Here is a 72,089-nt window from a genome sequence, read left to right on the forward strand (position 1 = left end):
TCCCCCACCATCGCTACTCAACTTCCTCTCACCACCTGGCCCTCGAGTGTCACAGAGGAAGGTTCTCCTCTCTCCACTGTGGTCTCAGGAGTTGTGGCTACTGCACGGTCTCCTAAGGGCCTCTGGTCGTTTATGCTTGCTTCTTGTGAACATGAAGGAAGAGAATTCAGTGCACCAAGACTGACAGAAAATGCTTCTACCATGTGGTGTGCCACTAACGATGACTCAGCTCTCTGGAGGAGACTAGGATCGGGGGAAGCCATGGAGGACTGTAAATATTAATGCACGGCCAAACACTGATTTCCAAAATAGAAGAAAACATATTTGAATAAATTTGAAAATACCACTGTGAAGCTAAAATTCCTGAGAGTTGAGTGGCATGTGGCATGGAGACAAGTCTGTTGAAGGTTGCACCTTGTCCAGGTCAGGAGCTGCTGATTAACTATTCAGGTTAATTTAGAACAAGTGTAAATGTATTTCTGTACTGAGGCTGGCAGCTCTTCATGGTGCAGGAGAGTCAGCAAGTGGGTGCTGTGGTCTGAGGGCAGAAGGAGGACTTGTTCACCTGGCTCACAGGCTGCAGAGGAGAACCGTGCAGAGCCAGTGGACACCGCATAGCCTCACTTTCACACAGACCCAGGAACAGAGGCACCACCCCTAAGCCACAAGGGATTCGGGTGCTTTGCATTTTAATTTTCCTTATTGTTCATCATATTTTGCATCGTACACAATGGATGTAGGACTTACATAAAAATATACAATTATAATACATAAATTAAGATTCTCCCCATGTTACCAGTGAGAAGACAGAATGAAAAACAGTTTTCTTACTTTTCTTACACACACACACAAAGAGACCCAGAAAATACCTAGAGACAGCCCTAATGGAAAAGTGGATGTGGGATTGTATGAGGAAGTAATTCATGTAAGAAGATGCAAAGAGGTGTGCAGCACAACTGTGCTCTTGGTAGTGAAATACACTCTTCCAAGTTTAACTCCTTAATAAAACAAAGCCAGCAATGAAGTTTTCTTTTTAGAATTTGACAAAATGATTCTGGAGGATAACTTCTGCCTAATTATCTACAATAAAATATCTTTTTTAAAGAATCAGACATTATTTAAATCTCTGTGGCCGTTTTCTCTTAGAAGTTGCAGTGACCAACAAGGATGGGCTGGAACAGGGTCAATAGCAGGTTGCTGGCACTTGTCACAGCTCTGGAAACATCCAGGGGCACTTTAATTCTCCACTAAAAGGGAAATTTTTCCTTTTCCTCCATAGGTCAGTCTGGGGGGTGGGGAACTGTCCCCTTTGACACGGTTGGATGTAGTGGTGTGTTTGGATCACGTTTGCTGGAGCTTGTTTGGGCAGGGCTTATGTAAGGCAGCACCAGGCACGTGCTGGCCACTGCAGACAGGCCAGCTCAGGTGGTACAAACACAATCTCAGAATCTGTCAACACTTTTTCTTTGCCTTTTAAGACTTTTGCCAGTTTACTTAACAAAGTTCAACGGTATTCAGAAGCTGAGCTTTCCTCCTCCGCCCTCAGAGTTTTACAGGTGGTGAGCCAGGGGCTCTGGCTGCCTAAACAAATCACAGTCGGAAGTTCAGAGGCATTTGCATCACCTGGGCTGGCACCTGTCTGCAGTGGCCAGCACATGGCTGGTGCTGCCTTACATAAGCCCTGCCCAAACAAGCTGGAGCCAATGTGATCTAATCGCCCCAACACATCCAACCAGTGTCTAAGGGGACAGTCTCCCACCCCCAGACTGACCTATGGGGAGAAAAGGGAAATTTTCCCTTTTACTAGGAGAATCAAAGTGCCGCTAGATGTGTTTCTGGAGTTGTGACAGGTGCTAGCCACCTGGTATTGACCCTGTCCCGGCTCATCCTCTTTAAGAGAAAACTGCTTCAGGAGTAGGCCTTTGAAATGAGTGCCAGCCACCTCTAATAGTAAACTAATACCTTGGCAGCAGGAGAAGGGAGGTGGCATTGGCTGGTTGACCACCCTCCTTCTCTGCACTTTATTATAAAAGCTTCCCTCTGCAGGGATCATCCCCATGTGTCAGCAGAGGGCCCCAGAGGTACCATGGCTGCTCTTGGCATTACCCTTGCACTGCTGCTGTGGCTGGCCACCCTCCTGTTCATATCCATCTGGAAGCAGATCCACAGCAGCTGGAACCTGCCCCCAGGACCTTTCCCACTCCCCATCGTTGGGAATGTTCTCCAGGTGGACTTGAAGGATATTCCCAAATCTTTTGCCAGGGTAAGAGAAACATTGTTATTTTAGGGAGAATAAGTCAGGAATGAGATCTAATACATGTGTATTCAATTCATTGTCAAAAAAACTGTTGCTTTCTAACACCAGTCTTTTATGGAGTAACGGGGTGGGTAGCAGCACCCAGGAGTCCCCTCCAGGAAGTTCCACTGGTGTTGCAGCCTGGGCACTGAACAGGGAGGATGGGCATTAAACACCAGGCCCAGAAGTGCCATGGAACCAGAGTGATCATTGGGAGGTTTGGTGCAGTTGGTGCAGCCATGAGCAGCTCCCACAGAAGCAAGGGGTGCATCCCAGCTGGTATCTACCATGCTCTACCCAATACCAACACCCGCCTCCCATTGTGGCTGAGCGCACCCTGTGAGCTAACCAAGGCCAGTGTGCTCTGGGGTACAGGGGTGGCACTTGGTATTTGTATGAGGTGTCATTATGTATGATAGAGGCTCCAGGTCAGCCAGCAGTGCCCTGGGGTCCAGGACCTTGATTTAGGAAGTGAACAATGGGGTGACGGAAGTGGGCATTGGCTACAAGGCTGCAAGGGAGGGACATGAAGAGCCAAGGTCCAGAGTTGGTGTACAGACAGGGAGAGATGCTCCTGCAAATGCAGCAGCCTCTTGTGGAGGAACTTCCCTACACCGGCCGCACAGTCTTTCCCCACATCCTTCCAGTTCTCTGGTGGATGACAGTAACAGTAATCAGGCGAGGCCATCTTGAGTCAGTCACCTTCACCCACTTCCCGGCTCACAGTTTGTGTTGGTCCCTGCAGCTGGCGGAGCGCTTTGGGCCTGTGTTCACACTGTACTTGGGCACGCGGCGCGTGGTGGTCCTGCATGGCTACAAGGCTGTGAAGGAGGTGCTGCTGAACCGCAAGAACGAGTTCTCCGGCCGAGGGAAGATTCCTGCATTCCAGATGTATGAGCACAAGGGTGAGTGTGTCTCCTAGCAGCAGGTGGGGCAGACCCAGAGGGACAGTGGTAGGTGCCCATCACGTTGCCTGGCCAAACCCACACTTACTGTTAGTGACAGCAACAGAATACAGGCAGAAAGGCAGGAGACCCTCAGGCCCTTGGGCAATGACTGGTGCCTGTGGAACCTGCTGCAATGTTCCCACTGAGCAGGTGCCCTGTCCACACCACGGGGCTGCCGGGTACCCACACTGACCAGTGGTGCAGAGAGCTTGCAGAGGGAGGCAGACAGGCTGTTCCTGAGCCTGCACCAACCCTTCCCAGGCTGCCTTGGGCCCGCACTTCTTGGAACCCTTTCCACTCACAGCCTGAATTGCCTGTGGGGGGTAGATGGCTCCACCCAACCAGTCCCCTCCCCTGCTATGAGGCAACCTGACAGACACTGTCTGCAAGCGAGCAGCATCAGACCGTGCCAGCAGCAGCTGGTGATCTCCCGAGAGAGCCCCAAGGGGGGACATTCTGAGGCCAGGGGGGTGAAGCAGACTTCCAGGCAGTCTCTCCTCTCTTGGCCTCAACTTCACTGTTGCTAGAGCCCTGAGTTGAACCCTCGCAGATATCTCCTTCCCTCCCATGGGGAGGAGGGCTGGGTGGGGCTGGCTGCTCACCCTGCCAGCGTTTCCCAACCCCTGACTGCAGCTCTGCCTTCTGTGGTGCGCCCAGCTCCTGGGAGTCCCTGCCACCCCTCCTTCCCGTTCTCACCTTGCCTGCACATTCTCTACTCCCCCCATCACTTCAGGGGATCCCGAAGCAGGTCAGAAGTGAACAGCATCCCATCTGCTGTCACCAGAAGCTTCTCCCTGTCGTGGGGGCTTCAAGCCAGGGAGCAGGCACTGCCTTTTAGTGTCCTGCCTGGTTGTGTGCATTTCCCAGATTCCACCACCTCACAGGCAGAGAGGTTTGGCTCCCCCTTCTCAGCACTGGGTTTGTTTTGCTGCGCTCTCTCAGTAAAGCAATGCCAACTGTCTTAGTCCCTGTTGTCAGCACCAGAAGAGTTGCTGGAGCCTGGGAGACAAGGTCCTGCTATGGAGCAGTGTGATCCTGGCTTAAGGCCCATATCTGCCCCCATGGTCCAGGGCCTGTGAGCTGAGGCAGCAGGGCAGAGCCCAGAATTTGCCTCTCCAGGGTCTTTGCTGCCTCTGCCTGGAGACTCCAAATCCCTATTTTTATTCATCCCATGTGGCCCAGTCTGACACTGAAAATCTGCTGGACCCTGAAAAAGAGATACGTCTAACCCTTCAGGGATAATGATGTGAATGCTTATTTTTGGCTAAGATAGAGCACAGGTGTGTGACCACATGCCAAGGGAACTGCATGCGTCACTTGAGTAAGTCTCAACAGACTCCCAGAAAAGTGCTCCCACCAAAGTTCTCACCCTGGCTAGCGGCCTCCTCACGACATTGCCCATGGAGCTCCGCCCTCCTCCCCACCCTTCCGGGTGAAGTTGGAACCATCATTTGGCCTGTATCTCCCACCTCATGTCACATGCTGTCCTTGCCCCTCTCAGGTCAACCAGCCTCTTTCTGGAAAGTTCCTTGGACCATGGTGACCACACATCCCCAGGGTACTTTCTCAGCATCCTGCAGGGCCTCTCACCAAGCATCCCATGTGTGGTCGTACAGTTAATGTGGGAGGAACTTCAAGATGCAAGCCCCTGTGTCTGTGAGGGTGCTACTGTTACCTCTGTGGCCCAAGAATGCCCAGAATCTCACAGAATGCCTGGCCCAGTGGGTGCCAAACCTGCTTCTTGAGGAAGTGATGGTGGGAAAAGTAAGGGGGAGGGAGGCCAAGAGCAAGGCTGTGAGGGGCACTGGAGTGCAAGGAGGCTGAGCAGGGCTTGTCTGAAGGGATCTGAGGTCTTCACCAAGAAGGAGTGAGAGGCCAACAGGGCAACAGAAGTTGCATTTGGGGAAGAATAAAAATGTTCACAGAGTTGACTGAGATAGGAATGGAAGCACCTCAACACTTTACAGAGAAAGCATTTCTTTGGGTCTGTTGATTCCAAATGTCTTTACCCTGGGAGGAGAGGGCCGTGTGAAGGGATGGTGCTTGCTCTTCCCAGCTGCAGGTCCTTACAGTAGGGTCTGGTGACCTTCAGGTCTTAGTCAAAGCCACTGCTGTGAAGCCATAAAGAGATGAGATGAAACGCTTGTTGAGCAAGGGTTCAAATCCCTGGGGACAGAAAGGCTGTCCAAGAATTTTGTCAATAGGCAGGAGAGAGGTGACCGCTCTTCCTTGGAGTTGCCACATGAGGTTTTATTTGGCATGGAGAAGGCTCTGAGGAAAGTGCAGAGCCAAAGACAGTGAAGTGATGCCATACCATGAAGGCACCTGGGAGAGGGGGGAGTGCCAGAGAAGCACTGCATGTCCCCTGCCTCCTCCTGTGATTCTTCCTCCCCTGCACACCCTGCCCAGGACCCAAAGGCCCTATGAGGACCACTTCCTGCCCCGGCCCCAGATCCCCAAGACCTGGGCCTTTGGGGTGACTTCTGCTGTCCCTCTTCCTTAGGAATTATTTTCAATAATGGACCCACCTGGAAGGACATTCGGCGGTTCTCCCTGACCACCCTCCGGGATTACGGGATGGGAAAACAGGGCAACGAGGAACGGATCCAGAGGGAGGCCCACTTCCTGCTGGAGGAGCTCAGGAAGACTCGGGGTGTGTATTCTTGAGCAGATCCAGAGGGAGGCCCACTTCCTGCTGGAGGAGCTCAGGAAGACTCGGGGTGTGTATTCTTGAGCAGATCCAGAGGGAGGCCCACTTCCTGCTGGAGAAGCTCAGGAAGACTCAGGATGCTGTTCTTGGGCAGGCAGCAGGGAGGGGAGCTGTGGGCAGGCCCCTGGAGGGCAGGGATCAACCCGGAAGCAGCTGGCAGCTACAGGGACCCTGGACCAGAGTGGGTCATGATGGTCCACAGCCACTGCATTCTGGACTCCAATTTCCAGCTCTACTTTTAAGGGAGCAAGAGTGATCACCACATGACTGCTGAGCCCAAACAGCATTGAGAAGTAGACAAACCTTTGGCCGCCTTATGTGGCTTGGCAGCTTTCAGGACGGTCCCCAGGCATCAGTGGGAGTGCGTGGAGACTGAACAGCTGGCTGGGGCTGCGGTGGGCCTGTGCATACCTCCCCCGTGGCCTCCCTGACATCTCACCTGTGTTCCAGGCCAGCCTTTCGACCCTACCTTCCTTGTGGGCTGCGCACCCTGCAACGTCATAGCGGATATCCTGTTCAACAGGCGTTTCAACTACGATGATAAGAAGTGTCTGCGGCTCATGAGAATGTTTAATGATAACTTCTACCTGCTTAGTACTCCTTGGCTGCAGGTGAATCCAACTCTATCCTTTTCCTTAGTCTTTAATTGTGCAGTTATGTTGGAAGAAGGCAGATTCAGGTGGTGTGGGACCAATAGGCTCAAGGAAGCCTGAGATCGGGAGTGTTTTGGAGGCGGCCAGGCAGCCCCTATGCTCCTTCTTGGGATGCCCTGGGCCCTGAGTGCCCCTTTCCCTAACCTAGGCATTCATATAGACTGTGTACGCACATTTTCACCACAGAGGGTACACTGCCTGGAGAATGATCTCAAATATTCTAAATAATACAATAATGACAACCATAAATTAAAGTTTGAAGGTTAGTAGCTCAGCACACACAATTTGGCTGCATTCAGAAAAAATAGTTTTATAAATTTCTTTCTTTTCAGCTTTACAATAATTTTTCGGGCTACTTACACTATCTACCTGGAAGCCATAGAAAAGTCTTAGCAAACGTGTCTGAAATAAAAGCGTACACACTTGAAATGGCCAAGGAGCACCTCCAGTCACTGGACCCCAGCTGTCCCCGGGACTTCACTGACTGCCTGCTCATGGAAATGGAGAAGGTACCCAGAGCCACCCTGCTGGACTTGATGGGGTGGGGTAGGGCACATGCACCTCAGATCCATGCTGCCACCTGTTGGCTGGCATCCAAATTGCCCTCTGTGTTACTGGATGCTCTTAGTGTTGCAGAGGAGGCACAGGGATGGTGGGCTGGCACCTTGCTTCAGCTCCCTTCAGGCCAGGCTGGGTTCCCCAATGGTGCCAAAGTTCCCGGGGTCCCAGACATCCCCAGTTTCATCTGCCTGCAGCTCCTAGGACCCTCCTCTAGCTCAGAATAGTGAAGCCTCCTTCCTTTCTTTTTCTCTGGTTTACAGACAGCATGCAACTTCCACACTGACTCCCCTGGGCAGACTCCTAGGCTGTCAAAATCTCACCATTAGCAAAGACCCTCTCTGTCTCCCAAAGGCACCAGCCTCCCTCTGGCCTGGAAGGAGGCTGATTCCAGCCCCTGCAGCTGGAGAGTCATCAGCAGAGGTCCTGGCTTGGCAGGTCACCCAGATTACCTCCCCTTTCCCAGGATAGCCCTGGCACTGTTGATAGAGCCAGAGTCCTATGGCCTGGGTGAGGAGCCTATCCTGCCTCAGCCAACTTCCTGGGAACCTCAGTTTCTCCAGCTGTGAGGTAGAAATAATGGGGTCCTGGTTGCACTGGGAGAGCTTCTCACATCCCTGGCTGTCTGTTGAAGGGCAACAGGTTGTCTCTTCAGCCATCTGAAGACAATTTCTTACCAAGTCTCTCTCTGTCTCTAAAAGCACAGTGGAGAGTCTGGGTACACTCTGGAAAACGTTGCTGTAACCTTGGCTGACCTGTTCTTTGCGGGGACGGAGACCACCAGCACCACCCTAAGATATGGGCTCCTGATTCTCATGAAATACCCAGAGATTGAAGGTATGCAGATGAGAAGCCAAAGGACCTCCCTGCAGGGCCAGCCTTGTGTGTTCAGGCCTGGGCTCTCAGTCTGCAGTTGCTTTTTAGCCTTCTTTTGTACGGTGGGATCCCTGGGTGAACTGCTTTGAAGAAAAATGTCCTTGTAGGTACCAGGCACCTGGTACCCTTGAACACTGATAGACCCACACTCCACTGGGGCCTGGGTGCAGAAAGAACAGTCCAACACTGGAGAGGAGAGAGGCGTTGGACGTAACTTCTGCACTATAAAGACACACTGATAACAGTCAACACAATGCTCCAGCTGCTCTTGAGGAAGACTTGGCCTTCTAGGCAGAATGGGGATCAGGGCAAGTCTCAGGTCTCCCTGGGCATCTCACTCCACAGGGCTCTGAAGTGGGAACTCAGGGAGAAGTGATGAGGCCACCTCCTGCCCTGAAGGCACCTACCTGCACACAGGCTAATAGGACCAACCTGCCTTAAAGAGGGAGCAGGGGAGCTGTAGCTTGGGGCAAGGGAGCCCAGAGGCCTGGGACCTCCACTTTCTGAGCTGGGCCCACCTGCTGCTGATGGGACGTGGCTCCCACTGAGTGCTAGCTTGGGGCAGACCTTGGGTGCACTGTGCTCCTCTAGCTCCTCAGTCCTGGAGAACAGATGGAAGACATGAAGCAATTTCCCCCAAGAGCATGGGTGTGCAACCAGCCCAAGTCAGGCCCTAGGACATGGTCTTTATTTCAGCAAAAGCTTTGTTTTGTTTTAATCATAAAAGGAACCAAAAGTCCAGGGAGGGAAACATTTTACAGATCTGCAGCATTTATAGGAGAACTTTTAAACATTGTGTATAGAGGAATCCTGTATTCAAACAGTTTAAATTATTGACCATGGTGAATTTCCAATATAAACAAAGAGAATAAACATGATAGACACCCTACATTCTTTGCCAAATTTAACATGTATTAACATTTTTCAATATTTGGTTTGAGCTCTTAAGGAAACATGTTACAGAACCAATCAGTCTTGCCCCTTTGTGCCTCCCTCCGCACAGAGGGCAATGCTTAGGGATTGTAAGGAATTATAATAAAGAGGAGACACAGAGACAAGGTGCAGAGGCAGGGAAGGTGACAGAATGGCTCCTTGTCCAAGAAGCCACGTTTATTTATACCAATAGATTACATTAGGTCATTAGTACCATAACCACATTATTGTTTAGAGTATCAGTGAAGTTGCTTATTCTGCAGTTACATTTTATTGTTATAATATGTAATGTCAGGAGCTTTGTGAAGTCCTCAAGAAAGTCCATCGTCTGAAGTTACTGTCATATGGGCAGCCTAGGAGCACCAGATCTTGGTGAAACATTGTAGTTATCTAGCAAACAAGTTCTTCTATTCCCAGGAGCTACATGCCTGCAATCAAGGTTGAGGCTTGATGAGGCTCTAACACAGAGGCATCTCAGGGCATTGCTATACCAGTCGACACTGCACATATATTAGCTATATTATTAGATCCTAAGAGAGATTACAGGGCATTCTAAGGTTGGGAAACAGGATACCTGTTATCCCCCTAGGGGGTTTCTCACCAGGGGAAAGCTTCCCTCTACATTTCCATGGTTAGAATCCCTACAAGGGATGGCTGTGCATCATCCCCACCTGTGACCCAGTACATTTATCAAAAACTAAATATCAACAAATAGCTCACAGTAAGGTTGTAGTGCCTTAATATTTTATCTGGGTACCATACTATACATACCTTTTTGCAATTTTCTTTTTCACTCAAAGTGAAAATCCCACAGGAAATTTCAAACATAGAAAGTATAAGAATTTGCTGAAGGCTGCTCTTACCTCAGTCAGAGGAACTTCAATAAGTAGACTGTGCATGTCTGGTTATATTCTGTCATCTGTCCTCTTACTTTTTAAAAGTCCATAATGAAACATCAGGGTGACAATTACTGCAGAGATTTCTCTCTAAGAGGAAGTTTCCAGGACCCATTTGTTATTCTCTGCTCCTGACATGCAGAGAACTGAATAAGCCATCTCCAGCTAAAATAATTGAAGCAGAAGTTTCTGTAGACTATAAATGACCTCCATGAGCATAACTATTATAGACATTTGTGAAGATGATATCCAATAATTTGAAGTATCTGGGGCACAAAAAGCACTCCATGGATACTCTACAAAATCCATAGGGTGGGTTTGGTGGATGACTAGAAGGGTGATTTGGTAGATGTATTGAGTAGATGTGTGGGTGGATGGATGCTGGCTTGCTGGAGGGATGACTTGATAGGTGTGGGTACATGAATGGTGGAAGGATGAAGGGATGAGTCCTCAGGTAAGTGGACAGATGGATAGGTGTATGGGTAAGTGTTTGGGTGAGGGTTAGGGTGAGTGATGGATGGATGAGTGGGTGGATGCATGGAAGAGTGCTTGGTAGATGTATGGATGGAGGGTGGACGTTCAGCCTGGTGTCAATCCTTTACATTGCTCTCATTCATGCCTTGGCAGAGAAACTTCATAAGGAAATTGATAGGGTGATTGGGCCAAGCCGCATCCCTGCTGTCAAGGACAGGCTGGAGATGCCCTACATGGATGCTGTGGTGCATGAGATTCAGCGGTTTATTGACCTTGTACCTTCCAACCTGCCCCATGAAGCAACACAGGACACCATGTTGCAAGGATATGTCATCCCCAAGGTCAGAGTGAGCTTGTGTGCACTGTGAACACCTCCTATTACCTCACCATCTAGTTTACCAGGCAGGTTGGGGATCCCAAGGCTCTGTGGCCAGTGTGGCTGGATGGCAGGGACAGGCCAATACAGGGTGCCAGTTCCCCATTGGTCCTTGTCTGGTCCTGGTGATTAGAGAAATGGATGGAATTTAAGGAAGTGCCTCCTTGATGGCACCTGGGAGTGCAGCATATTCCAGTCAGAGTCCACTGCATGACTACTTTAGGGCTTCCTCTCCATTTAGACCTGACACCTGGCTGCTGTCCAGTCCTTAACTGAGCACTATCCCACCTGGAAATGTGCTGTCCTGTCTAATATGGGATTAAGGCTGACAGCAGACATTTACTCGGTTGCCTGAATGACTGACAGATCTGTGTCTCCTGCAGGGCACTGTTGTGATTCCGACTCTGGACTCCCTTCTGTATGATGACCAAGAATTCCCAGATCCTGGGCAGTTTAAGCCAGAGCACTTTCTGGATGGAAATGGGAAGTTCAAGTACAGTGACTATTTCAAACCTTTTTCTGCAGGTGAGCAGGGTTCAAGAGCAGCACCTCAGCCTGAAATGGTCTCCTCTCCCCTCATCTGCTCTCTGTCTCTGCCACCAGCCAGCTGTGCACCACCTCCCAGCTGTCCTCATCCCTGATTTCTACCCACAACACAAACCAAGTGTGCTCCCCCGATTCAGAGAGGCTGGGTGACATTTTTACAATAAGTTCCGGAAGAAAGGTTTATGGGTAGACTATTCTTTCCACAGAGTGGCCGCTTTCCCTCATTCATTGTCAAACTGTTTCTACTTAACAAGACAGTGAAAACCTCTCACGGCCATATCACTTGATACCTGCCATTTTAAATCAGGGTTTTAACAGACTCCTCTCAGGTTCCCTGGACTCATCTGGGAAGCAGTGCAGCCTTCCCTGGGTGTTAGGGGTGCCTCCCTGCGGCCCCTTGCCAGGGCTCCACCTCGGGTTCTGGTGAGGAAGACTCCACCACCAGCTCAACACACGTCCTCCTGGTGTGTGCACTGGCAGCCAACTCACCCACCCCATCCCATGGGCACCATGGGTCAGCACTGGGTGTCGACTTCACCAGGCAGAGGCCATTTTTCCCAACCGAACAGAAGTTTTTGCAGCTGAGTTTTGAATGGCCCCCACACAGGTCACGTCATGGAGATTCCGTTCTTTGCTCTTATGCTTCTTTCAGTGGGTGTGGGGAGTACCTGCTGCTTTAGGGTGTGGTTGCCCCAGCCTCCTCTGGCCCTGCCCTGAAGCCTCACGGTTAATGGTGTGTCTCTCTGAAACCCACTGTGTCTCACCAGTACTGCAATTACTTCTAGGAAAACGAGTGTGTGTTGGAGAAGGCCTGGCCCGCATGGAACTGTTTCTGCTCCTGTCCGCCATTCTGCAGCATTTCAATCTGAAGTCTCTTGTTGACCCAAGAGATATTGATCTTAGGCCCATTGCAATTGGCTTTGGCAGAATCCCACCTCACTACAAACTCTGTGTCATCCCCCGCTCATAAGTGTAAGAAAACACCCTGGACACCTCTGTCCCCAAGTGCAGCCTCTGAGAGTTCCTCAGTGCTCAGGAAGTTGCTCCCCCAGTCAGGAGGCAGGTGGCCCCCTGGAGTGAGTTCCACCAAAGCTGATGTTTCCAGTCAGTCTTCAGACAGTGCAAAGCAAAGTCCAGTGACGATGTGGTCAACCTAAACCAACAGGCAGTTGAGGCTGTGCTGTGGTCCTAGACACAGTGCTCTTTGAGACTTCTGAAAAGCAGAGCTATACTGTCACCAGTCAACACTTACCAGGAAAGACTGGTGTGAAATGAGGACACTAGTTGGAACAGGGAGAGGCAAGGACATTTTGCCAGGATTTATTGGTCTGGACAAAAGTAGGCTCTTTCCATCTTGCTTCAAGATGGAAAGTTTTTCCTTTTACCTCATTGTGAGCATCAATTTGTCCTTTGTATGAAATAAGTATGAAAAGTCAACAGGGCCACCCATTATTATTTCTTAATATTTGTCCTTGCATGGAACGAAACAAAACTGAGTGGTGGTGTGAAAGGAGCAGCAGATCCACCCTTTGCCTTCCATACCTGCGACCCACCCTGAGCCTGAGCTTTCCTTCCATGGGGTGGCACAGCCCTTCCCAGGCTGCACACTTCCCGAGGCACTGTGTACTCTGTGAGTGTCTTCAATAAAATGAGCCATACTTCTGAGCCAGCAGCTGGTGTCCTCTGTCCTCCTGACCCTCAGCCTCCCTCATGTAGGGTCTCACTGGGCTCACCTGTGTCGCATTTCATGACTAAAACATAACTCAGGGCCACTCCAGGTGAACTGGGCTGCATGAAATAATCACACAAGAGACAGAGATACTTTTTCTTTGGGTCCTTTGATGGCTCCTCTGACCTTAAATGTCTATGGAGAGAGAGAGAGAGAGAGAGAGAGATAGAGAGAGAGAGAGAGAGAGAGAGAGAGAGAGAGAGAGAGAGAGCGCACATGTATGTGCTGAACCCTTTTATTGGTGAGATGCCATTCAAATGAAGCAAGGGGTCAGGTTTCAGGGGGTTGAGTCTTGCTTCCTGATGTCTGCTGTCAGCAGGTTGACTGACATCTAGGAAGGTCATGCCCAAAGGCAGAGCAAGAGAAGGGGACACACAAAGGTAGTTTCCATGGAACATTCTGTCCCAACAGGGCAAAGGGGTAGGATTACAAAAGAATAGGTGAGTGTATAGCTCAACCCCAGGGGTATGCTTACTCAGAAGATTGGTCTTGCTATCTGAGTGGGGGAAAAGACCGAGTTACAAATCATGGCACTACCACTCCAGACTACAGTGATCTTTCAGATCCCCATGGTGCATCAGGACTGGAAGGCGTGGTAACTCAATGTGGCTCCCCACACACCTGGACAGTGCAAGGCAGTCTGCCCATCTCAAGATGCTGAATTTAATCAGATGCTCTGAGGTCCTTCTACCATGTAGAATAACCTGTTTCTTGGTTCTTGGGAATGAATGTGGGCATTAGTGGGAAACCTTCTGAAGGGCCACCAGTTCCCAGAGGCATCTGTCTGTGTCCCCTCCCAGTGCCACAGTGGCAAGACTGCCTCCAGCAGGAAATGGTTACAGTGTTTTCCTATTTGCTGTGGGACAGAAAGGCTTATACTTGAGTGACTACTGGGAAGATTCTGTGTTCCCAGCCAGTGGGGAGATGCTAGGAGGGAGGGAGCTGAGGCTTACTGTTGAGACATCACCTGACTCCAGATTTCTGAGGGTAACTTTCTGTCAGCAGCATCCCTAACTGTTCTCACTGGGTGGTTTCCAAGTCTGGGCCTTCACAGGTTCTACTATCTCAAGGGAGGGGCACTGGACCCAAAGGTAATGTCACTTCAGAAAATTTGTCCCACCGTAAGAAATACTCCAAGGCAGGACTAATTTTCCAAAGTGAATACACAAAGTGAATAACAGATTATGGCATCTGCACACAAAGAAATACTTTGTAGTAACATCATGCTGTGCCACACCCAGCCCTCTGAGCTCCAGATCGTGTTCCTTCTCCAAAAATGAGGACTCTGAATCCTCATTAGGCCCTGACACTGTGTACCTCCCCACTACATATGGCTGCTACCAAAAAAGAACCAGCAGGAGGCACACTCCTGACCAGGGGTGGGGATTGAGGGAGCCAGTGGCAGGGAAAGACATGTCCCATGAGGTGAGGAGGTTGTCTGAACATCATCAACTGTGAGTAGGAAGAGGAGAAAATAATCAAAGACTATCCTGTTGTTATGGTGTAGATGAGGTGTCCCCAGACACGTGTGTGAGCCAGTGTAAGGATGTTCAGAGGTGAAGTGTCGGGGTGATGACAGCCTGAACCTGATCTGTGTATTGATCCCCTGCCAGGGATCAACTGAGTAGTAACCACAGGCTGGTGGGGTGTGGTGGAGGAGATGGGCCGCTGGGACTGCCTTTGGGGTATATATTTTGTCCATGGTGAGGGGACTCTGCTTCCTGGTGCCATGTCCTGAATGGAGTCTCATTGTAGTTCTGATTTTCTAAAGCTTAATTTTGCTGGATATAAGATTCTTGGTTGGCATCCATTTTCTTTCAGAGCTTGGTATATGTTGTTCCAGAATCTTCTAGCTTTCAGAGTCTGGGTTGAAAAATCTGCAGATATCCCAATTGGTTTCCTTCTATCTATAATATGATTCTCTTCTCTCATGGCTTTTAAAATTCTCTCCTTATTCTGTATGCTAGGCATTTTCATTATAATGTGCCTTGGTGTGGATCTGTTGTGATTTTGTACATTTGGCATCCAGTAAGCCTCTTAAATGTGGTTTTCCAAATTATTCTTCATGTTTGGAAAATTTTCTGATATTATTTTATTGAATAGATTATTCATTTCTTTGGTTTGGAAATATATGTCTTCCTCTATCCCAATAACTCTTAAATTTTGGTCTTTTTATGCTATCCCATATTTCTGGAAGAAACCATGAGCAGAACATTCAAGAACATTCAAGAATGTTGAATGTTGATGCCAACCAAGAATCTTATATCCAGCAAAATTAAGCTTTAGATTTGATGATGAAATAAAAAACTTCCATGATAAACAAAAGTTAAAAGAATTTACAACTCAAAAGCCTGCATTACAGAACATCCTCAGCAAAATATTCCATGAGGAGAAAATGAAAAGAACAATGAAAATCAGCAGAGGGAGATATTACACTAAAGGAAAAACTAGTCTAAGGAAAAAACAAGTCAAGTTAAATACCAAAAATAAACAAAAATGGCTGGGAATACAAACCATGTCTCAATAATAACCCTGAATGTTAATGGCCTAAAGTCACCAATCAAAAGACATAGATTGGCAGATTGGATTTAAAAAAGACCCAACAGTAGGCTACCTCCAAGAGACTCATCTGATAGGAAAAGACATCTCAGACTGAAGGTGAAAAGTTGGGAAAAATCATACCTCTCACATGGACTGCAGAAGCAAGCAGGGATTTCCATCCTTGTATCAAATAAAGTAGACTTCAAGCCAAAGTTAATCAAAAAGGATAAAAAGGGCATTTTATACTGCTCAAGGAAACCATATACCAACAAGACATAACAATTATAAATATATATGCCCCAAACAATGGAGCATCTATGTTCATCAAACAAACTCTTGTCAAGTTCGGAGTCAAATAGACCACAACACAATAATTCTGAATGACTTTAACATACCTCTTTAACCACTGGATAGATCTTCCAAACAAAAGCTGAAGAAACTACACAACCAATAACCTAGACTTATCTGACTTACATAGAATACTTCATCCACCAATGAGCAAATACACTTTCTTCTCAGCAGCACATGAATCCTTCTCTAAAATAGACCATATATTATGCCACAACACAACTCTTAACAAATACAAAAAAGTAGAGATACTACCCTGCATTTTATCAGATCATAATGGAATGAAATTAGAAATCAATGATAAAACAAAAAATAAAAGCTACTTGAACCCCTAGAGACTAAATAATATGCTATTGAATGAACAATGGGTTGCAAAAGACATCAAAGAGGAGATTAAAAAATTCTTAGAGGTAAATGAGAATGATGATACCACATATCAAAATCTCTGGGACACTATGAAGGCAGTACTAGGAGGAAAGTTCATTGCTTGGAGTTCATTCCTTAAAAGAAGAAAAAGTCAACAAATAAATGCCTTAACATTACATCTCAATGCCTTAGAAAAAGAAGAACAAATCAACACCAAAGCAGTAAAAGACAGAAAATATTAAAATCAGAGCTGAAATCAATGAAATTGAAACAAAAGAAACAATTGAAAAAATTGAGAAAAGAAAAAGGTGGTTCTTTGAAAAACTAAATCAAATTGATGAACCCTTAGCCATGCTAATGAAGAGAAGGAGAGAGAAAACTCAAATTACTAACATACGTGATGAAAAAGGAAATATCACAACAGACACTTCAGAAATATAGAAGATAATTAGAAATTATTTTGAAAATTTGAGCCCCCATTAAATAGACAATACTGAAAGGCAATGACAAATTTCTAGAGTCATAGACTTGCCCAAATTGAATCAGGATGATATACACAATTTAAACAGATCAATTTCAAATGATGAAATAGAAGATGCCATCAGAAGCCTACCAATCAAGAAAAGCCCAGGACCAAATGGATACACAGCCGAGTTCTACAAGACTTTTAAAGAAGAACTAATACCAATATTCTTCAATTTATTTCAGGAACTAGAAAAAGAGGGAGCACTTCCAAACTCATTCTATGAGGCCAATATCACCCTGATTCCAAAATCAGGCAAAGACACATCAAAGAAAGAAAACTTCAGACCAATATCTCTAATGAACATAGATGTAAAACTTCTCAATAAAATTGTGGCAAATCAAATACAAAAACACATCAAAAAGATAGTGCACCATGATCAAGTGGGGTTGGTTCAACATATGGATATCAATAAATGTAATTTATCACATCAATAGACTCAAAGATAAGAATCATATGATCATTTCAATAGACACAGAAAAAGCATTTGACAAAACACAGCACCTCTTCATGTTCAAAACACTAGAAAAACTAGGGATAACAGAAACATATCTCAACATCATAAAGGTTATCTATGCTAAGCCCCAGGCCAACATCATTCTAGATGGAGAAAAATTGAAAGCATTTCCTCTTAAAATGGGAACAAGACAATGATGCCCTCTTTCACTACTTCTATTTAACACAGTTCTTGAAACACCAGCCAGAGCAATTAGGCAGACGAAAGCAATTAAAGGGATATGCACAGGAAAAGAAGAACTCAAATTAGCACTATTTGCCAACAATATGATTCTATACCTACAAGACCAAAAATATTCCACCAGAAAACTTCTAGAACTAGTAAATGAATTCAGCAAAGTAGCAGGATATAAAATCAACACCCACAAATCAAAGGCATTTCTGTGGTTTGGAAATATATGTCTTCCTCTATCCTAATAACTCTGAAATCCTCTGAAAGGGAAATGAGGAAAACTACCCCATTTACAATAGCCTCAAAAAATTAATATACGTTGAAATAACCTAATAAAAGAGGTGAAAGACCTCTACAATGAAAACTACAGAATGCAAAAGAAAGAAATTAAAGAAGACCTTAGAAGATGGAACGATTGCCCTTGTTCTTGGATAGGAAGAATTAATATTGTCAAAATGACCATACTACCAAAAGCACTAAACAGATTTAATGCAATTCCAATCAAAATTCCAATGACATTCCTCATAGAAATAGGAAAAAAACAGTCGTGGAATTCATCTGGAAAAATAAAAGACCCAGAGTAGTTAAAGCAATTATTAGCAAAAAGACTGAAACAGGTGGCACCACTCTCCTAGGTCATAAACTCTACTGCAGGGCAATAGTAACAAAAACGGCATAGTATTGGCTCCAAAACAGACTGATAGACCAATGGTACAGAATAGAGGACACAGAGACAAACCCACATAATTACAGTTACCTTACATTAGACAAAGGTGGCATAAACATATATTGGAGAAAAGAGAGCCTCTTCAACAAATGGTGCTGGGAAAATTGGAAATTCATATGCAATAAAATGAAATCAAACCCCTATCTCTCACCATACACAAAACTCAAATCAAAGTGAATCAAGACCTAGGAATTAAACCAGAGACTCTGTGCCTAATAGAAGAAAAAGTAGGGCCAAATCTCTATCATGTCAGACTAGGCCCCTATTTCCTTAAGACTCCTATAGCACAAGATTAAAGTCAAGAATCGATAAATGGGATGAATGAAACTAAATGGCTTCTTCTCAGCAAAAGAAACAATCAGTGAGGTGAATAGAGAGCCTACAGAATGGGAGCAAATTTTTACCTCATGAACAGCAAATAGAGCACTAATCTCTAGGATATATAAGGAATTCAAAAATCTTAACACCAAGGAAAAAAAACAAAGAACAAATAACTCAATCAATAAATGGGCCAAGGGACTGAACAGACATTTCTCATAAGATGGTATACAATCAATTGACAAATATATAAAAAAATGTTCAACATCTCTAGCAATTAGAGAACTGCAAATCAAAACTACTCTAAGGTTTCATGTCACTCCAGTCAGAGGGCAGCTATTATGAAGACAAACAACAATAAGAGTTGGTGAGGATGTGGAGAAAAGGGCACACTCATACAGTGCTGGTGGGAGAACAATTGGTGCAGCCAATATGGAATGTAGTATGGAGATTCCTCAGAAAATTGGGAATGGAACCACCATTTAACCCAGCTATTCCACTCCTTGGTCTATACCCAAAGGATTAAAAATAGCATACTACAGGACACAGCTACATCAATGTTTATAGCAGCACAGTTCACAATAGCTAAACTGCGGAACCAACATAGATGCCCTTCAGTAGATGAATGGATAAAGAAACTGTGGTATATATACACAATGAAATATTACTCAGCATTTAAAGAAAATAAATCATGGAATTTTCAGGCAAATGGATGGAGTTGGAGAATATAATGCTAAGTAAGCCCACTCAAAAAAACAAATGATGAATATTTTCTCTGATATAAGGATGCTGATTCATAATGTGGATAGTGTGGGGGGGCATGGCAGGAATAGATGAACTCTAGATCGGGTAAAGGGGAGTGAGAGGATGGGAGGGTCATGGGGTAGGAAAGGCAGTGGGATGAGATGGACATCATTACTCTAAGTGCATGTATGAAACCACTAATGGTATGACTCTACATGGTGTACAACCAGAGATATAAAAAATTGCACTATATATGTGTAATATGAATTGAAATGCATCCTTCTGTGATATATAGAAAATTAGAATAAATTTTTAAAATTAAAAAGTAACCAGAGGCAATATTTCAACCAGAAAGAGCAAAAGATAAATAGTGAAATGTCAGTTTTCCAGACCTGTGTGTCCCCAGATCTCCAGTATCTTCCTATTAACTTTCACTTCTGCAAATCACTTTAGTTTCCCATGAGCTCAAGGTTTTCTGAAAAGCCCAAAGTCCTTGGTGCTGGTGTGTTCCTCTGGGAGGGTGCTGATGTGAGACAGTGCAGGTGCCATCCTTGGGAGGCCCTGTCCTTGGTGCTGGTGTGTTCCTCTGGGAGGGTGCTGATGTGGGACAGTGCAGACACCATCCTTGGAGGCCCTGTCCTTGGTGCTGGTGTGTTCCTCTGGGAGGATACTGATGTAGGACAGTGCAGACGCCATCCTTGGAGGCCCTGTCCTTGGTGCTGGTGTGTTCCTCTGGGAGGATACTGATGTGGGACAGTGCAGATGCCATCCTTGGTGGCCCCGTCCTTGGTGCTGGTGTGTTCCTCTGGGAGGGTGCTGATGTGGGACAGTGCAGACGCCATCCTTGGGGGCCCATCCTTGGTGCTGGTGTGTTCCTCTGGGAGGGTGCTGATGTGGGACAGTGCAGACGCCATCCTTGGGGGCCCTGTCCTTGGTGCTGGTGTGTTTCTCTGTGGGCGTGCTGATGTGGGACAGTGCAGACGCCATCCTTGGGGGCCCCGTCCTTGGTGCTGGTGTGTTCCTCTGGGAGGGTGCTGATGTGGGACAGTGCAGACGCCATCCTTGGGGGCCCCGAACTTGGTGCTGGTGTGTTCCTCTGGGAGGGTGCTGATGTGGGACAGTGCAGACGCCATCCTTGGGGGCCCTGTCCTTGGTGCTGGTGTGTTCCTCTGGGAGGGTGCTGATGTGGGACAGTGCAGACGCCATCCTTGGGGGCCCCGTCCTTGGTGCTGGTGTGTTCCTCTGGGAGGGTGCTGATGTGGGACAGTGCAGACGCTATCCTTGGGGGCTCCGTCCTTGGTGCTGGTGTGCTTTGTTCTGACCCAATTGACAGGCAGGTCAGCAGTCAGTGTCTTCTTCTGACTCATACTGCCTGTCCATCAAGCCTAAGCTTTATTTTTTCTCCTTTCTGCTTCACTCAGAATCCCAGAGGATCATTTCTTTATATATATATATATATATATATATAAATTTTAGTTGTGGATGAAACTTTATTTTTATTTATTTATTTTTATGTGCTGCTGAGAATTGAACCCAGTGCCTCACACATGCTAGGCAAGTACTCTACCACTGAGCCATAATTACAGCCCCAGGGTCATCTCTTTAATGGCACTGGCTCCTGTGACAGAGGGAGATCATGGTGGCTTATGTATGACTTTTACAGTCACTATTTGGTAGTCACACATGCCACTTCCATTAATTTTTATTTATTTATTTATTTATTTTTTCAAAGACAGAGTGAGAGGTGGAGAGAGAGAGAGAGAGAGAGAGAGAGAGAGAGAGAGAGAGAGAGAGAGAGAGAGAGAGAGAATTTTAATATTTATTGTTTAGTTTTTGGCGGACACAACATCTTTGTATGTGGTACTGAGGATCGAACCCGGGCCGCACGCATGCCAGGGGAGCGCGCTACCGCTTGAGCCACATCCCCAGCCCCATTAATTTTTATTTAAAACAAGACAAATGTTGGATTAAAAATATGCTATGTGTTCTACTGCAGGGGGATATTTAACCCTCCTGCAGTGAAAAGCACCCCAGACACTGCTATAAATTTATCATTTCCCAAAATTGTGTATTTTGAAGCTTAGTCCCAAGCCCAAATATGACTGCACTTGGAAAAGGAGGTTTAGGAAGTAATGGTTGTTAAATGAAATCATGATAGTGGAACCCTGTCCGGTAGGACCAATGACCTTCTTAGAAGAGGAAAAGTGACCTCTCCTCACTATGCAAGGGCACATCAAGAAGCTGCTGTCTCCAAGTCAGCAGGAGAGGCACTGGCTGGCACCTTGATCTTGGACTTACCAACATGCAGAGCAGTGAGAAAGAGGATTTCTGTTGTCTAAGGCACTCAGTTTATGGTATTTTTATGGCAGTCAGAGATGACTCATATGGGTGGACAGAAATATAACTTACCACACATGTCTATTCCTGCTTCTTTACTTTCTCATATGATCTTATGAATCACTTTATCTATAAATAAGAATTTTTTTCTGTCAGAATAATGTTGAATTAGTTTAGTGCCTTAGGGAGCATTGACATATGTATGATGCATGTTTTAGTCAACTTTGAATTACTATGACCAAACAACCTGGCAAGAACAAGGTAGAGGAGAAAAAGTTTATTCATGTTATGGTTTCAGAGGTTTGGTCCATGGTTGACTAACTCCATAGCTCTGGGCCCAATGTGAGGGAGAACATCATGGCAGAAGGGTGTGAAGGAGGAAAGCAGCTCAGGACATGGCAAAAAAAGCAGAGAGAGCTCCACTCACCAGAGACAAAATACAAACTCAAAAAGAATGCCCAGAGACCCACCTCCTCCAATCACCACCCAACTAATCCATCAGTGGGAAAACCCACTAATTAGGCTTCAACTCTCATAAGCAAATCATTTTATCCATGAATGTTCTTGCACCGCCGCATACATGAGCTTGTGGGGATACCTCACATCTAAACCATAACAAGGTAGAATCTTCCTATCCGTGAACATGTGTCTTTCAATCCTTTCTTTTTAGTATCCTTCACTTTTTTCTTCCCTCATAGAGTTGTATGTAATTTTTTTTTGTTAACTATATGGCTAAGTATTTTGTCTTTTTATTGTCTTTTAATTACATGAAGATTTTCATATGTGTGTTATTTCCATAGTCTCTCTTTTAACCTACCTTCCTTCCTTCCTTCCTTCCTTCCTTCCTTCCTTCCTTCCTTCCTTTCTTTCTTTCGCTGAGGATCAAACCCAGGGCCTTGCACATGCTAGGCAAGGACTCTACTACTGAGCCACAATCCCAGCCCCTGCATAGTCTCTTTATTTATTGAGTCTTCCTGTTTGTAATAGTTTTTAATGTTTATTTTTTAGAATTGGAAACAATACTCTTATTTTGTTTATTTATTTTTATGTGGTGCTGAGGATCAAACCCAGGGCCTTGCATGTGTTAGACGGGCAATCTACCACTGAGCCACAATCCCTGCCCATGTTTGTAATAGTTTTTGAAGAATCTCTTGTGTTCCCTAGATAACACATTTTCCCTTCTGCTTTTCTTGTTTCATTTGATGAACACATTCGTCATGTACAGTGCTAAAAGAATCCTGGTGATGGAACGTTCTTGTCCTCCAGTGTTTCCCCTTTAACTCTGATGATAAAATATGAACTAAAATATATACATTTTATCAGGTTAAAGAAGGATTCCCTGAGTCCTTTTCTATGCAGTATCCATATTAAAAATGGGACACAAATATGAGGAAATGTATTAATAGATTTCTTAATATTGAGCTTTATTCCTAGAATAAACTTCAAAAACATCTTCTCAGTTTTCATTATCTGTTTCTCTTCCTCTAGCAATACGTATCTGCATAGGTTCTCTCTCTCTTATGTTCTCTTTAAGCTATTTCAATCATTCTGATGGCTTCAACTACCACTGAAATTTTGCTACTTCCCAAATCTTTATTTTCAGATTAGGTCTCTCTCCTGCGCTGTATATTGAATGTTATGATTTGGATGTGAGGTGTTCCCCAAAAGCTCATATGTGAGACAATGCAAGAAGGTTCAGAGAAGAAATGATTGGGTTTTACAAGAGCCTTAGCCCAATCAGTGAATCAATCCCCTGATAGGATTAATTGAGTGGAAACTGAAGGCAGGTGGGCTGTGGCTGGAGGAGGTGGGGAATTGAGGAGTGGTTGGGGGTATATATTTTGCATCTGGCAAGTGGAGTCTCTCTCTCTGCTTTCTGATCCTTGCGGGAGCTGCTTCCCTCCACCACACTCTTCCGCCATGATGTTTAGCCTCATCTGGAACCCTGAGGAATGGAGAGGACTGTCTATGGATTGAGACCTATGAAATGTGAGCCCCAAGTAAACTTTTCCTCCTCAACAGTTGTTCTGGATGGCTCCTTTAGTCACAGCAGTGAAAAGGCTGACTAAAACATCATAGATCCAGTTGCCAGAGGGGCATCTCCACAGAGATGTCTCCACAGAGACACCAAACACAGTGTTCCAGATCTGTCTCACTTCTGCCCATCATGTTCATTTTTTTCTTGGTTATTGGGAATTTAACCATGGACACTAAACCACTGAGCTACCCAGCCATTTATTTTTTATTTTTATTTTGACAGGTCTATCTAAATTTTTTAGGGCCTTGCTAGGTTGCCCAGGCTGGTCTCAAGCTTGCAATCTTCCTTCCTCATCCACCAAACCACTGGGATTACAGATATGTGCCACCATGCTGAGCTTTTATCATTTCCCCAACTGCAGTTTGCTGATCCAAGATCTGGTCATGGAGACAGCAAGGAATTAAACTCCACTTTTAACCCTCTGCACGAAAAATAAGCAATGAACTCTGTTCCTGACCTTTATTTTCTTCTTTGTTTTCCAGAGAAGTTCCCTCTTTTTTATTCTTATTGTTCTGTGTCCTGATATAGATCATCATGTCTTACTCAGTTTCTTTCTCTTTGACTCCTTTAACCCCTTCCTTGTTCTCTTTTAAGGGGGTGACTATTAAAATGCATATCTGGTAAGTAGCTTACCATTTTATTGATTCCATTATTTATACTTTGTATTTTAAAAAATATTTGATGTTCACTTTTACATGGATGCTAGCAACTCCTGAGGATGAGGAGGAATATGAGTACACCAGTAAGGACACCTAATTTATAAGTAATTAAAAACAGCAAGCACAGAAACTTATTATGAAAAATAAGGAAACCTATTATTCAAATTTGGGCCAGTTCTAAATATAATCACTCAAAATCAGCACCTGCTTTGCTCTTTGTTCCTGTTAAAGTAGGGGAACATCCACCCAAACAAAATACTGTCATAGGTATCCTCAGCTGGCATGTACTTGAACATCTTTATTGTCCTTCTCTCCAGGAACACCCACCTAATCAGGGTGCTGTCATAGGTACTCTGACCCGGAGTGTACTTGGACGTCCTGAATATCCTTCTCTCATCAAAGCATGGGAACACCCCTGTAAACAAGATGTGTTGCAGGTACCCTCACTGGATATGTACTTGAACATCTTTATTTTCCATTTCTTCCATTATACCATGGAAATACCCACCTAGAAAAGGTGCTATCATGGGTATACTCAGCTGGCATATACTTGAACATATTTACTGTATCTTTTTCCCATCATAGCATTGGAACACCCATGCAGACAAGGTTCTGCTGTGGTTATCCTCACATAGTGTGCACATGAATATATTTACAGTCCATCTCTCTCATCACAGCATGGGAACATACTTAGAAAGCTGCTGCCACAGTTACTCTCATATACATGAATGTATTTACTGTCCTCTTATCATACCATGGGAACACCTACCTAGATAAAGTCTTGAAGTTACTCTCACCTGGCAGGTACTTGAACATTTTTATGTCCTTCTTTCTAGTCATAGCATGGGAGCACTCACCTAGACAATGTACTGGAATTAGTATACCCTCACCTGGTGTGTACTTGAACGACTTTACTCTCTCTTTCTCCCATCATAGCATAGGAATACCCAACTAGACAAGGCACAGTTCTAGGTACCCTCACCTGGTGTGTACTTGAACATCTTTACTGTGCCTTTTCCCCATCATAGCATGGGAATACTAACCTAAATGATGTACTGTCATAGGTACTCTCACCTGGTGAGTACCTGAATATCTTTACTGTCCCTGTCTCCAGTTATAGCTTAAGAACACCTGCCTAGACAAGATTCTGTCATATTACCCTCACCTGGCATGTAGTCAAACATCTCCACTGTGATTCTCTCTCATCATAGCATGTGAACATGTACCTAGCAATTTTTTTGTCATGGTTACCCTCACCAGAATACTTGAACACCATTTACTGTGCTTTCTCATCATACCATGGTAACACCCACCTAGACAAGTTCCTGTCCCTGGCATATACTTGAACAACTTTACCATCCTTGTCTCTGGCCATAGCATGGGATCACCCACCTAGTCAGGATGCTGTCATAGTTACCAACCCTCTGTGTGTATTCTTTGTGCTCTTGTGACTTGACTTCTATGATTCATATCCAGGAGAGCACATTCATGTATCTTTGGGTTTTCAGTGAAGTTCAACCTGTGCTGAGGGCCATTGACAGGATTGTTTTTAAAGGTGGTTAACAGATCTGTTTGTTTACTAATTTAAATTAGGTAAACAGCTGTTAAGGATTGTTTTTAAAGGTGGTTAACAGATCTGTTTGTTTACTTTTACCTTTCCTTTTCATTATATTTAATAATTCTGTTCAGGATAATGTCTCTTTAGCATCTTTGCCAGAATTCCCATCTCCATCCCAGTGCCGGTGAAGACTAAGATAAAACCAAACTACAGCTTCTATGATAGCTATCACAGTAAACTGTATAAACTGATGCATCAATGAATATAACTCAACAAGTAATGCTCAATCAAGGGCTCCATTTACTTTGGGAGGAAATGGACATATTGATAGACTCCTCCGCTTTGAACTGCTTGCAGAACTTGCCTGGACTATACATCAGTTGTATGCATTGTGAAATATCGTCTGGTGCAGCGAATTGTGGTACTGCTGGCATACCTTTGCTGATGGTGTCACCAGTGATGCAATTTCCTTGCCAGCGCACCCCATGTTAATTGTGGTAATGCTGGCGTATCTTTGCTGATGGTGTCACCAGTGATGCAATTTTTCCAAAGGAGCCGTCAATGGCTTGGTGTCGTGGCATTTCTGTAAACTCCTCCTTTCTACTAGTGATGGTCTAAAATTTGGGGGCCAATAGAGGTGAGGCAAAGAACCTCACCCCCCCACACTGGCACCAAGGCTAAATTTGGGGGCCAACAGAGGTGAGGCAAGAACCTCACCCCCCCCCACTGGTGCATAGGCCTATTCACAAGTATGGCTGAATGCTGGACCGGTAGTCAGTGATGGTTGATGCGATTGCAGTGGTATCAACCTAAGACAGGAGGCTGACGCCTAGAGGTCAGTTTTCCCATGACGGGTAAGAACCATATGTTGAATTGGACAACCTACCAGGCACGGTCCTTAAACCACATTGCTTGTTGTTTAATTAATCAGAAGGGGGGAGATGCTGAGGGCCATTGCCAAGTAGGAATGACGCATCGAAATTTCCTTGCCAGCATACCCCATGTTAAATGGACTTGCCTTGGAAATTCGCTGTGACATTGCATGTGTGTTTGAGAAAGGTGACCCTGCTCAAGGATGAGGGTGGATCCAGGTTTAGGGTGTATCCTGCAGGTTTTAGGAAGTATCCCGGTTTAGGATAATTTGGGTTTAAGGCGTTCCCGGTTTAAGACAATCTGGGTTTAGGGAAGTTCCAGGTTTAAAGTTATTGCTGCTGGGAATATCCTGCTGCCTGAGTTCCCGTTGAGTTCTCGTGGAATTGAAAAAGTATTTGGGACGTGAATTGTGCGGCAGAACTTGGATTTCCCCAGAACGGGTGTGTAGAGGCCGGTGTCAGTTTGGGAATAAAGAATTGCTGTTTGAATCTACAAGGTGTGTGGTGGCTCATGATCTTGTGCCCAGCCAAGACTGCGGCAAACCTGGTAACACATCACTGTCTCTATTTTTTCTCCTGCTATTACCCTGATCTACATTGAACATGTGTCCTTCTTCATCTGACACAGCATTTCAGGTCTGTGCTTATAGTTAGGTCCTTGTGCTAGATATGAGCTCCTTTCAGATCCTTTCATGCTAGGTATTGACCAGAATTTTATTCATCCTGTTCTTGCTATGAAAGAGACATTTCCAGACCTACAATAGGAAGTTAATGCACTTCCAAATAATCATTGAGCCATAGAAGATATCATAATGGAAATTAGGAATTATTGTGAGATGACTGAAATTAAAACACAGCATACCAAAACTATGTGAAACAAGGCTTGGGAAATTCACAGGTATATTTGGTTTCGTTTTGGTTACTTTCCCCTTATTTGTGAACTTCTCAAATGTATTTGTTATTGATTTCTCAGTTTTTGTGGTAGAGGAAATACTCTGTATGATTTCAATCATTTTATATTTATTGAGGCTCCCTTATGAATTAGCAAACATTTTTCCCCTTATTTTTTTAATTGATTTTATTTTTTTAAATACACAACAGTGGAATGCATTACAATTCTTATTACACATATACAGCACAATTTTTCATCTTTGTATATAAAGTATGTTCATGCCAATTCATGTCTTTATACATGTACATTTTTGCATTACAATTCTTTTTTTTTAAAGAGAGAGTGAGAGAGGGGGGAGAGAGAGAGAGAGAGAGAGAGAGAGAGAGAGAGAGAGAGAAAGACAGAGAGAGAGAATTTTTTAATATTTATTATTTTTTTTTAGTTCTTGGTGGACACAACATCTTTGTTGGTATGTGGTGCTGAGGATCGAACCCGGGCCGCACGCATGCCAGGCGAGCGTGCTACCGCTTGAGCCACATCCCCTGCATTACAATTCTTATTACACACTATTCCATAATTTTTCATATCTTATCTGGAGAAATTCCATGTGCACTTATAAAGAATGTGTATTTGTTGACTGGTGTAATATAAATCTTTGTTATTCATAGTGTTGTTCAAAGCCTCTTCATCCATGTCAGTTTGTTATCTAATTGTTCCATTCATTATTGGAAAGTGTATATTAATGTCTCCAAATGCTTATGTAGAGCAGTCTACTTCTCCCTTAATTTTTTCACTTCATATGGAGTTTTTGTTAGATATGTGTATATATAATTGTTATATCCTAATTGATTGACCCTTTTATTATAAAATATCCCTTTTGTCTCTATCAGAAATTTTGCTTTAAAGTTTGTCTGATATTACTAAGTCCATCAGTAGGGCTCGCTTATGCTTGGGTTTACATGGGATATCATTGTTCATCCTTTGTCAATTTGTATCTTTGCAATAGACTCTCCACTGTACACAGAATATAGTTTGATTTTTTTAATCCAACCCGACAATTTATGCCTTTTGGTTGGATTTTATAATCCAGTGACATTTACTACTACTTCTCTTGATGTGGATGGATTAGCATCATCTCTATTGCTTTTAAATATCACTTATAATACACAATTACTAATTCCTTATGGGTCAATCACAGATATCTTGTAATTCTGGTCCATTGGTCATTGATATTATTGCAATACTATAGGTTTATAATATCTGTTAGTTTCAGGTAATCCTATTTATTCTCATTGCTCCAATAATTCAGAAATTGCTTGTTCAATTACACACACACACACACACACACACATTTAACCTTCCAGATGAATTTGAAATTTTTTTTTGCTTTGGTACTGTGTTAATCTGTTTTCCATTCCTATAAAAGAAAACCTTAGGCTGTGTACTTTATAAAGAAAATATGTTTATTTAGCTCACAGTTTTGGAAGGTGAAACATGGTGCCAGCTCTGGAGAAGGTCCCACTGGCTATATCTCATGGCAGATGGCATCATGAAGAGAACCCATGTCAGAAGGAGAGATCACACGGCAAGATGGGAAGCTAGGGTGGAGAGGGGTCAGTCTTGCTCTTTTCTGTAACACCCTTCTCACAAGAACTAACCAGTATCTGACAGCAACAGTAATTCTGAGGGCAGTACCCCCAGTGACCCAATGACTTCCTTCCATGCCCTATCTTTGACAAGTTCCACCACCTCTCAACACTACCACACTGAAGACCAAGCTTCCAACACATGATAATTTTGTAGACACAATCAAGCCATATTAGGTCTCTTCTCCTGCTTAAAAAAGAAGCATGTTGAAATTTTAGTGGGATAATATATTTATAGATTAATTTTATTAAAAGTGTCGTCTTTATAATGGTAAGTTTTCTTATCCATGAACATGGTAATGTATAATTAAGTCTTTTATTATGTCCCTATATGATTATTTTCTAATAGATTCTACATATTTTTTTAAAAAACACGCATGTATGTCACACATATGACCTCTCTATAAAATCATGTGATATTTTATTGTACTTGTTAAATTGGACCTGTAAAATCTAGAATATGACTGGCCCCTAGAAATCATTGTCCTCGTACCTTCCCAGTCATCTCTTCCTGAATGCAATATTTGTCATTCCTCAGCCATGTAACATGCACCAGACTCTTCCCATACTCCCTGTGTAGCATCTGCCCCTCTCTCCATCATTACTACCATGTCTCCTGCAGTGGGATCTACATACAACGTTTCAACACCTGTAGAGATCTTTCCACATTGCTCATTTTCAACACTATGCTGGAGATGCTTGGACTTTTCTATTTCTCTCTCTATATTTTTTATAATGGATTCCTTCATTTACACAAAAAATGTAAAATTTTTATTGAAATTATAATGAATTTGTATATTGTATTGGGCAGAAATGACATCTTTACATTAATGATTTTCCAATTCGTGACAATGATCCATCTTTCCATTTATTTAGGTCTTCTAACATTTCTCCAAACTATGTATAGTTTTGGGGGGAAGATTATATATCTATCTTCATATTTTTATAATTTTGGAAGAATCTGATTTTAAATTCTCTGTTTGTAAATGGGTATGTTAATCCCAGCAGGAGTGGAATGGACTGAGCCCTTTCAATGGTATAAGACAAACCACTGAGGCACTGACCTTGTCTGAAGTGCAAAAGTACTGGTTAATAGTGGGTCCAAGCTGGGGGTTGGTGGTTTGTACTGGCTTATAACCATCATTTACTGATAATCATGACATTAATGACTGACTAGGTTCTCAGTTGTTCTTGATAAGATAATAAAGAAGGGCTTAGTCCACATAGCCATCAGGTATAAGCAGCCCAGTCTACTCTCCTTTAGGGGCTTCCTGGATTTGAGATATTCTCTGCACATGTGGCAGGTTTCTAATCTCAGGGGGTTCATGCATCCCAGGACAGCCCTACAGAAGAAAACTGGAGATAACTTCTCTGACTCCACACTGTGAGGGATTACATGCTTGTCCTCACTGGATACATATGCTAATATTATGCCAGTTTCTTTTCCTTCAGTAAAATGTAGATTCCTCCTGAGCACTGCCATTTGGGGTCCTGAGCCCTAGTATCCAGACACAAGTTAATTCTTTTTTTATATAACAATGAAATTCACTTTGATATATTCATATATGTACAGAGCATAGATCTCTTTAAGCTTTAAAATGAGATACATGTTGTGCTTCTCCAAGAGGAGTGATGGTAGAGAGCCTCTTCTTTATTTAAATATTTTTTTAGTTTTAGTTGGACACAGTATCTTTGTTTATTTTTATGTGGTGCTGAGGATTGAGCCCAGTGCCTCACACATGCGAGACGGGAGCTCTGCCACTAAGCTACAGCCCCAGCCCGAGAGCCTGTTCTTCTCTACAGAGCATTTTATGGCAGTTGTTCTCCATGGAATCCTTTTTGGTAACTGCTGCATGGTGTCCATAGTTGTTTTTTTCAAAAATATTTTTATTAGTGTATTATCTTTATTTATTTTTTATAAAGAGAGAGAGAGAGAATTTTAATATTTATTTTTTAGTTTTCGGCAGACACAACATCTTTGTTTGTATGTGGTGCTGAGGATCGAACCCGGGCCGCACGCATGCCAGGCAAGCGCGCTACCGCTTGAGCCACATCCCCAGCCCCGTGTATTGTCTTTATACATAACTATAATTTTGACATAATTATACGTGCATGAAATTTAATTTGCTCCATTTCAGTCCTTTGTACTTCCTCTTTCCCTCCCCTCCTCCCTCTGCCATTCCCCTTCCTCTACTCTGTCTTCTATTTATTTATTGTTTTTTTAATTGGTGCTTAATAGACAAGTTGATTCTTGATTATGGACCTGTATTTAGCAAACTTGTATACTCATGTAGCCATTATGCAATTCATCTGTAGACTCCTTTAGACTTCTATGCTTATCCACTCACTGTGTAGAACTTCCAATATGATACACAGAATCTGAATATAATATCCATGAATTATTCCCAATACAAAGCACTTTATAAACATTTCAGCAAGAAGTATAAAGGAAGTAATCTTCCATTTCTAATTTTGAGGGGTTTTTACATAAAGAGGTGTTAAATTTTGTAAAAGTCCTTTTTAAAAAATATATCTTTATTTATTTTTATGTGATGCTAAGGTTGAACCCAATGCCTCTCACATATGTGAGGCAAGCGCTCTGCCACTGAGCCACAACCTCAGCTCCCAAAGGCTTTTTTTTATTGAAGTAGTCTAATGACCTTATGAGGATGTTCAGTTTTGGTTACTGGTGGTTCTATGGAAGGTATTGCATAATTAGTAACTTAAAAAAATTAGCTGAAGTTGATACATTGCTGAGGGAATAGGTCAGAGAATCACAAACTCCTTATACATTAGTGAAATAGCAATCATTATGTATTAAAAATTTCCCTCAATTCCACTATCATAAAAGGCCTTTCTATATGGTTGGTATTATTTTTTTGTGGCAAACCAATAAAAGTTTTTAAAAATAAATCAGCCATTTAGTTTAATCGGCATATAAAAGGCCTTTTACAAAATTTGACACCTTTTTTGTGCAAAAAAACCCTCAGTTTTTTGGAATTTTAGGCCCCTTAGGCCTGCGCAGGGAGCACAGCTGATGCTTTGCATTCAGGACGCATGAACTAATAAGGCATGAAACTGGCTTTGGGTCCCACTTCATCTTACCCCAATTTTCATTTCTGAGAGTCTACATAAAGTAATTAAATCATCAGTGGATTTCAGACTCACTGGGCCCATTGTGAGACATTCAGACTTGCATCCCTCTGCCCAGAACACAGTGTCTAGGACATAGAAGGGCTCTTCTACTAGGCATAAGGGAGTTCATGCATCCTGCCGCAACCCTGCAGAAGAGAACTGGAGCCAACCCCTCTGACTCCACACTGTTTGGCAGCCTGAAGCTGCATGCTGGACCAGGCCCGGGAGGTTGGGAAGCATTTACTGAATGACTGCGATGTAAAGGTCAAGAGGCAAAGTTGGAACAAGACTTCACCAGTCTCAAGGACCTGAGGGTCTTGGCCAAACCCTCTTTCCCTCACACAAACAGACTCAGCTGAGGCAGACTGTACCAAAATAGCACCTTTATTTCTTGTGGCCCCATGGGATAAGGTTGAGGGTGGGGCATATCCTGGGCTAAAAGGGCATCAGGCCCTGCTTGGTAGGCAGGTCAGAGTCTTTCTCCTCGTGGACTTCTAGAGTCTTGGGGCTGGCCTGTGGAAGGTCAGGGTCAAGGGTGGCAGTCTTCATCAATCCTAAGCCCACACCATCCCTTCCCACCTCATATCTCCATGCCTTTGACAGGCCTTGTCTATGCCCCCAAGGGAACACCCTTTGCCCACAGACCACCTCTGAGGATTTTAGGCCCCTCTTTGCCCTCCCTTTAGGATATGTCTGTGCTTCCTTCCGTCAGATTCCAGGAATCACCACCTTTTGTGGGCCAGCTCCTTCCTCTTGCAAACTCTGGGTTTGAGCAGGTACCTGCAATCCATGCTTTTCCAGCTCTTCCTTCAGCCTGATCCAGAAGGGGTAGGTAGGAAGATGAATTTAGGAATGGAAGAGGTAAAGGGGTGCAGGAGAGACAAGAGTATGTGAAGACAAAGGTGGAGAAAGGAAGAGAGACCCTTCATACACCTTCCTGAAGAGGGTGAGGGCATAGGGGCTCTATGCCTACCTCTGCCGCTTCTGCTGCAGCTGCTGGCACCTCTGCTGCAGCTGCTGGTGGTGCTGGGCTGCAGCCTCCAGGAGCTCCTCAGCCTTCTGGTTCTCTTCCTTGAATAGCTGCCTATGGGGCAAGGTGGGGAGTCAGCATGGGTCACTTCTTCCCTCTATCCACCCCCACCTTCCATATCTTACACTGTTGCAGCTGCCTCCTGGCTGCGGAGGAAGAGCCCCTCACTGAGGGTGGAGGGCCCCTCAGGCATGCATAGAGAACACAGCCGATGCTTTACATCCTCCAGCTTCACCTCAACCAACTTCTCTGCAGTGGGAAGAGGTTGTGAGCAGGTATAGGCAGGAAGGCCAGGTCAGGGCCAACCTTCTCCCCTGGCCTCACCTTCCTTCAGCAGCTGCTCCTTGCTGCTGTCCAGGGTGCAGATCTCCCTTGCTAGCTGCTCTGGCCTCTGAAGGGGGCAGAAAGATTTGTCCACATTTGCCAGCTTCCCATGCCTCAAAGAAATCTGCCTGGACATGGCCATTGACCCCCTCACCATGACTCACTTGCTAGTACCCTGCCCCTCTGTGTATGTGAGCCACAATCCAGCCTCAGGACCTTTGTAGTTGTCATTCCTGACTTCCCCATCCCCCCCATTCCCCAGAAACAGGCCTTGGGCAAGTTTTACACAAGAGAAACCCCAAAACCTATGACTCTGGGCCTTTATCTAGAGATATGGTCTCCAGCACAGTACTGAAGCTCCTCCCCTTCTCTCCTGCCCTCTCTGGCCTCCTTACTGATCCTTTCCCTCCTGATTCATGTTTCCTTGTTTGGTGTCTGGGATCCGCTGTGGACAAGCACCTGCTGCTTGTTCCATCTTCCCATCTGTGAACATCCTCAATAATGGAGGACTCCACCTTGGTTTCATCAGGACTCCTCCTGACCACTGAACAGACACAGGACAGCAGCACAGATAGGTGGGCAGGACCAGCAATAAGCACATAGGGTGCCTTGAAGGTGGTGACAAGAAGCTGAATTTGGGGAATGGTGACAACAGGACCACCAGGGCTTGCACAGGAACAGGTGGGGCAGATGAGGTGTGAAAGGTCAAAAGCATGTCAAAGTGACTCACGTGAAATTCCCAGAGGTCCTTATGCTGGCTCATCAGAGCCTCCAGCTGTTCTTCAAAATCCAACCTGGGGCCCAACCACACAGGCATGAGGACACTGGGCTGAGACTACTGGCCCAGTTAGGTCTTCATACATAGCCCTTGGGATATGCCATGTGCTCCATGGGGAGCAATTTCACCCCTTGGACCCTCCAAGGCTCAATTCAGCCAGCTTCTCTAACTCATCCCTAACATTACCCTACCTGTGCCTCTCTGGGCCCCAGATCTCATGCACGGGATTTACCTTAGCTGTCTTTGTTTGTTTTTCTCTTCCTCAATCTGGGAGTTCAGGGCAAAAATTCTCTCCTTGCACTCTTGCAACAGGGTATGCTTCCTGGAAAGGGAGGCAGCCCTCATCCACGGTCTCTGATAGACTCCTTGGGAGGGGGTTGAGGGGCTTCTGTTCTATCCCTTTATTCAGGTTCATGTCTGGTAACATGGTAGTGGGTGAGAGAGGGTGACAGGAGCACTTCCCCCCGTTGTGAGATTTCAGGAGATCAATGAAAGCATGGTCTCTCACCTCTGCGCCTCACTCTCCTTCTCCTGGCAGTGTAGACGAAGGATCCTCAGGGATTCTGCAAGGGAGAATAACAGGGCCCTCTCTATAAGAGTCCATCAAGGCATCAGGTTTGGGCAGAGGGAATAAGGACAGATATGTTGGCACATTATTGGGTTTTGACATTTTCTGAGTCTGGTGGAAACCACAAGAGGAACACAAAATCAGGGGTTTTTAAAGGCTTCAGGTACTGTAGGAAGAGTGGGCTTCTGTGGAAAAGCACAGGCAAAAGCCTGGAGACACAGAAGCCAGAAATACCTTGCTTTTTGCTCAAGATCTCCTTCAGGTGTACTTTCTCTTCATGCACTGGAAAGCAGAGAATGTTTAGCATCAAGGACTGCCCATGATATGGTCAGAGAGTCACATGGGGAACTGTGTAGAGCCCTGTCCTCAACCCAATCAAGGCCTCTTGAGGTGAGCACCCTCTTCTTGGTGCCCACACTCCCTATAAACACCAAGGGCCCTTGGATTCACAAAGATTGTCTGTGAGGATTTTGTGACACCCGCCAGGGCTGGGAAGAAACACATCAAGGAGGAAGGGGCATTTGAGCACAAGGAGGCAGGGTGGTGTCTTTAGGGAGGATGACTAGGGAAGGACTCTCTGAGAAGGGAACACAAGGCAACAGGGACTTGAATGGTAACAGAGGCAACAGGGACTTGTATCATCTGGGGGAACACAGAATCCTGGCAAAGGCTCAGCAAAGGTGTGCTTGGTGGGCATTTCTAGAACACTCCACCATGAGAACAGGGTATTGGAAGGACATAAAGGATATGAAGCTGCAGAGAGGGCAGGACACTTGGCTGTGGTAAGAATACCAAGTATCTGGAAAACCAAGTTAGGAAAGGCTTGAGACATGGTGGGGACTGCTGTTGACTTCTAGATTGCTTACAGGAGTCGAGTTCCTTCTGTAGGGCATCCCAGACTGTCCGGGCCTCTCCCAGCTCCTCACTCGCTTTCTTTTTTGCTTCATCAGAGAGCAGATGGACACGACACTGAATGAGTACAACCTCTCACCGCAAACAGTGACAGTTAATATTTGTCTTCAAGCAAATCTAGAGGGGCCCAGATTTTACAGAGCAGGTAACTTTCATAGTACAGGCCTTTCTTGCAGGCTTGCATAGCAGTAGGACCAAGTTCACAGGCAGACTATGGTAGCTGCATGCAGAGAGTTCTGTACTTAATACTCTGTTGTTAATGTCATGAAATATCTATATACATATTTTTTTAAAACACAGGCTTCTATATTTTTACTTTGCACTGGGGGCTGGCAAAGCATGAAGCTAGTTCTGGAAAACAGGCAAGGTCCCTGAGCTCACCTTGCTGAACCTCATTAATTCGGTTAATCAGGACCTCAATCTGGGGCTCTAGACTTCCAGCTGCAGGGAGGAAAGGAGACTGAGATGATGACAGAGCAGGCAGAGATGATGGGTGCCTGCCTGTGTCTGCTATCTCACTCTACACAAATCTACTGAGCATCTCCTGTGCATCTCCTGTGCACAGGTGTTACATCATGGGCTCACATTCTGGGCGGGGAGACAAAGTACAGACCAATAGAGATTACGAATCAGGTTGTGATAACTGCAGTCATGAGAAATGAAGTGGGGCAAGGGGTAAAGAATGCAGGAGTAGGAATGGGAAAATGTCTTATGGGCCCCATATCACACAAGAGGACACGCCTTGAAGCTCTCGAGTAGAGTGTGGGTAGTCAGTGCAAAGGCTTACCCTAAAGAGGGGAGGGAGAAGCTTAGTGAGCAAGTAGGGGGTAGTGGAGCTGAGGGAGAAGGAAGTATGGTGTAGGTAAAAACCTCTGGATCTAACAGGAGTGCTGTGGGAGCCAAGTGGGTGACCAGCAAGGGGCTTGAGACAGCATTTTGAGGAAAAAAAAATTGCCTTCTAACTCCTTATATTTCTGCAATTTTGAATCATAGAGCCCTTTTTATCATTTACAATATTAAATTTTAAAATAAAGTGAAAGCAAATGTAATAATTTCCCATGGTTGTGAACTGTGGGGCTATGATTGAACCCACATCTGCCTAACCTCAAACCTCAGGCTGAACCTAGTACACAGAGGAGACTCTTGACCTTTCTGCAGCTTTTTCACCATTTCCATCAAGCCTTCAATTTTTTGTGTAGACACATCCTGCCCTGTGGAGACAAAACCAAACATTTCAGAATGCAGTAGGGTGAAAGGCCAGAGGAAGTCTCTTAACAGAGCAACGTATGTTCTTTGTCTGGAGGCAGACAGGGCATTTAAGATGAACTGGGTGCGTCTGTGGTCAGCTTTTACACCTACAGTGTAATGACACTACAGAGCCCCTTCATGAAACTCAAGGTAAAGGCATGACTGCACTCTACTGTTTGCGATCAAAGTTGAGCCAAAGTTCACAAAGTAATAATGGATAAAAGGGATATAAAAAACTGGCAATAAATTGAAAATCACTGCAACTGGTCATTAGGAAATTCTAGAAAGTTTTATACAAAACAAGGACATAAAAAAATTTAAAAAGATTATCTGGTTAAAGGTATACATGTATATATACACACACATATATATACACACACATGCATATATATATACACACACATGCATATATATATATACACACACATATATATACACATATATACATATACACATATACAAATAGTTTTCCTATGTATAATCAATAATGATTCTGGTTCCCTATAAAGTAACATTTCATATTAATTTCATAGTCATTACATACATCCATTTTTTGGGGGTTACTGGGGATTGAACTCAGGGGCACTTGACCACTGAACCATGTTCCCAGCCCTATTTTGTATTTTATTTAGAGATAGGGTCTCACTGAGTTGCTTAGTGCCTCACCATTGCTGAGGCTAGCTTTGAACTCATGATCCTTCTGCCTCAGCCTCCCAAGCCACTGGGATTACAGGCATGCACCACCGCCCCCAGCTTACATGTCCATTTTTAACCCTCTAATGAGGCCTAGGAAATAACTTATGTCATTAACATCATGAACCAACTAAAGCAAAAAGACATCATCTACTAAGAACTCTTGCCAAAAAATGATGCTCAGATTTACCAAAGCATCAGATCTAAATAGCAATTCAGAAAAAATTCAAGGATAGAGCAACATGCTAAAAGGTGTATCAGAGTACAATTAGTAACATCCAGACCGGGAACCTAAACAGGAAAAAAAAAACATTTCACAAATAAATTTTGTGAAAAGAAAGGAGGAAGACAGACCTTCCTAACAATAAAAGATGAGGAAAATAAGACCCTCAAAGAGACACTTCAATAAATATCAAACAGTGGTCTGTAATTGGATCTGGGTTCAAATAAATAAAAATACTAACACAATCAGCAAGCTTTCATAATTGACTAGCTATTTGATGAAATGAAGAAATTATTTTTTTTCTACTATAAAAATACAATAATGGCATTACTTTCCTGGAAAGTGCTTATTTTCTAGAGATACACATGGAAATATTTATGGATGGTACTCTATGATGTCTTGGATGCTTTAAAATGAAATATTGAAGTGGGCAGTAGAGAGTGGGTATGGTAAAAAACAAAACAGAAATGAATGGCCAATAGTTATTAGCTGTTAAAACTGTAAGATGAGAGTAATTATACCTTGTTTTCAACTTTGACATATGCTTACATTCACCAATAATTTTTTAAAGTTGTTTAACAATTTCCCAATCAATACAGTGAAGGTAAACAATCATTTTTATAGATGAGTGGAGAAAAGGAGATAAAAATGCAGTGGTTTGGATTTTTGCCTTCCATATGCTTATGTGGTAAAGGGTTGATATCTAGTGTGTGGTGGTATTGGGAGGTATTAGAACCTTTAAGAGGTGGGACCTATTTGAAAATCTCCCAGTCACATTGGGGCATGTGACTCTTGAAGGGGCTACTGGGACTCTGGTCATTTCTCCCTGCCTCTTTTTGCTTCCCGGCTGTCATGAGGTAAGCATCTTCCTCTACAATGCACTCCTGCCGACTGTCATCTTACCACAGGTCCAAAAGTGACAGAGCCAACTGATCATGGGCTGAAATCTCCAAACCTGTGAGCCAAAATAAGCCTTTTCTCTTTGAAGTTATTTCACATATTTTGTTACAGTAAATGAAAGCTAACGATAACATAAAATTATATAAGTTATCAATACATATTTGAAAATAGTTACTGTCATAATTAAAGTGCTAATTAACATACTGCACCGTGTTTGTGATACTATGCAGGAACCAGCACTCATGTTCACTGATAGAGACTATGGAAACCAATGTGACTTTCGGAAGACAGATTGGCTACACGATATTTGGAAGACATATGTCCAATTCCAGGAGTTTATTGATTAAATATCCTCAGTAAAGTATGCAAGATATATTTGATGGCAGTGAAAACGATATTTGTGAAACTAAAACCATGAAACAGCTTGAGTGCTTATCAGTAAAAAACTTGGGGTTTAACAGAATGCTATGTAGCCACTAAAAAGGAGGCAGATCCATATGTTAACATGAATAAGAGATCCTAAAAATGTTAAAGAGAAAAGAAGTGCAGTGACCACAAAAAGGTCAACCAATGTATGTATGCCATGTTTAGATTATTCCTATACAGATCACACACCTGCATTTAAAAAAACAACAACACCTGGACAGTGCTTACCTCTGACGGTAGGAATCCTTGACAAAGGAACAGGAAGGAGGAAGTTTATTTTTCGCCACATACACGTCTGTATATTTTTATACTTTTTAAAATTTATGTTATAAAAATATGCCTTTTAAAAGCTCTTGAAAATCAATTAGAAAAATGCCAACTCTTCCATTTGAAGAAAAATGAGTGGAGAGCTTTAAAGGAACCCACATCAGCTTCCACACTGCCAGCTGTTTGGGTGCCTGTGCCCCCTCCCCACTGGCACTTTCACACCGTGATTTTCCTGGGTGGCGATAGCCTGCAGTCTCCTGCACACTGTCGGCAGATGGGGGGGTGTGTGCCTAAGGGGTAGGCAGGTTCCTTGGGATCTGCAGGTGCCTGGGAGTACCAACGTGTCAGGATCGTTAGGCACCCATGGGTCAGCAGGCCCCAGGAGCTGGGAAGAGGGTTCCAGAGGTGCCCAGGGTTTGAGAGGCGGGGGTGGCCCCTGCAGTTGGGAGGAGGATCCGAGAGTGCCCTGAGGTCGGGTCGGAAGGTGTGTGATGGGGGTCTGCACCCCCAGCCGGCGTCTCCCCTGGTTCCACGGCTGCACCAAGCCCTGGTCGGCTCCTTCTGGGCCACCTCGACCCAGCAAGGTGGGGGCACGAACCGTTCTGGCTCACCCGCCATCCCCAAGTCCCCGGCGCCCCTGCGAGACCAGCCGCAGGCGACTCCAAGACCAGGCTGGGGTCTCTCAGGGGCCCGGGAGCGCGTCCTCTACGTTGCCGGCACACACCAGGCAGTGGAGACCGCCGGCCGATCGCCCTCCCCGGGAACCGTTGGCGGGGAAACCTCGAGGTCCCCTCAGCCAGGCGGCCACTGCGCGAAGCCCTCCGCGCCCTGCCCAGAAACCACTCTAGCGGGCTCTGCAGCCCCAGCCCCGCGCCTGCCACTACCTCTGGGGCCCTCGGCTCCCTGGGCCGGGTCCGCGGCTCCCGCGGGCTCCACCGTTGAGGGTCGGGGCCTGGCCGCCATGACTCAGCGCGCGCACCGCCGCCTTGTTCGACGGCTGATTGGACCAAGCCCGCCCGGGGGCCGCGCCTGCGCAGTGGCCTCCACGTGCCAGTTGGAAGCTGGGCGGGGTCGAAGTCTGGCTCGGTGCCTAGCAGTCACGGCGCAGGCTTGAAGCTTTAGCCGGCAATTGCAAATCCGGTTTAGAGGGTCGGGGAGTGTGTGAGCTTCCAAGCTGGGGATTGGCCAGTTGAGCGGCTAATCACTTGCGCGTGGGTAAAGTCTGCTGGGCCCCCAGCTCAGAGTTTCAGCAGTTGGGAGGATCAGCTCCTCTCTGCCAAGTGCGAGGCCCCCCAAAGGATGGTTACCTGGTGTGGAGAGAAGCAGATACAAAGAAGCTTCCAGAGTTTTCCCCAGGAGGTTGGGGGAAGAGCAGTCTCAGAGGGAACCCACCAACCATAACCCATAACCTCCGCAGCTCCTTGTACCTCCTCATCCCAGGTTGGCTCACATAGACTCAGAGGGCGGCAGCAGTGACAGAGGCCCAGCAGTGAGGCCCGGGCGGGGAGGAGGGACTGAATTATCTAGAATGCCCCAGGGTAGCGGGTGGGTGCTGCCTGCAGCTTCCAGAGGCATCTGGGTCATTCCTTTCTGAGCCTAGACTGTGTTCACCATGACAATGGACAAAAAAAAGCCATGATCCTAAATCAGGAACACTTAATCCCAAAGACTATCTTTTCCTCAGGCTCTACAGTGTTTGTGCTTCCATCTTACAGCTCAGCCCTTGGGTAAACAAGTAACACGTCGGGTGGGCAGTATGTGGCTGCTTGGCCACCTGTAACCACGTTCACTCCTCTGTTGTGCCTGGTCTCTAGGCTGCAGCAGTGCGTGGTGTAGTTAGGTGCAGTGGTTGGAGTCTTAGAGAAATTATTTTTTTGACTCTTTTTCTTGTCTTCTGAATTCCTGCCTCTGGTGATGACAACCATAACTACAGCCAGGCATGGCTTATAGGGATGGAAATAGATTTTATGTAGTACTGACAGTAAAGGAGAGAGCAGAGCTTTATTATTATTTGTGCAGAGATGATTTGCACTTTTAAAGCAAGAATGGGGAAGGGGAAATTGTGTCTAGAGATTCAGCAAAATGGAAAAGGACAAAAGTTTGATCAGTGTAAATGTGACTAGACCAGCAGTGTTTGTGGCAATAGTCTAAGTAAGGATTCTATCTTTCTGCAGAGGCTGAGATGGATTTTTTCCTGGTTGATGATCATGTTTCTTAGATATTACTCTCAGGTTCTGAGAGAAGCCCTTCTGAATAGCAAGAGATGCATATTTTCTGTTTTAAGCTCTTTTTAGCAAATGCTTCAAAACAGGGAGGTCAGGGGCTTATCTTCAGATGTTGGCTTGGATGAGTAAGTTTCTCTGGAAGCAGTGGGTTTTCCTCAGGATGACATTTTAATTAAGGTAGTGCAGGTGAGGTGTTGCTGGGGACACATTTGTATGCTGCTGGAAGTCAGGCTAGATTCCTTTGGTCAAGCCTCTTAGAGTAAGTGTTTGTACCAAATCTGATGAGAGTTCTGCAGTTCTCAGTGGGTCCCTGTGCACTGAAATGGCCCCTGATACATATTCTCTTTAGTTGTGTTTCTGTGTTGCCTGATATATTTGGGGGAGTTGGCCACTAGATTGAAGCAATCTTGACTACTCTCACTGGTTCTTTAGGCCAGTATGGTTTAGTAGTGAAGCATTAAAAGTGGATCTGGCTCAGAGGATAATTGCAGTAGCCTGAAGAGGCTAAACATAATGGAGAGCTGACACCACCCCAGAAAGGCTCCTGATCTGGCTGACTTGTAATCATTTTTACAGGTTCTACATCACAGAAAGCAGCTTGATGCTGTGTGGGTCACTCAAAAAGTTCACCAGAATATCTTGATGCCATACCTCACAATCATTGGATCTGGAATAGGAGGATGAGGACACTGGCAGTGACCTTCCAGAGGGCCTGAGCTGAGGATGTCCTGCTGGTAGGAAACTTGGAGTTGTGGGAACTGCATCCTTGTACCTCCTCATCCCAGGTTGGCTCACATAGACTCAGAGGGCAGTAGCAGTGACAGCTGTGTCTTGGGCTGTAATGGGTGGGGGGTGCCACCCCTTAGCCATCCCCGGAAATCCACATAGTCTTGGATCCTCCCTGCCTTTGTCTGTGGCCATTTCTGTGGCTTAATAGTACCTGGACACCTGCAAGGAAGTGCCTGTGAGGGAGCTGGTCACAGTCGGAGGTGTAGACCTGAGGACGTCCAGGCCAGTTTTCCTCTCCTGTTCCAGCTGCAGCTCCCAGACAGGAAGGGAAATGACTACACTACTCTAAAAGTCTCAGAACCCCGACTTTTCCAGCTACATCATGGTCATTGTGGGGAGAATGGCTCAAGGGTCTGAAGTTGACTTTGGCTGGGACTGGACCTCCTGAGAAGGGGCCTGGATTGAGGCATGAGGCCCCTTCTCACTCCTTGTGCTCAGCCCTTGTGAGGAGGGACCTCTACCTCCGAGTCCTGATAACCAACTCATACAAACCATTTATAGCTTTATTGAGGGCCTCCCTGAGGAGAGGGAGGTAGACCCCCACTGTGTTCTACCTTCATTTCCTTAAAATATCATCCTAGACTCAGTGGACACAGGTGAGACGCCATACTAGGTGAAACACCCTCTCTCTGGGCCTTCCTAAGGAACCATTCCTAAAGAAATTTAAAATGACACCTTGGCTGTTTCACACTGCGTCTGCCTGGGAGGTGGGGTTGGAGGAAAGGTGAAAGGTGGGTTTGCCTAGCCTTGAACTTTCTAAGCTCCAGGAACAGTAGAGGCTCGGTGAGCAGCTCCAGGGAGGCCAGACATTTGCCCATTGTCCTCGTCTTCACACTAGGAGACGGAAAGCTGAGGCTACAGCTCCCAGACAGGAAGGGAAATGACTCACTACATAGGCTGTGACCTGCGAGGAGCCCTGTTTTCAACCCTACCCACCCTATGGGAGGTGCATTTGGAGGGGCAACTTTAGTTTGGAGAGAAGGGCATAAAGCAGAGCATGCCTGTATTGTAGGTTTTCCCTAACAAAGTATCACAGACTGGGTAGCTTAGGATCACATATTTGTCGTCTCACAGCTCTGAAGTCCAGAGTTCTGGGAGGGAAGTGTCAGCAGAACTGCAGTCCTTCTGGGAAGAGTCTGTTCCAGGCCTAACTCCAGCTTCTGTGTCTCCTTTCCTTGTGATGGTAGAGCTCCAGAGTCCCCAGAACATTTCCCTATGTGGGTTCCTGTATCTAAATCGAGGACACAAGTCTATGCAGATGTTTCATAGTTGAAAATGTAAGTTTATGGACTATCTTGAGTAATTTTTAGGGTAAGCCATAAAGTTTGTGTGTATGGTTAATTTGTTCCATTTGAATCCTAATCATTCATTTTTCTTGTAGTTGTTCTATAGCCATTTTTTTTTATACCGGGGATTGAATTCAGGGAACTCAACCACTGAGCCATATCCACAGCCCAATTTTGTATTTTTATTAGAGACAGGGTCTCACTGAGTTGCTTAGCACCTCCATATTGCTGACGTTGGCTTTGAACTTGCAATTCTCCTGTCTCAGCCTCCCAAGCAGCTGGGATTACAGGTTGTGCAACCATACCTGGCCTCTATAGCCATTTTTGCAACAAACTTTTCTCTCTATATTGAATTGCCTTTGTCCCTTTGACAAAATAAGTTGACAATATTTACATAGGTCTATTTGAGGGCTCTCTGTTTTATAGTCTATAGAAAGACAGTAGCATACTGTATGCTACTATCTTTCTATAGCTTTATAAGTGCTCAGAACCAGGGAGGCTGGGAATGTATGTAGCTCAGTTGGTAGAGTGATTGCCTTCCATGCATAAGGCCTTGGGTTCAATCCCCAGCACCACCAAAAAGGAAAAAAGTCTCCATAAGTGCTCAGAACCAGATTCTAGAGGTGCTGATCTAGGTTTGGAAAGAGTTTATTATGGTTTTTTTTTGTATCTTAAGTAGGGATTTGATTGAGATTTTACTTAACCTATCAATCAAGTTAAAAAGAATTCTAACCCTAACAGTAATGATTGAACTGCTCCAGTACAAGCAATCTCTGCATTTATTTGTATTTCTTTTGATCTCTTGAAACCATGTTTCAAGGTTTTCTGGATGCACATTTGTATGTATTTTGATAAACTTATACTTAAGTACTTTAGTTTTGGGGGTGCTATTGTAAATAGTATTTTTAAATTTCAAATTCTAATTATTCTCATATTGTTGACATAAATTGACTTATGTCTGTTGGCCATCTACTTTGCTTCCTTTTTTGTCCATCTGTCTCAATCTGTTTTCTGTTGCTAAAATTGAATACCTAGACTGAATAATTCATAAAGAAAATAAATGTATTTGACAATTCTGGAGGCCAGGAAGTCCAAAGTTGAGAGGCCACATCTGTTGAGAACTTTGTGATGAATCCTTTGTGTGGAGTCCTGAGGGGTTACTAGCCTTGGTGAGGCCAAGTGTACTAGGGAGCACTTGCTTTAAGAGTAGGGCCACTCCCTCCATGACATACTGATCTTTTAATTCATGAATGTATTTATCATGGCTCAGTCACTTCTCAAAGGTCTCCAAATATCTTCAGCATATGACTTTGGGGTGTAGGTTTCCAACACATGGATTCTGAAAGACAACCATACAAACCACAGCACAGTCCTTTTAGATCAAGACATGGCATGGTGGGCTCTGTTTCAGTTTGAATGTCCAAAATTATAGTATGAGATAATCATAACACTGAATTTCAGAGGTCATAGGCAGTGGCATAGTCCTCTATGCAACACTGAACAAACTAACAAGATACAGACTCAGGATGGAGTTGCTGCCTGTGGAAAGAGATAGAAAGTTGTTTTGGGGAATGATGATGCAGTATAAGATCTTCCATGTTAATGAGAAGTGGGTCACAAGGGTCACCAGCTTCTCCCTGGCAGGCGTAACCTTGTGGGGCTTCACATCTTTATTGCCTCACATCTGGCTGTCCCTCCTAGGGAGGCTCCGATGTGTCAAGAGGCAGACCTGGGCTTTTGCCTCTGTGTTCTCCTGAGTTTAACATCTATATATACAGAACCCTCTTTGGCCTGCTGTTGTGCACAAGGGCAAAGGCCAGCCAGGGGGCCCAGGTGTGGACTAGAGCAGAGGCTTGGGACAACCATTGCTTGGATGTAATGCAATTCTGTTATTTATTCACCTATTGAAGGTCATCCTGATTTCTTAAGATGTTTGACCATTGTAAATAGAATTGCTGTACGTGATTGCATGCTGTTGTTTAGACATTTTCAAGGTCTAAATTCTTAGGATCTTCTTGGATCATATGGTGAGATCATGTTTAACTTTGAAAAAAAACTCAGACTTTTTTTCAAGTGTGAACTGATATGCTATCCCCCAGAAAGGAGATCGAATTCCTATTGTTCCACATCCTCTAGGTGATATCCCATTAAATTTTTTTATCCTTTTAATACAAGAGTAGTGCTATTACAGCTTATTTTGTCCTCATAAAGGTTGATGCTAATATCATTTTTATGATTCTTTGTTATCTGTATATCTTCTTTGATGAGATGTTGTTTCAGATCTTTACCCGTTTTTTTTTTAACCCGGTTTTGATTGGATCGTTTTCTTATTGTTGAGTTTCTTACTATATTTAAGATACAAGTCTGTTTTAAATATATATTTTCCTAGTTTGTAGCTGATATTTTGTTTTATGAATGTGATTTTTTGGGGTAAACATTTTAAATTTTAATTAAATCTACATTATCCACCTATTCTTTTGTGGATTTGTTTAGGAGCTTATTTAAAAACATTGTGAAACATGTTGTGTTTTCTTCTACAATTTTCACAGTTCGCTATTTAAATGTGAATCTCTAGGCTATTTTGAGTGTTTTGTGAACCTCATAAATTTTTCTGTGTCCATTTCTCCTGCAGGATTTCCAGCTGTTCCAACACAATCTGTTCAGCAGATGCTCTCGTAATCGAAGGCCTTTCACTCTTTAGTCAAATCAGCTGAGAACATGTAGTGGGTGTGTTTTGAGTTTTCCATTTATCTCCACTTATCTGTCTGTGTCTTCACCAGCATGTTTTCTTTCTTGCTTTACCTCCCTGATAGGTGTTAGGATCTGGATGTGTGAGTTCCGCAAGTTTGTCCTTTTGCAATCAGGGTTTTGTCCTTTTGCAGTAGGGTTAGGGTTAGGGTTAGGGTTAGGGTTAGGGTTAGGGTTAGAATAGTATCATCTATTCTAGGTTTAGAAACTGGGGATTTAAATGGCAGATCTAGTTTGAGATAATTTCATCTTTACTATATTGAGACCTGAACAAGGAAACATCTCTGCAGTTATTTATGTTTTGTTTGATTTCTTTCAATTATTTCAAGATTTTCTGAAAGTATAATTATAATTGAAATTTGCTTTATTTTTGTTTGTTTTTGTTTTTATTTTGTGGTTCTGAGGATTGAACTCAGGGCCTCACACACTGAATTGCATCCCCAGCCCTTTTTTGTTTTTCATTTTTAGACAGGGTCTTGCTAAGCTTCCCAGGTTGACCTCAAACTTGTGATCCTCTTATCGCACTCTCCTAAGTATCTGGGATTATAGGCCCACACCTTTAAGATTTATGTTTAAGGATTTCAATTTGGCGGTGATGATATTTTAAATGAAAATGCTTTTTTAAATGTTCTTATTCCAGATTTCAAATTCTGATATTTCCAATTCATTATTGCTGTTAATAGGAAATCAATGGACTTTTCTGTTGGTGTGTACTTTGCTTCTTATTATCTCCATCCATTCCTACCAAAGCATGTGATAGTGGACTCTATTTCTGTTTGATTTCCAAAGTCATGGTTTGGAATAATCATGAATTTTAGAGCTTCACAGGTACTACGACAGTGAGCTTGGAACATCCTAAACTGCCGAGGTGGCTAGCAGGGGGTGCTCAGAGCCAGTGTTTCTGACCCTCAAGAAGTGCCTGCCTTCTGTGGGCAGATGTCCTTTGTCCATGGTGTGTTTTATACTCAGAACTCACCCAGGGAGATGTTGTGGCTTGGGGATACTTGGAAGCCTGTCTGCAGTGAGGATCAGCTTTGTTCTCCTTAGAACCCACCGGGGGAGATGAAACAGCTTTGGCATGTCTGGGGACCATGTCTATGGTGAAGAACAGAGCTTCTTTCTCCTTGGCACCTACGTGTGAAGATGCCTCACAGCTTCAGTTTTTCTGACTTCCATGTATGAAAAGGAAGAGTGAGGAAAAAGATTCCCACTCACAGCCCCAAGTGTCAAGGAGGAAGCTCTGTCACATTCTTCATTTGCTCGGGTAACATTTCAGCAGGATTTCACTTTGCAAAAGTATCCTTATTGAGACTTTGACTGCTTATCACCATCATGGCATACTGAAGTATTTTTTATGGGTTGGGAATGTTTCTGGGAAGATATCTCAGGACATAGAAAGGATAAACACAGACATAACATCAGGATGGTGAGGGATGGGCAGGGAGGGCAGGGAGCTACACTGGGGCCTGAATAGAAGGGGCAACGTGCATCTCATTCTTGCTTTAATTTGTATTTAAAATTTTTTTAGTTGTAGATGAACACAATACTTTTATTTAATTTATTCATTTTTATGTGGTGCTGAGGATCGAACCCAGTGCCTCATATATACTAGGCAAGTTCTCTACCACTGAGCCACAACCCCAGACTTTTTATTTGTATTTAACAGGTCATTTTTCTTATAGTGTTAAAATGCTTATACTATTGAAAAGTTAACATATTAAAAAATAAAATTAAATGTAAATATGTCTGTTAAAAGAAGAACCTTATTGGAGTGGGGGTGGTTATGGTTAGTTCAGTGGTGGAATGATGCCTATAATGTGTGAAGACCTGGACTTAGAAGCTCTCAGGGTTCCCCACAGAGAACCAGCAAAACACTGGACTGCATTATCCTCAATCCTCAGGGGGTGGGGGAGCTCATAGGAATTCCTCCACCATGAGCTGTAATGTGGGGTTACATTACCCAGAAGCCACTGTGGTGATAACCCACAGTCATAAGGTGCAGAAATCATAGGACTCCCCTGCCTCCTATTAGCTGGTAGAACATGGAACTAAATTATTCACAATCCTGAGGTGGTAGAGGCTCCCAGATTCCTCCCAGAGAGTCAGCAAAAACACTGGACTACATTACCCTCATCCCTCAGGAGCAGAAACTTCAAGAGCCCCCTTTCTCCCCCCCATCCCCACCTTATGAGTGTGCAAAATGCTAGACTACATTATCTATAATCCGAGGAGAGGAAAGTGAAGTGCACAGAATCAACCCCTCTGATCCATAAAATACAAGGGACTTAATTACCCACAATCCTAGTGGGGCAGAAGTTCCCTGGGTTCTGCACAGAGAACCAGCCAAATACTGGACTACATTACCCACAATCCAAAGGGGGTGGTGGTGGTGGGGGCAGCCTACAGAAGCACTGTCCCCAATAAACTGATCAAATGCTGGACTACATTACCCACAGCCCTCAGGGACAGAAACTTTTAGGAGAATTATTTCCACCTCTTCCCATGAGTGGGAAAAATTCTAGACTAAATGACCTACAATCCTAAGGAAGATGAAGCCCCAGGATCCCCCATGAAGAGCCAGCAAAATGCTGAACTACATTACAACAAGAATAGAGTAAGGGTTTGGGTTTTTCTGGCTCTCCTTGGGGGATCCTGGGCATTTCCTTACCCTAAGAATTATGGGTGATGTAGTCCTCAATCTTACCCACACATCTCTGCCAGGAGACCCATGAAGGCCGAATGCACATGCTTGCCCTTATACCCTGAGGATTCTGAGTAATTTTAGGGGTAGGGGTAGGGCTAGGCAAAAATCAGCCATAGGGCAAAGGTTAGTGAGATTCACAAAACCAAAATGTACTCTTGAATTTCTGCCACTAAAGACCATGGGTACTATAGTCCCAGGTTTAACCACTGACACTGGAGATCCTGGGAACTTCCTCCCTTTAGGATTATAGATAATGTACCCAATATTTCTTGCTCTTAGCTTGGTATTGTGGGAGGCCCTCCCCAAATATTGTGGGTGAAGTAATAAGAGGTTTATGGCTCAAGTTGAGGAATTCTGGGTGATTCCTCCCACCAACTCACATGGAATTGTGGGTAATATAATCCCACGTTTTATTCAAATTGTGGAGAATTGTGGGAGATTCCTCCCCTGTTAGAATTGTGGGTAATGTAATTTCATGATTTATTGGCTCTGTGCAGAGGATCTTGGGAACTTCTGTCCTCCTAGGATTATGGGTAATGTAGTCCAAATTTCCTGCCCACTGATGGACATTCTGGGAGCCTCCTCCCTAAGGATTTTGGGTAATGTAGTCCCATGATTTGCCCTCTCCATGTAAAGAATTCTGGGGAACTTCCTGTGCCATGGAATTGTAGGTCATGTAGTCCCACATATTACACAGTGGGGGACTTGTGGAAGCTTCGTTTTCTATGGACTTGTGGGTATTGTATTCCCATGATTTAGCCTCTCTGAGGAAAGAATTCTGGGAACTTCTCCTCCTTAGAATCACGAATAACATAGTCTCAACATTTGTCACTCACCAATGGGTATTCTGTGAGCCTTTTCCCATAGGATGATGGGTGAAGTAGTAAAGAGCATACCACTCAATTTGGGCAGCTCTGGGAATTCCACCCAATAGAATTGTGGGTAATGTAGTCCCATGATTTGTCCTCTTTGTGCAAAGGATCCTGGGAACTTCCTCCCCTTTAGTATTATGGGTAATATAATCCCAGTATTTCTCCACTCACTACTTGGTATTTTGGGTGCCTCCTTCCCTGAAGATGGTGAGTGAAGTAATCGTGAGCATACCACTCACTTTGGGGAATTCTGAGACCTTCTTCCCCCTCAGAATTGTGGCTAATGTAGTCACACAATTTATACTATCTGTAGGGAATTGTGGGAGCTTTCTTCCTGTTTGAATTGTGGGTAATGTAGTCTCATAATTTGTCTTCTACGTGCATAAGATCCTGGGAACTTCCTTTCTTAAGGATTATGAGTAATGCAGTCCCAACATTTGCTTGCTCACTGCTGGGTATTCTGCGAGCTGTTTTAGTTTTGTCGGGTATGCAATCCCAAGTTTTGCCTGCTCACTGCAAGAGATCCTGGGAAATGCATCCTCATATAGAATTCTGAGAATTAAAATTCCATTATTTGCTTGTTCACTGATGGCTGTCCTGGGAGACTCTTCCTCTAAGAATTATTGGTAATGTAATTTCAGATTTGCTACTCACTTTGGGGATCCTGGGTGCTTCGAGCCCATATAATTGTGGGTATTGTAGTTCTAGACATAACCACTTGGTATTTTGGAGGGGGAGGGGGATACCATTACCCATAATCCTAAAATTGAGGGTGTTCTCAGTGTCCCACTTCCTCCATTTTAGTATTATTAATAATGTCCCAGGTTTTTCCCTGATAGCAGCAGGATCTCGAGGGAGGATTATGGGTAATGTAGTCCAAATTGCTTGCCCACTGCTGGGTATTCTGGAAGCCTCCTTCCTGAGAATTTTGGGTAATGTAGTCCCATGATTTGCTCTCTACATGCAAAGAATTCTGGGAACTTCCTGTGCCATAGAATTATGGGTCACGTAGTCCCATGTACAGTGGGGGACTTGTGGAAGCTTCCTTTCCTGTGGACTTATTACTCTCCCCAGTTAGGATTGTGGGTAATGCAGTCTTGGGTTTATCACTCACTGGGAGATTCCTCCCCCATAAAGATTTAAAATGTGCAGTGTCAGGTTTATCACAGGCCCAGGGGTTCCTGGAACATGTTTGCCTTAGGAAATACAGTTCCAAAATTTATAATAACATCCCCCTATTTTTTCTTGACAACTATTGGCAATGCTGGGAGCTTTCCTTTTTTTCTCGGGACTGTGGGTAGTATAGTCCCTGGTTTAGCCAGCTCACAGTAGAGAATTAGGAGTTCCTAAACCTTAGTCTGTATGAGATACATTCCTAGGTTTACCACTCATGACAGAGGATCTTGGAAACTTCCTCCCATTATCATTGTGGACAGTGTAGTCCCACAATTTTTTTTTTTTTTTGCTTGGCACTGGGTTCCCTGGGATATTGCTCCCTTTAGGATTGTAGGTAATGTAGTCCCAAGTTTTACCTGATCACTTAGGAAATCTTGGGAATTTCTGCCCATATTAGGATTGTGTGTAAAGTGGTCTCACAATGAGAAATTTTGGGTTCTGTTTTTTTAAAGAAAATTATAGATAATTATGGATAATTAAATTATGGTTAATTTAGTCTTAGGTTTAACCACTCAATGTGGGGGATTCTGGGACCTTCCTACCTCTTTAGTACTGGAGGTAATACATTTCTAAAATTTATTTGCTTCAGGGATTCCTGGGAAACTTGTTAAAAATTATTGTCAGCACTATAGTCCTATTTGACTGCCCATTGGATAATCTTGGTGCTTACTACCCCTTGGGATTGTGGAAAATGTAGTCCTTGGAATGCTCCACACTGTTGAGGATCCTGGGTACTTCCCAAGGATTGTGGATAATGTAGTCCCAAGTTTTGACTGCAAACTGCAGTGATTCCTTAAAAATTATTCACAAAGGATCATGGGCACTGAAATTCAATTTGACTGCTCACTGATTGGCAACCATTGTGGTTTCTGCCCCTTAGAATTGTCGGCTAGTTAGACATTGGAATTTCCCTCTTGTTGTAAAGGATTCTGGAAACTTCCTAAGAACTGTAGGTAATATAATCCCCAAATTTTCCTGCTTACTGCAGAGAATTCTGGGAAATTTGTTCATGTAGGATTGTGGGTAATGAATATTTGCAATTTATCACATAGCAGGAAAATTTGGGAGCATACAGTGTCATAGCATTGTGGGTTTTGTAGTCCTTGGGTTGCCCTCTTACTGTGGAGGATCCTGGGAACTAACTCACTAAGTATTATGGTGAATGCTGTCTTGTAATTTTCCAGATGATTGAATGGACTACTAGGAAACTTGTACATTAAAAAAGGTGGCCATCAGTAAACAGTCAAATTAATCCAATTTGACAGCTCACTGATGGACACTTGAAGGATCTTAACCCTTACAATTGTGGGCAATAAATTACTTGGATTTACCTTCTCAATGTAGAGAATCTGGGGAAATTCCTACCTAAAGATTGTGGGTAAGGTAGTCTCACACTTTGATTGAACACTGCAGAGATTCTGGGAAACATGTCCATGTGGGATGGTGGGTAATGTAATCTAGCAATTTCACCACTCATTTCAGGAACACTTGAAAGCTTTAAGGACCACAAGACTGTGGACAATGCAATATTCAAAACTGCCACCTAGCTGCATAGAATCCAAGGAACTACTATCCTAAGAATTATAGGTAGTGTAGCTCAACAATTTTAATGCTAACCGCAGGGTTAGGTTTAAGGTAAGATTGTTAGGGTTATGGTTAGGGTTAGGGTCAGGGATTAGGATTAGAGTTAGAGTCAGTGAACTGATTTCTATGATACCAAAGCTCACAGCAGTACTGTACTCTACATGGCAACCTGGGGAATTAAGGCTCTATTGATGGTACCACTCTCAGAGTTACTGGCTATATATGCATAACCACAGAATAGGGTTTCTATTATAGACAGTTTCACTGGCCCCTGAACTCTGTGAAGAACCATATAACTCATCTTATATGATGGTAGGATACACAAGCCTGCTGAGCAAAATGTAGAACATAGTTAACTGTTTCTATTATGTTAGAATTCCCAGAACTGTTGAGATCTACCTATAGTTCTTGGGATTTATGATGAAAAACCTACCATATCATCTTGGGTCTATGGGAGCCATATAACTGGCTTTCCATTATGGCAGGATTCATAGATCTGATGACCTCTATGTGTGGAAAAAGGAACCAGTTTCTATGATGGGAGGAAAGCAAAGCTGCTGGTATCTACAAAGGGAGTCATAAAAGTGGTGTTGTATTTTCTAAGGATCCCCAGGTCTTCTGCACTTTACTTGGAGATCCAGATAAGTAGTGTCTAATGATAGCAGTTATAAAAGGTATGCTGATCTCCATGTAAAAAGCAAATGAAATAGGGTTTGATTGTGGTAGAAGTCAAATGACTGATTTACTGTGTGTCCAAAGCTAGGGAACTGGGTTTCTCTCATGTCATAACACACAGAGGTGCTCAGCTGTCTGTGCAGACAGAAAAATGGGTTTCTGTGATGGTAGATACCCTAGAGCTTCTAAACTCTGTAGTGGCCAGCCAGGGATCTGAGTTTCTTTTGTTGGCAATGTGATTATTGTTACTGGGTGTATATATAGAGACAGGTAACTGACATTATAGGATGGCAAGACACGCAAGACAGCCAGATTCTACTTTAAGAGTCAGGGAAATAGGGTTTTATGATGATAGGTGTTTGAAGGATTCTGGACTTTATTTTTAAATCCAGGCATCAGGGTTTAAATTAAGGCTGACTCCAAGGACTGCATGGCTCTCCATGGAGGCCTGTTCAATTGCAATCTGATTTCCTAATGCCCAAAGCTGCCTCAAAAAATGCGGAGTCATAGAACTGGGTTTCTTTGATGACAGGACAGCCAAAGCTACTTGAATCTCTGTGGAGTGTAAAAAATGACAGATTCTATAATGACAAAACTTATAGAAATGTTAGGTTTTTCATGGTTAGCCAGAGAACAGGAGAAATAAAATAGTAGGATTCCAAGTCTTCATGATCATATTTGGAGAGTCAAGGAACTGGAGTAATGATGACAGGAATCTCCATGCCGCAGGACTCTTTGTGGAGTGCCAGGGATTTAAGGTTCTACATGACATAACTTGAGATTTGACACTATAATGGTGAAACTACAAAGATGTTGAGATTTATGTATCCTAGGGAAATGGGGTTATATTATGACAGGATTCACATTTTTTTTGGCCTCTTGGTGAAATTTGAGAGATCTTGATTTTATGTTGACAGGACTCAAAGTGCTCCTGTGGTACATGCAGAGAAAAAAGGGATGAAATTAAATTGATGGTAGAATTCCCATCCTGACAGCTGTACATGAAAAACCAAAACAACAACAAAACAGGTTTTCTGTTTATGGCACGATGCACAGGGCTCCTGGACTCTACAATTAGATATGCAAAACTGGTGTTCTACAACAGCAGGACAACTGATCTTTATGTAGAGAAAAGAAACTGTTTTCTATGATAGCATAAACACCAGAGTTGCTATGAGATATGTGGAAAGCCAGGGAACACAGGTTTAATAAATTGGCTTCCCATGTTTTCTTGGCTTTAATGGAGACAGAGAAATGGGTTCTATCATGTCAGAACTCACAGTTCTGCAGGTCTGTATATGGAGAGCAAGGGAACTTGGTTTCTATGATTGTATGACTCTCAGGACTGCTGTTCTCCATGGATACAGCAAGTGAACTATTTTTTTTAATGTTTCCAAGAAATTCTAGTCTGGTGAAATTTACATGGAAGCCACAAGAAACTGGGGTTATATGATGACAGGACTCTCAGTATTTTGGGGCTCTTGGTAAAAAGCAGGGAAAAGGGTTGTATTGTTGGAGTGACTCCCAAAGCCTATGGGCTCTATGTGCAGAGACAGGAAACTATGTTTCTGTGGTTACAGCAAACCTGGAGCTTCTGGGCTTTATGTGGAGTCAAAGTAAAGTCGGATTCCATTGCTGGCAGGATTTGAAATGTTACTGGACACTTCTATGTGGACATCCAGGGAACTGAGATTTTATAACAGAATTCACAATTTATGGGAAGCCATTCTCGCAAGTGATTTGAGTTACCTCCCTGGCTGGGTGTGAGGCGCTTAGACACACTGTGTCAAAGCCTTCCCCACCCTGTCTCAGGTGCGAGGGCTTGTCCATTTGGGGGTGTACCTGACCACTGACCAGAAGACCAATCACTGATCCTGACCTTGGAATGCTGCTCCCCTCGACCTTCATTGGATGGAATTTTCCCCTGAATTTTTTGTTCCCCAATAAAAGCTCACTTCCTGGTATGTTTCTCTCTCTTTCTCTCTCTCTCTGGCCTCTCATGTTAATCTCGCTACCACATTAGGTGGCTGGAGGCAGGACCTGGGGGGAGCCATCTCTGAGCTGAGCATAAAAGGTAACTGAGAGTCATGTCTCTTTAATTTAAACTCACTAGTTAATTTCTATGTTTCAAACCTCTATTATGAAGCTAGCATGCTGGTCACGTGGCTGAACAATTCAACTGAGCTGTATGTAGACAGAGGGGAACTTGGTTCTATGATGGCAGGGGACTGAAGTTCTATGAAGGTGGGTCTTACAAGGCTTCTGGGCTGTATGTGGAGAGTCAGATCATGGGATTTCAATAACTTTATGTCTCCCAGCACTACTACATACTGGTTTGATTAGCACCTCCCTGTTTGCTGGGAGCTGTTTCATTAACAGTTCCTTAGAATGGGTTCTGATGGGCCTCGGGGACATTAACATTTCAATTTCCCCCAATGCTGCTCTGGTTTCTTGGACTCCAGTTTTTGATAATGGTCTCCATTTTCTTTATCTTACTCCATATTAGATCCGATTTATGTAACTACACTAACTATCTATCTTTAAATCTGGCTTCAGTGGTATTAGCAGGGCACTCAGTTCCTCTGAATTCTATGTTTAGAAAAATGGAACTGGGGTTCTCTTGATGGTAGGACTCACAGTGATGCTGAGCTTTACATGATGAGCTAGTAAATTAGTCTATGACAGCTGTACTCACTGGGAATCATGGCTTTTTTGTGGAGCATCCAGAACCTGGGATTTTATCGTGGCAGTGTAGCTGGGGTCTATGTAGAGAGCCAGGGACCTTGACTTGTGGACAGCAGGATTTGCAGAGATGGTTACCTCCTCATGGAATGTCAGAAAACAGGACTGAGGGAGCCTTCTGGCTGGAGTGATGATGAGGTACACAGTAAGATGGACCTTAAACAATGGTGAGGATTTTAATTAAGGCAAGGACATTCTAGGCACTCAGAACACCAAGAACCGAGGTGGCAAGTCATAATGACACAGGATTTATTTAGAGGAGTGGTTCTTAAATTTTTTGTCTCAAAGGCAGAGAGGCTGAGGCAGGAGGATCACTTGAGAGGTCTTGAATTTGAGACAAATTCTGGGCAACAGAGCACAATCCCATTTTTATTCATTATTATACATTATTCATCACGAAGAGCCTTTATCATAAGATGACCTCAATTAGTTTTTATTGTTTTGGAAATTAAAATTGAGTAAAGTTTGAGTTACTGTGTCAATTCCCTATGGCTGCTCAAGGAAGTTGCCACAGATAATGACTTAAATGACAAAAAAATTATTATCTAGGCTCCTGTAGTAAGAAGTCTAAGATGAGTTTCACAGGGCTAAAATGAAGGTATGCCAGGCAGCAATCTCTTGATGTCTAGCTCCCAATGTTGGGAAAAACATATAACGGCAGCAGCACCCCAGAGAAAAACCCCAACATGGCGTCTAACCACCCTCTTTCCCCTCTTTGTTTCTTTCACTGGCGCGAAACGTTCCCGCCGGTGCCAATGTTCAAATCCTGCTGGTGGGAAGCCTTAGCCCCAATAAGAATTAACTTCTTGGGCTCCGGAACTGACATATGGAAGAGCTTGCCAATAAACAGGTGACCTGTTATCTACCTCAGCCCTGCTACCTCTCCTTAGACCTATATAAACACACAGCCTTTTGTAATAAAGTGGAACTGTTAGACCACGACGCAAGAAAAGACCACTGACTTCAATTAAAATCAAATTAAAGCAAGCTTATTATTTTGACCAGCCAGGCTGCCTTGCCCCTCAAAATGGTGGGAGCCAAGGACAGCCCCGAGGCTTCTTTGTGGCCCAGTTTTATAGCCCAAAAAGTTACACAAAGGGGGGTTACAGATAACAACACTCTGAAGAGCATAACACAAGTTTACATTTTTGCTGGCCCCGGCATCAGAATTTATGGAGATCTTAGAGACTCAGAGAGAGTCGTTATCAGGCCAGGGAAGGCCAGAATTTATGAGGCGTTACTAAGGTTTAGGAAAGGGTTGTTATATGGTCAGGGAAAACCGGACCTGGGTGAGTTCAGGGCACGGGCAGGCATTCCAATCAGCTTTACAACATCAACTAATGGCCAGGCCATACAGACATCCTGATGTTTTTACAGAAAATAGAAATGAATCCTTCATAACTTGTGACAAGCTGGCTTCTGATCTAATGAGATAACTAGGCTAGGTATATCAGAACCTCTTTGGTGATCTGTTTCGTGTGGTGCGGTGTCTTCCAGTCTTACACCCAAGATCAACCTCAGCTCCCTGTGATTACAGATGTGCACCACTAAGCCCAGCAAAAGATTCTTAATCATATCTACAAAATCCCTTTTTTCACTTAAGATAACATATTGAAAGTTTCCACAGATGAAACCTGTATATGTCTTTGAAAGACCATTATTCTGCTTATCACAATTAGTGATTTATTAATTGCACATTGGTACACACTCATAAATTCTAGGGACTTGGGAAGTTGAAGTAAGTGGATCAAAAGTTTGAGGAGAGCCAGACCCTGTTTCAAAATAAAACAGAGGGCTAGGGATGTAGCTCAGTGGCCCACATCCCTGGGCTCACACCTCAGTACCACAACACATACACACACACACACACACACACACACACACACACACACATACACACAGTTATAAATGCATTACAAGTTAACATAAAATTGTTATAAATAATAATCAAAAAAGTGAGAAGAGCAGTATTGTTTTATTCTTTTGCAAATATTTTAAAGTCTAGCATGATAAAATACCAGATTCTTTTTTTTAAAGAAAGAGTGAGAGAGGAGAGAGAGAGAGAGAGAGAGAGAGAGAGAGAGAGAGAGAGAGAGAATTTTTAATATTTATTTTTTAGTTCTCAGCGGACACAACATCTTCGTTGGTATGTAGTGCTGAGGATTGAACCCGGGCCGCTTGCCTGGCATGCGAGTGCGCTACCACTTGAGCCACATCCCCAGCCCAATACCAGATTCTTGAAATTTGCTTCTGCCTTCAGTTTCTTGGGTTAATGTAAGTCTGTAGTCTCTGGTCAAATTCTGCTATACAAATATGAAATGATGATAATAAAAAGGCAAATAATGTATTATACCATGAAAAGTTTTTATTTTATGGACCCTCTGAAAGAGCTTCTTGTTCCATAGGGGCTTCTGAATTATACTTTTGATGGTTATGTTTTGAGTTTGTCTGAGATACAAGGTGTATGTGTGGATGATGATGACCTTGGATCTATTGTTGTCATATTGATCTCCCACCTATGATGGCCACTGAGTCCCTAAATGTCTGACATTAATAGAGGCTTTATGAATTGGAAAAGGTGCCATTATGTTTTTTTTTTTTTATTTTTAGTTTTTAGTTGTAGATGTGTTACCACTGTTTTACCACAGTGACGAGTCCTTGCTTCCCCAATGTTGAAGTATAACACTAGAGAAGCACGCCGAGGCAAGTTTAGAGTGGAAAGTAGAGGTTTTATTAAAGGATAGCAGAAAAGACTTCTCCCTGGAGGAAAAAGGGGCCCCAAGAGGTGGAATCATAGAAGGGCGGATGTGTTCCCCTTTTTATGGCTAAGGTCTTCATCCAGCTTTCCCCATTCCTGTCCTTTGCTCTGTTACATTTTAGTGATGGAATATAGGTGGGAAGGCCTGAAGGGTAGGGCGCAGGTGGGCCAAAGGAGTAATCTGGGCAGGAAGGACTTTTGGATTAGCATCTCCATCTTTGCTGGGAGCTATTTCATCAACATTTCTTTGGGATGGGCTCTGGGCCTTGGGGACATTAACTTTCCAAGAGTTGTTCTGCTTTTCCTGGATTCCATTCTAAACATGGCCTTCATTTTCGATTTTACTTGATATTAGACCTGATTTACCTAACTACACTAACTACTTATCTTTAAATATGGCTTCAGATGGACACAATATCTTTATTTATTTACTTATTTTTATGTGCTGCTGAGATTCAAACTCTGTTCCTCATGCATGCAAAGCAAGTGATCTACCACTGAGCTGCAACCCCAGTCCACTATGTTGTTTTTATGTTATTATTTTTGCAGTACTGGGGATTGAACCTAGGGGCTCTTGCATGTTTGGCAAGTGCTCTGCCACTAGGCAAGATCTCTATCTCTCCTTGCCCTTTATTTTATTGTTATTTTGAGACACAAGGGATGGCTAGGTTGCCCAGGTTGGCCTTGAACTTTCCAGGACTCATCTTGCCTTAGCTTCCCAAGTAGCTGAGATTATATGTATGCGGTACAGCACTGGCTCACCACATGTTTTTATTTATTTATTTATTTATTTATTTATTATATTCTATTATTATTTCAGTTTTAGGTGGACACAACATCTTTATTTTATTTTTAGGTGGTGCTGAGGATCGAATCCAGTGCCTCATGCATGCTAGGCAAGCACTCTACCACTGAGCCACAACCCCAGCCCCTCACCACATATTTTTAAATGGAGAAAGATATGATTTAAATTTTCAAGTTACTTTTTTTTTAAAGAGAGAGAGAGGAGAGAGAGAATTTTTAATATTTATTTATTTTTTTTAGTTCTTGGCGGACACAACATCTTTGTTGGTATGTGGTGCTGAGGATCGAACCTCGGCCGCACACATGCCAGGCGAGCGCGCTATGGCTTGAGCCACATCCCCAGCCCTTCAAGTTACTTTAGTAGAATCCTGGTAACATTTCGTGGCAACAAAGAAAAACCACATAATTTTCACATGGAGGGTGAGAGTGAAAAATTTGTCATAATGAGGAATTAAGAAAGTAATAGTTCAGGGTTGAGCTCTTGAAGCTGAAGAGGTTGCTAAAGATGTTCAGGTGGAAGGTGTGGCTGTGACTGCACAGGGCTATAGGACCAGATAAGTGCTCTTTGGCATGAAGAGGTTCAAGGATGAGTGTTAGAAAACTCACTACACTGGCATCACTCTGCAAGACAGGGATTCTAATGATGAAAGGAAATAGGTCTTCTGGATATTATTATTTTTTTATTTATTTATTTTTATTGGTTGTTCACAACATTACAAAGCTCTTGACATATCATATTTCATACATTAGATTGAAGTGGGTTATGAACCCCCAATTTTACCCCAAATGCAGATTGCAGAATCACGTCGGTTACACATCCACAATTTTACATAATGCCCTATTAGTAATTGTTGTATTCTGCTACCTTTCCTATCCCCTATTATCGCCCCTCCCCTCCCCTCCCAACTTCTCTCTCTACCCCATCTACTGTAATTCATTTCTCTCCTTGTTTATTTTCCCATTCCCCTCACAACCTCTTATATGTAATTTTGTATAGCAATGAGGGTCTCCCTTCATTTCCATGCAATTTCCCTTTTCTCTCACTTTCCCTCCCATCTCATGTCTCTGTTTAATGTTAATCTTTTCTTCCTACTCTTCCTCCTTAATCTTTTCTTCCTACTCTTCCTCCCTGCTCTGTTCATAGTTGCTCTCATTATATCAAAGAAGACATTTGGTATTTGTTTTTTAGGGATTGGTTAGCTTCACTAAGCATAATCTGCTCTAGTGCCATCCATTTCCCTGTAAATTCTATGATTTTGTCATTTTTATTGCTGCATAGTACTCCATTGTGTATAGATGCCACATTTTTTTAATCCATTCATCTATTGAAGGGCATCTGTGTTGGTTCCACAGTCTAGCTATTGTGAATTGTGCTGCTATGAACATCGATGTGGCAGTATCCCTGTAGCTTGCTCTTTTAAGGTCTTCAGGGAATAGTCCGAGAAGGGCAATAGCAGGGTCAAATGGTGGTTCCATTCCCATCTTTCCCAGGAATCTCCAAACTGCTTTCCAAATTGGCCGCACCAATTTGCTGTCCCACCAGCAATGTACAAGTGTACCCTTTTCTCCACATCCTCGCCAGCACTTGTTGTTGTTTGACTTCATAGTGGCTGCCAATCTTACTGGAGTGAGATGGTATCTTAGGGTGGTTTTGATTTGCATTTCTCTGACTGCTAGAGATGGAGAGCATTTTTTCATGTACTTGTTGATTGATTGTATATCCTCTTCTGAGAAGTGTCTGTTCAGGTCCTTGGCCCATTTGTTGATTGGGTTATTTGTTATCTTATTGTCTAATTTTTTGAGTTCTTTGTATACTCTGGATATTAGGGCTCTATCTGAAGTGTGAGGAGTAAAAATTTGTTCCCAGGATGTAGGCTCCCTATTTACCTCTCTTATTGTTTCTTTTGCTGAGAAAAAAACTTTTAAGTTTAATTAAGTCCCATTTGTTGATTCTAGTTGTTAACTCTTGTGCTATGGGTGTCCTATTAAGGAATTTGGAGCCCGACCCCACAATCTGTAGATCGGAGCCAACTTTTTCTTCTATCAGACGCAGAGTTTCTGATTTGATATCAAGCTCCTTGATCCATTTTGAGTTAACTTTTGTGCATGGCGAGAGAAAGGGATTCAGTTTCATTTTGTTGCATATGGATTTCCAGTTTTCCCAACACCATTTGTTGAAGATGCTATCCTTCCTCCATTGCATGCTTTTAGCCCCTTTATCAAATATAAGATAGTTGTAACTTTGTGGATTAGTCTCTGTGTCCTCTATTCTATACCATTGGTCCACCCGCCTGTTTTGGTACCAGTACCATGCTGTTTTTGTCACTATTGCTCTGTAATATAGTTTGAAATCTGGTATCGCTATACCGCCTGATTCACACTTCCTGCTTAGAATTGCTTTTGCTATTCTGGGTCTTTTATTTTTCCATATGAATTTCATGATTGCTTTATCTATTTCTACAAGAAATGCCGTTGGGATTTTGATTGGCATTGCATTAAACCTATAGAGAACTTTTGGTAATATTGCCATTTTGATGATGTTAGTTCTGCCTATCCATGAACAGGGTATATTTTTCCATCTTCTAAGATCTTCTTCTACTTCTCTCTTTAGGGTTCTGTAGTTTTCATTGTATAAATCTTTCACCTCTTTTGTTAGGTTGATTCCCAAGTATTTTATTTTTTTTGAGGATATTGTGAATGGAGTGTTTTTCCTCATTTCCATTTCAGAAGTTTTGTCGCTGATATACAGAAATGCCTTTGATTTATGTGTGTTGATTTTATATCCTGCCACTTTGCTGAATTCATTTATTAGTTCTAGTAGTTTCTTTGTAGACCCTTTTGGGTCTTCTAGGTATAGAATCATGTCATCTGCAAATAGTGATAATTTAAGTTCTTCTTTTCCAATTTTTATGCCTTTAATTTCTTTCATCTGTCTAATTGCTCTGGCCAGTGTTTTGAGAACTATATTGAATAGAAGTGGAGATAGAGGGCATCCTTGTCTTGTTCCGGATTTTAGAGGGAATGCCTTCAACTTTTGTCCATTCAGAATGATGCTAGCCTGAGGCTTAGCATAGATAGCTTTTACAATGTCAAGGTAAGTTCCTGTTATCCCTAGTTTTTCTAATGTTTTGAACATAAAGGGATGCTGTACTTTGTCAAATGCTTTCTCTGCATCTATCGAGATGATCATATGGTTCTTATCTTTAAGTCTATTGATGTGGTGAATAACATTTATTGATTTCCGTATGTTGAACCATCCTTGCATCCCAGGGATGAATCCTACTTGATCATGGTGCACAATTTTTTTGATGTGTTTTTGTATTCGATTCGCCAGAATTTTATTGAGGATTTTTGCATCTAGGTTCATTAGAGATATTGGTCTGTAGTTTTCTTTCTTTGAGGTGTCTTTGTCTGGTTTCGGAATCAGGGTGATGTTGGCCTCATAGAATGAATTTGGAAGAGCTCCCTCTTTTTCTATTTCCTGAAATAACTTGAAAAGTATTGGTATTAATTCTTCTTTAAAGGTTTTGTAAAACTCCGCTGTATACCCATCCGGTCCTGGGCTTTTCTTGGTTGGTAGTCTTTTGATGGCTTCTTCAATTTCATCCATTGATATTGGTCTGTTCATATTGTGTGTATCCTCCTGACTCAGTCTGGGCAAATCATATGACTTAAGAAATTTATCGATGTCTTCACTATACTCTATTTTATTGGAATATAGGTTTTCAAAATAATTTCTAATTGTCTTCTGTATTTCTGTAGCATCTGTTGTGATATTGCCTTTTTCATCCCGTATGTTAGTAATTTGAGTTCTCTCTCTTCTTCTCTTCGTTAGCATGGCTAAAGGTCTGTCGATCTTATTTATTTTTTTGAAGAACCAACTTTTAGTTTTGTTAATTTTTTCAATAGTTTCTTTTGTTTCAATTTCATTGATTTCTGCTCTGATTTTAATTATTTCTAGCCTTCTGCTACATTTGCTGTTGTTTTGCTCTTCCTTTTCCAGGGCTTTGAGATGAAGTGTGAGCTCATTTATTTGTTGGTTTTTTCTTTTTTTGAGGAATGACCACCAGGCGATGAATTTTCCTCTTAAAACTGCTTTCATTGTGTCCCATAGATTCTGATATGTTGTGTCTGTATTTTCGTTTATCTCTAAGAATTTTTTGATTTCCTCCTTTATGTCTTCTGTAACCTATTGATCATTCAGTAACATATTGTTCATTTTCCATGTGATGTAGGATTTTTCCTTCCTTCTTTTATCATTGATTTCCAGTTTCATTCCATTATGATCAGATAAAATGCATGGTATTATCTCCACCCCTTTATATTTACTGAGGGTTGCCCTATGGCATAATATATGGTCTATTCTTGAGAAGGATCCATGTGCTGCTGAGAAAAAAGTATAACCATTTGATGATGGTTGATATATTCTATATAAGTCAGTTAAGTCTAGGTTATTGATTGTGGTATTGAGTTCTATAGTTTCTTTATTCAACTTTTGTTTGGAGGATCTGTCCAATGGTGAGAGAGGTGTGTTGAAGTCTCCCATAATTATTGTGTTGTGGTCTATTTGATTCTTGAACTTGAGGAGAATTTGTTTCATGAATGTCTCAGCACCATTATTTGGTGTGTAAATATTGATAATTGTTATGTCTTGTTGGTGAATGGTTCCTTTTAACAGTATATAATGACCTTATTTATCCCTTTTGATTAACTTAGTCTTGAAGTCGATTTTATTCGCTATGAGGATGGCCATCCCTGCTTGCTTACGAGGACCGTGTGCGTGGTATATTTTTTCCCATCCTTTCACTTTCAGCCTGTGTATGTCTTTTCCAATCAGATGTGTCTCCTGGAGGCAGCATATTGTTGGATTTGTTTTTTTAATCCATGATACCAGCCTATGTCGCTTTATTGGAGAGTTTAAGCCATTAACATTCAGAGTTACTATTGATATATGGTTTGAACTTCCATCCATGTTTGATTGTTTATCCTTTTTTTAAAAAATTTTAGTTTGTTTCTCCATGATTGTCTTTCCCCTCGCCCTCTGTCTTTACTGAGGCACTTCCCACTGATGGTTTTGGTTATTGTTTTTCATTTCTTCCTCGTGTAGTGTTTTGCTCAAAATGCTTTGCAATGCTGGTTTTTTGGCTGCAAATTCTTTTAACTTTTGTTTATCATGAAAGATTTTTATTTCGTTGTCATACCTGAAGCTTAATTTTGCTGGATACAGAATTCTTGGTTGGCATCCATTGTCTTTCAATGTTTGAAATACATTGTTCCATGACCTTCTTGCTTTCAGTGTCTGTGATGAAAAATCCGTTGTTAACCTTATTGGTTTACCCCTGAATGTAATCTGTCTCCTTTCTCTTGTAGCTTTTAATATTTTCTCTTTGTTCTGTATATTGGATATCTTCATAACAATGTGTCTTGGCGTTGGTCTACTGTGATTTTGTGTGCTCGGTGTCCTGTATGCATCTTCAATTTGTATATCTGTTTCCTTTTTTATTTCTGGAAAGTTTTCTGTAATTATTTCATTCAGCAGGTTACTCATTCCCTTGGTTTGAATCTCTGTACCTTCTTCTATCCCGATGACTCGTAAGTTTGGTTTTTTTATGTTATCCCATAACTCTTGGATGTTTTCCTCATGATTTTTTACCAGCCTTTCTGAGTTGGCTAGACTCTTTTCAAGATGATATATTTTGTCTTCGTTATCTGACGTTCTGGCTTCTACTTGCTCCACTCTGTTAGTGATACTCTCAATTGAGTTTTTAATTTGGTTTATCGTTTCCTTCATTTCTAGAATTATTGTTTGATTATTTTTTATAATCTCTATCTCCTGATAAAGATGCTTAACTTCTTCTTTTATCTGTTTATGAAATTCATTCTCAATGTGTTCTTTTGCTGCTTGAATTTGCTGTCTTGTATCCTCTTTAAGGTTCCATTCCATCTGTCTAAGGTGTTCCTTGAGTTCTTTATATGACCATTTTTCTGATGACTCTAGGTCCTCCTGAATATTTAGGCTGTCCTGCATTGTTTGTACTCCTTTTCTTCCTTGTTTTTTGAAGCTGCTCATGTTACTTCTTGTTCTGTTTGACTGCTGAGTTACTGTTTACTCCTATAAATTAATTTGATGCTTGGGAGGAAAGGTATTTGAAGGGAAGGGAGGAAGTCACTAAAGAGAATGAGAGTAGGCAGGTAGAATTCAAGGAAAGGGGGATAAGAAAAATGAAAAGACTAAAGAAGAAAAAATAGAAACTAAAAAAAGAAAAAAATTAAAAAAAATAATAATAATTTTAAAAAATTAAAATTAAAATTAGTAGAAAAAAAATTAAAAAAAATATTTTGTAAAAAAAATTAATAAAACAACAAGAAAGAAAAATGAAAATGAAAGAAAAACCCAAATCAAAAAAAAAGAAAAGAAAAAAAGAAAAAGAAAAAAAAAACTAATAAATGCCGTCTTAGAGTTTGATTAACTTCTCTTCCAGTAGGTGGCGCTGTGCCCACCAGGTCAAGTTTCACCTGTCAATACGTGGGCACCAATCACTGTGCAGCAGCTCCTCCCAGACTGGGCGAGTTTCCAATCCTGAGTGTCTAGGGCCTCCTCTTGTGTCTAGTCACTTCCCACTTTTTCTCTAGCCAGGCCCCTCTCACCACAATACTGGCTACACACCAGGTCTGCTGCTCCCGGGAGCCCTGTTTTCATGAACGACTGGGCACACTCTTCCAGTTTGCCATTCCCTCAGACCCTAAGTTTGTAGAGCTTGGGGCTGAGAATCCTCAGCGGATTTTACTTGCCCTCCGGTATCCACTTCCCTGTAGCTGGTGCAAGAGACCTCAGCAGTCAGCCCTGGTGGGAGCGGTAGTTCCGCGCCTCGGGTCACGCACCACCTCTGATTCCCTCGGGCTGGCTGTAGCACTCACGGGAGAGCTGGGAGGGGCCCTTAAGGTTTCCCCGATGTGTGGAGAGGGAAGGCTAGGGGATCACACACCTGTAGCTGCAGGTTTCAATGAAATTATCTCCTCCGCAGCAGTCCGATGACGTCAGTTCTCTGCCATAGTGGTGTCTCTTGCAAATGGCGACAGTTCGTTTCCTTTTGCCGGGCGACCAATGCAATGGGTGGGTCCTTACTGTCTCTCCCAAGCCCTGTTTCAAACCTGTGGCCACTACTTATGAAGGCTCGGTAGGCATTTACCTTCGTAGGATGAGAAGGGCTGACCAGTTGTTTCAGCCGGATGGATTAATGCTGAGTCATAGCTGTTTGTCTGCGGGAAGCAGGTGAACGGGAGTTTGAATTCAGCCGATCAGGGCTCAGTGCGTGTTCTCGGATCACTTGGATTTTAAATTGTTGCTCATCTTATCAGCTGTTTCATTTAACTCAGCAGCTCACTCGCGCGGTGAAGAGTCTGCTCTATGGTGCTCCGCGGGAGGCGGCGGCAGTGGCGGCGGCGGCGGCAGTGGCCTTCAGGACCCCCGGGGAGGGGGTGCGGGTTGGGGGAGGGGAGGCGGCGCCTCCGGGCCGCGCGGGCCGGGTACCGGACACGCGGGAGAGCGGGCGGGGTGGGGGAAAGAAATTGAGATCTAGATTTAGAGACTGAGCTTGGGAGGAGAGACAGCTGGGGAGAAGCAAAGCAGAGAGGCGGAGAGGAGAAGGAGAAGGGGCCGATAGAGCCGTGCAGCTGGGGCTGCAGCCTTACTGCTCGCGCTGAAGTCGTGATGGACTCCCTCCACCTTGGCTGGATTCGTGGCGGATTCACTCCACCTAGGCCCCTTTCTTGACACGGTGCTGGGTTTTTGTCGACAGATCTCCTTTAATGATCTTTACCTCATCTTTTCAGACGCGGCGGCGCGGAGCACGGAGCGGCTTACTCACTTCCCGCCGCCATCTTAACCTGCAATTCAGTCTGAGTCTGCGGAAGTTCTTGTCTGTCTCAGCTTTTCAGAAGAGCTTTCTTTTATGGATTTTCCATCTGGCCAATGTCTCTGCTCCTCGGCTGGGCAGATCCGACCACAGCATGCTTGGCCGGCAATCGCAGCGACTCACCCACGGCAGCTCCAACTAGAGCTGTAGCCTGGGGCCAGGTCCCACTTACCAGCTGTCTGCCCTGGCAAGTTCCGTTTCCTCATCAGCTGTGTGCGCGGCGCTCAGCTGGGGCGCCCGGCGGCTCTGCTCCAGTTTTGCCCTCCCCGGAGCACCAGGATCAGCTGCGGGCGCAGTGCTCTTCTGGATATTATGTAGAGAGTCAGGGAAGTGGATTTCAGGATTCACAGAAATGCTGGGTTCTAGGTGGAGAGTGAAGAATGTGGGGTTCTATGATGGGAAACTATTCAGGACTGCTGGAATCTATGTGGTGAGACATTGAGCTATAATTCTATTAATGTCTACATGTTCAGTACCAAAGGGCTGTAAACAGAGAGCCAGTAACTGGAATTGTATGATGTCAGGACTCATGGTTCACTGGACTCTGCTTGGCCCAAACAGTTGTGTTATTTGATGACAAGACTCATAGGGCTGGTGAACTATATTTGAGCACAAGGGACCTGAATTTTTATGATGGCAGGATTATAAGACTGCTGGTCTCTTTGTTCAAAGCCAGGAAACAGATTCTATGATGGCAGGGATATTGGGAATTCTGACTTATTGTAGAAATACTGGAAACTGGGATTTTCTTGATGACATGACTCATTGGAGCTGTTGGGCTCTTGATACTGAGACAAGAAACTTGTGTTATATTGATGGCATTATGTTCATATCTTCTGAGTTCTATGAGGTAATTCAGGGAACTGGAGTCTTATGATGGTGTGTATCATAAGGCTACTTGACTCTCCATGGTGAGTCAGGAAAATCTGGGTCTGTTATGGAAAGACTGTAGGGCTGTTGTGCTACATGTGATGAACCAGGGAAGTGAGATTCTATGATGGTAGTCACTCATGGCTTGTTGTCTCTACACGGGGTTCCAGGGAGCAGGAGTTCTCTGATGGCAGGGCAGCCAGCACTGCTGTGCTCTATGTAGAGACCTAGGGACCTGATGTGTTATGGTGTCAGGACAGCCCAAACTGTTGGATTTCATGAGGAGAGTCAAGAAACTGGCATTTTATAGTGTAAGGAGTCTCAGCTTTACTATGTGTATGTGTAGAACCAGGGAACTGGGGTTTTAGGGTAGTAAAAAATGCCAGGCTCTGTGCTCTATTTGGAGAACCAGGGAACTAAGATACTATGAAGGAATAACACACAATGCTGATATTATGTATGTGGAGAGCAAGATTACAGAGTTTCTTTGATGGCCAGACTCTTCATTATACTGGGGTCTATGTTGAATGGCACAGAACTGGAGTCTTTGATGACAGAACTTCTAGGTCTGTAGGGATCTTTGTGTAGTGTCTCAGAACTGATTTTCTATGAGAAAAGCATACTTGATTGCTGAACTCATTGTGTAGCAAAGGGATCTGCAGCCTGTGATGGCAGGATGTTCAGAAATGATGGCTTTGAGTGGTAAGCAATGGAATAGTGAGTCAATGATGTCTGGACTCCCAGGGCTGCTGCTTTTTTATATGGCAAACAAGGGAGCTGATGTTCTATTGATAAGACTTGAAGTGCTCCCAGATTTATGGGAAACCTCAGGAAAGTGTGGTTCTGTGATGGCAGGACTCACAGTTCTGCTGGACTCTGGTAGCAGGGGAACTAGGATTCTATTGATGACTGGACAACTAGAACTACTGTCTTCTAGATAGAAAGGCATGGAACTGTTGTCTATGACAGCAGTACACACAGGGCTGCTGCAATCATCATGGAGACACAGAAAGTTGTGTTTCCATGATATCAGAAATCCAAGGGCTGCTGGTGTCCACATGGAGAGGCAGGCAACTGGTGTTGTAGGATGGCAGAATTCACTGGGTTACTGGGCTGTATGTGGGGATCCAGGGAAATTGGGTTCTATGATGGCAGGATTCACAGAGCTGCAGAAATCCATGTGTAAGCAAGGGGAATTTATGGTATGCCTCAGAGTACTGCTGGGATCTGCTTGGAGAGCAAGTTAATTTGGTTGTATGATGTCAGGAATTGCCAGGCTGCTGGTTTTAATGTGGAGAGCAGAGAAAATGGTTTTCTCTAATGACAAGATTCCTGGGGCTGCTGGTATGTATGTTCAGGGGGAGACGATTGGGTTTCTATGATGGCAGAAATTGCAGGTCTTCTTGAATTTACGTGGAAGTCACAGAAAATTTGGCTTCTGTGATGTCAGGACTTACAAACTTGCTCTTCTCTTTGTAGACAGCTAGGGAAATGGGTTCTTATGATGGCAGGATGTGAAGGACTGATGGACTGCTGTAGAAAAGCCAGGCAACTTGGTTTCCATGATGGGTGGACACACAGTACTGATGGGCTATACATCAGGAACAGAAGCATTGGGTTCTATGTGGTCAGGAAATCATACTGTCCAAAATTTCCATTGCTAGTAGTCTATAATGCTCATGGTCTAAGAATTACAATGTCTGCTGGAATCTATTTGGAGACCCACAATGCCAGGGCTGCTTCTGTCCATGTTCAAAGCCAGGCAACTGGGATAATGATAGCAGGAAACTCAGGGCTCCTGGGCACCAATTGTACAGACAGGTGACTGGGGTTCTATTGATGGATAGATGTGCAAGACTGTTAAATTCTATATCCATAAAACTGGAGTTTTATGATGGAAGGATTCTTAAAGCTGATCATGTCTACTGGCAGATCCAAGAAACTTGATAACTAAAATGTGAATAATTGCAGAGTTGCACATGTCCACATGGAGAGACAGGAACATACAGGACTGTAAGTTTGTAAGTCCTGACATCACAGAACCCCAATTTTCTGTGACTTCCATGTAAATTCAAGAAGCCTTGCAATTTCTGCCATCATAGAAACCCAACAGACAGGAACATACATTCAAATGGAGACCCACCTAACTGGTATTCTATGAGAGCAAGAATCACAGGGCTGCTGTGCTCTGTGGAAAGAGCTGACAGTTTCTTTTTTTAAAGGTGATGAAACACCATAGCTATTATGATTTTTAATTCAGATCCACATTTTTCTTCCTGGAACTCTTTTTAAGCCTGTCACTCATTTTCATGACTTAAACAGATGGAAAGAACACAAACACATTTTTTGAATACCTTCTTTCAGTTCTTTGGTGTAAAACCTAGGAACAGACTTGAGTACTATGATAATTCTAATAATTCTAATTTTAACTTTTTGATGAAACTGCAATTATTCCACACACAGGTCACACATTTGTCTTCATTCTTACCAATGCTTGTCATTTTAAATTATTTTGATAATGGTTATATTAACAGGAGTGAGAAAATTTCACTGTGACTTTAACTTACATGTCCATAATTAATGAGACCTTAAGCATCTTTTCATGTTGCTAGACAGGGTGTATTCAAGTTCTTTTTCAAGTTGAAAAAAAAAAAAATATATATATATATATATATATATATATATATATATATATATATATATCTCCATTTATTTCTTTATGTGTGTTGGTGAGTCATATAAGAAATAAGGGCAAGGCACAGTGTTGGATGCCTGTTAATCTAGTGCCTTGGGGAGGGTGAGGCAGGGGAAATACAAATTCAAAGCCATCCTGAACAACTTATTGATACCCTAAAGCAACTTAGGAAAACCTTATCTAAAAATAAAATAGTTGGATAAATAAATAAATAAAGTTATGGGGATGGAGCTCAGTGTCCCTGGGTTCAATCTCTGGTACGACAGGAATCATAGACCATGGTTCACCTCCCTGGCTGCAAGTAGACACACTGCTTCATAGATTGAAGGATCAAGAGGTTAGTGCCAGGAAACTGAGTCAAAGACATATATATATAGGGAGGTGAACCATGGTCTATGATTCCTGGGTGGTCCTGGATGGCTGGGTGCAGTGGAACCAACTCTGTGATAAGCTCATTGGAACTTGAGCCCTCCTACAAGTTTGGGGAGGA

At 43.4% G+C, this 72,089-nt stretch overlaps 2 protein-coding genes across 3 annotated transcripts; one reads left to right on the plus strand and one right to left on the minus strand.

The window, feature by feature from the left end:
• Positions 1-2,080: 2,080 nt before the first annotated feature.
• Positions 2,081-12,235, plus strand: CYP2E1 (cytochrome P450 family 2 subfamily E member 1; the record flags this gene model as incomplete). Of its 2 annotated transcripts, none has more annotated exons than XM_081268661.1 (9): positions 2,081-2,263; positions 3,042-3,201; positions 5,747-5,896; positions 6,404-6,564; positions 6,939-7,115; positions 7,866-8,001; positions 10,497-10,684; positions 11,103-11,244; positions 12,051-12,235. In XM_081268661.1, the coding sequence occupies 9 exons, from the start codon at positions 2,087-2,089 to the stop codon at positions 12,233-12,235; spliced, it is 1,476 nt and encodes a 491-aa protein (XP_081124787.1). The 2 variants fall into 2 exon arrangements, with proteins under 2 accessions (XP_081124787.1, XP_081124786.1); XM_081268660.1 differs by having other exon boundaries at positions 2,087-2,263; positions 6,939-7,147; positions 7,871-8,001.
• A 20,586-nt stretch (positions 12,236-32,821) lies between these two features.
• Positions 32,822-37,201, minus strand: SYCE1 (synaptonemal complex central element protein 1; the record flags this gene model as incomplete). The annotated part of the gene is made up of 12 exons (XM_081268267.1): positions 37,147-37,201; positions 36,380-36,439; positions 35,953-36,027; positions 35,321-35,368; positions 35,027-35,081; positions 34,751-34,840; positions 34,471-34,534; positions 33,741-33,807; positions 33,542-33,665; positions 33,360-33,470; positions 33,116-33,200; positions 32,822-32,899 (listed from the first exon to the last, which is right to left on the minus strand). The coding sequence occupies exons 1-12, from the start codon at positions 37,172-37,174 to the stop codon at positions 32,822-32,824; spliced, it is 885 nt and encodes a 294-aa protein (XP_081124393.1). The 5' UTR covers positions 37,175-37,201.
• Between the last annotated feature and the right edge of the window lie 34,888 nt (positions 37,202-72,089).

This window comes from Spermophilus citellus (genome assembly GCF_964194105.1).
Source record: "Spermophilus citellus genome assembly, chromosome: 15".
Taxonomy (NCBI): Eukaryota; Metazoa; Chordata; class Mammalia; order Rodentia; family Sciuridae; genus Spermophilus; species Spermophilus citellus.